This window comes from Pristis pectinata, chromosome 38 (genome assembly GCF_009764475.1).
Source record: "Pristis pectinata isolate sPriPec2 chromosome 38, sPriPec2.1.pri, whole genome shotgun sequence".
In the NCBI taxonomy this organism is placed as follows: domain Eukaryota; kingdom Metazoa; phylum Chordata; class Chondrichthyes; order Rhinopristiformes; family Pristidae; genus Pristis; species Pristis pectinata.
In genome coordinates, this window is record NC_067441.1 from 8,601,708 (window position 1) to 8,673,796 (window position 72,089).

General features: G+C 48.0%; 1 protein-coding gene across 2 annotated transcripts; it reads left to right on the plus strand.

Annotated features, from left to right (window-relative positions):
- Nucleotides 1–17,399: 17,399 nt before the first annotated feature.
- On the plus strand, nucleotides 17,400–48,537 carry LOC127587075 (protein YIF1A-like). Of its 2 annotated transcripts, none has more exons than XM_052045255.1 (8): nucleotides 17,400–17,528; nucleotides 24,382–24,605; nucleotides 28,692–28,796; nucleotides 30,616–30,700; nucleotides 36,068–36,125; nucleotides 37,120–37,275; nucleotides 42,646–42,739; nucleotides 46,585–48,537. In XM_052045255.1, exons 1-8 carry the CDS (start codon nucleotides 17,501–17,503, stop codon nucleotides 46,732–46,734), a joined length of 900 nt encoding a protein of 299 aa, XP_051901215.1. In that variant the 5' UTR covers nucleotides 17,400–17,500; the 3' UTR covers nucleotides 46,735–48,537. The 2 variants fall into 2 exon arrangements, with proteins under 2 accessions (XP_051901215.1, XP_051901214.1); XM_052045254.1 differs by lacking the exon at nucleotides 46,585–48,537 and adding an exon at nucleotides 44,877–45,410.
- Nucleotides 48,538–72,089: the final 23,552 nt, after the last annotated feature.

A 72,089-nucleotide genomic window follows, 5' to 3' on the forward strand; every position in this document is an offset into this window, starting at 1 on the left:
CCCAGAGGGTGGTCCGTATGTGGAACAAGCTGCCAGGGGAAGTGGTTGAGGCAGGTACAAGAACAACATTTAAAAAATACTCGGACAGGTACATGGATAGGAAAGGTTTCGAGGGATATGGGACAAACGTGGGCAGATGGGACTGGCTTAGATGGTCATCTTGGTTGACATGGAGCAGTTGGGCTGAAGGGCCTGTTTCCGTGCTGTGTGACTCTATGACCACAGAACACCAACAACACTGAACATGAGTGAGGCAGGCATGGTTAAGCCTCAGGCAGATTTAGGTACTATGCAGAGTAGAGCTATGCTGTGCTGACTGATCTGTTGTCAACAGTCAATGTCTGACAGTCCCAGTCAGGCCTTTCACACAGACCTTGAGAAGCTGAGTTCCTGTTAGGAATCCCTGCAGGGGAGAATTCAGTAAGGGATTGTGTCAGGAAGTGGTAACTGTAAATAAGTAGCTGCATTTCATCACAAATTAGGAAGTGTTTGGAGGCTGATACAAATTTCTCCTTTTGAACCATCCATTTACACAGGTTGTACAATACCAGAAGGGTGAATCACTCTCTCCCACCCACTGTGTGCTGAGACACACACAAAACAGGTACCAAACAGGAATGAACCACCCCTCTTGAGCTGTATGCATGCAGGAGCTGACACTGACACATACACAGCCTGTACAGTTCCAGACAGGAGCCAATTGCTTTATTTTACTTGCTGCGTGCTGCATGCATGCAGGAACCGACACTGTGACGCACACACTGCACAGTACCGGACACGAGTGAGTCGTTCCTTCACACCCGTTGTATTATTGCAACAGCACGCACCTGCTGTCTTCTTACTGTTAGCAGAGGGCTGCATCCCAGGCACCAAGTTGTCAGGGCTCTGCTGCCCTCTGTTGCTCCAACTCAGGAACAATTTTGGGGTTAGTTTTGCGGCCAGGAGGGAGTCTTTCTGCTTGCTCTCTGGTTTCACAGCCTGGGGCCACCAGGGCACACTACCATAGCCTCTCCAGCGCAGTGGCTATAAACACACCACCACTGGTGCTGCCTGTGATGTGCCCAGAGGGCAAATGCAAATGAAAACCTTCAAAGGATGCCTGCTGCTGGCATGTCTAAAACTGATCCATATCCTTAGAGGAGACTGTTGGAAGCAGTGATTCACAGGTTTTATGTGACAACATGCACAAACTAAATGTTCAAATCCAGCACATCATGTCCTGAAACATCTCATAGCCAATCATGTCCTTTACAAGAGTGCAAGGAGTCGCAGCGCCTCTGACCCTGCTCTGCCACTCAATATTATGACTGATTCTCGACCTGGTGCTAATTAAATGCAGCACACAATAAAACAAACCAGACAATTACTTTGCAATTATACGTCTTTATTAATCATGATTAGTTCAAAGAGTAGTTTCAAACAACTATTTAATGCGTTACTTTCACAACTTCCAAAACCCACTGATAGTACCCGCTTGAGATGAACCTGACTGGGGTTTGATCGTGACGAGTTCTTCTCTGTCCCTGAGGGTCCTCTTCCCCGGTGCTTGGTATCCAGAATCACTGCTGTCGATTATGTCAAAAGGCACCTCTTATACATTTCTTTATATACCTTACGGACATTGCTTAGCTCTTTATTTCCAATTCTGAGGCTATAATTCCAGTTGACGCCATTCCACAATTCCCTCAACCATCGGTTCCTTAATTATCAGATTGTCTGTTTGTGCTTTTGCACATTATCCGATCGTCCCTTTCACAAGATGTCGGTTCCCAAAGCATCCCCATTTTCTTGAACAACAAACAAGAAGCTGGAGGAACTCAGCGGGTCAGGCAGCATCTGCGGAGGGAAATGGACAGTTGACATTTCGGGTCGAGACCTTTCATCTGGACTGGCTGACCTACTGAGTTCCTCCAGCTTCTTGTTTGTTGATTCCAGCATCTGGAGTCTCTTGTGTCTCCATTCTCTTTCGCTTGTTCTGTTCTCCGGATGGTTCACAGTGGGATAGTCCTCTGTATAGCTGAGTCAGCCAGGTTCTCACGCTGGTACTGACCTGGTTTCAATTATGTGACCACCTTTCACACTGCTTCTTTGATCTTGGTTCCCAGCATCTCGTTCTAGTCAGCAGTGTCCACCCAGACCCTGATGGGAAACTGGGCATCTCTCTCTGGCTGCTACAACCTCAATTCACTTTCCTGCCCATCACTGTACATTCCAATTCCCCCCGTCTTCAAAGCTGTGTTGATCATCATATACTCAGTCTAAGCATCCACTGACCTTTGGAGCAGAATATTCCAAGAAAATCATGGAATTTCAAATGAAGTAATATAGAATCTTTGAAAATTTATCACACAGAAGGCCATTTGGCCCATCTTGTCTGTACCTATCAGAAAAGAGCTAACCAGCTGAATTTATCTTCCAGCATTGGGTCTATAGCCTGACCCTTCAAGAATGGGTCATGGCCCTTCAAGTACACATTCAGGCTATTTTTAAAAGCAAGTTCCATATCACCACCATGAATCTAGTCAGAAGGTGAAGTGTTTTTTGAACATTATTGATATAGTGTAGAGAGGTCAGGCTGGGGGGGGGGGGGGAGGGGGGGAGAATTGGGGGGAGGGGGGGAAGAGAGAGGGGGGGGAGAGAGAATTAAAGTGACCTTGCAGCTCTTGGGACTGGCCAGTTCTGGCGCTAGATCATCAAAGTCTAACACTGCTGGAGCTTTTTGCTCCAGACCCCAGCACCTGCAGTCTCTCGTCTCTCCAAATTCTAATATTTGCTCAGTTTCTCATTCCATGCAGCCTGATCTGCTGAGTAGTTCCAGCTTCTCTTTCATATTTCCAGCAACTGCTGTGTTCTGCATCTGGCACAGCATCGCTTGTCTGCCTTTCCTCTCTCCTCTACACCTCCTCCTGACAGATCAGCTGTGTGTTAGCTCTTAGATGGTGTCGACAGCACTTGTGTCACCTGCATTCTCTTGGACTCCATCCTATCACAAACATTCCTTTCGTTCTGTCCACCACTCTTCCGTTCTGCAACTCAAAACACTTTTGTTTTTTCACTTTTCCTGTTCTGATGAAAGATTATCAATCTGAAGAGTTAACTCAATTCTCCACCCGCAAGTCCTTTCTAGCCCGGTGAGCGTCTCCAGCGTTTATCTGATCAACTATGTATGCCTGGCACTCCAGGATGAAGTATAAATACACATTTTCCTTTCTTGTATCATCCTGTAAACATTGGACACACAGGAGGCTGGAATCTGTAGCAAAAATGGACTGGGGAGCATGCCTTATGAAAACAGGTTGAGGGAACTTGGACTTTTCTCCTTGGAGCAACGGAGGATGAGGGGTGACCTGATAGAGGTGTATAAGATGATGAGAGGCATTGATCGTGTGGATAGTCAGAGGCTTTTCCCCAGGGCTGAAATGGTTGCCACAAGAGGACACAGGTTTAAGGTGCTGGGGAGTAGGTACAGAAGAGGTGTCAGGGGTAAGTTTTTTACTCAGAGAGTGGTGAGTGTGTGGAATGGGCTGCCGGAGATGCTGGTGGAGGCGGATACGATAGGGTCTTTTAAGAGACTGTTGGATAGGTACATGGAGCTGAGAAAAATAGAGGGCTATGGGTAAGCCTAGTAATTTCTAAGGTAGGGACATGTTTGGCACAGCTTTGTGGGCTGAAGGGCCTGAATTCTGTAGGTTTTCTATGTTCTATGTTCTAAAAAACAAACTGCTGGAGGAACTCAGCAGGCCAGGCAGCACCGTGGAGGAAAATGGACTGTCGACTGTCCATTTGCCTCTATAGATGCTGCCTGACTTGCTGAGTTCATCCTGTAAAGTATGTTTAGGCCATAACACTATGTACAATTCTCGTCACCACACTATAAGCAGGATACGACTGCATTGGAGAGGATAGAGATTTACCAGATATCTACAGGTAGAGATCGACAGGATGCACTGCAGCAACCCACCAAGACCTCATAGATAGCATCTTCCAAACCTACAACTCCTACCGGCTAGAAGGACAAGGGCAGCAAAAGCATGGGGAACACCACCACCGAGAAGTTCCCTCCAAGCCACACACCACCCTGATCCTTCACTGTCACTGGGTCAGAATCCTGGAACTCTCTCTCAGAACAGCATTGAAGGTACATACACACACCTCAAGGACTGCAGCAGTTCAAGAAAGGCAGCTCATCTCCACCTTCTCACGGGCAACTAGGGATGGGCTCAGCCTACGTAGCCCACATCCCCTGAATGAATATATAAAAGAAAGTTAGCTGGGATGGAACTTTTCTATTATGTGGAGAAACTGGAAAGGCTGGGTTTGTTTTTCATGAAACAAGAGAAGGCTGGGGGGGGGGGGGGGGGGGGGATCCTGACAGGTACACAATATTATGAAGGGCATAAAGAAGGTCGTTACTGAGACATCTTTTCCCCACTATAGCAGAGGTGACTAAAATCAGAAGGCATTGGTTTAGGGTAAGGGGTAAAATGATTAGAGGGGAACGGAGGAAGAATTTTTTCCACCCAGAGGGTGATTGGATTCTGGAAGAGCTGTTGAATCGCCACAGTATTGTAGGCTAATGGACCAAGTGCTGGTAAATGGGATTAGTATAGATGGGTACTTGTCCATTGAACCTTGGCTGGACTAGCACGCTCCATGAAAGCAATGTGCTTCACCTACTTGGACTAACCTCAGCCGCCAACATTTAATTGGTACTCCACCCATTGCATCAGCAACCACTTTCTGTCTGGAACAAACGGAATAACTTCATCTCCCCGCCCTTTGATTTGTGCAGCTCTACATTTCTGCAAGAGACAATTTTTTTTTTAACTTTGTCTTAAGATATGGGTTTGTCATCAACACTAGCATTCTTTGTCCATCCCCAAATGCCCTGCAGAAGATGGCGATAGATCCGGCACATAGACGCAATCATAAGGAAAGCACCCCTGCGTCTTAACTTTCTTCGGAGGTTAAGGAGGTCCGGCTTGTCACCAAATACTATAACAAGCTTCTACAGATGTACCATTGAAAGTATCCTGACTGGTTGCATCACGGTCTGGTATGGCAATTCGAATGTGCAAGAATGTAAGGAGCCGCAGAGAGTAGTTGACTCTGCCCAATACATCACGGGCACATCCCTCCCCACCATTGGGAGCATCTACAGGAGGCGCTGCCTCAAGAAGGCAACATCCATCATCAAAGATCCCCACCATCCGGGCCGTGCCAGCTTCTCGCAGCTACCATCGGGCAGGAGGTACAGAAGCCTGAGGTCCCACACCACCAGGTTCAAGAAGAGCTACTTCCCTTCAACCATTCGGTTCTTGAACCAACCGGCACAACCCTAATCACTACAGTTTAGCAACACTGAGACCACTTTGATCACTTTGCACTCAAATGGACTTTGTACTTTTTTGTTCTAATTGTGTTCTTTCTTGTAAAAATTGTGTCTAATTCATGTTTTTCTTGTGAATTCTGCTTATCCGATGCTATATGCCTGTGATGCTGCCGCAAGTAAGTTTTTCATTGCACCAGTGCACACATGGACTTGTGCACATGGCAATAAACTCGACTTTGACTTTGAACCGCTGGAGTCACATTTGTGAAGGTGGTCCAACCATTCTGTTCAGTAAAGAGTTCCAGGACTGTGACCCAGTGATGGTAGTGAATCCTAGAACTCATGGATTTGGATTTGCTTCTGTGGAACGACAACACCCACAATCCGTCACTGATCCAGGTGAAATATAAAAGTAGAAAAGGGCCAGGAGCCTTGGTCTTAATTCGAAGAGAAGAGAGCTATTGCTTTTAAGCCTGACTTCTCTATGAAGAAGATGAAAGAAAGTTACTGCGACACTTACAGAGAAAAGTGGAAGGTCAAAGAAAGACTGGAAATGAAAAAATCTTGTTTCTTTCAACATTATGCAAGCTTTATGAAGTTAAAATTCTAAACTTAATGGCTTTGTTTTGGATGAAGTTTTCTGAATCATAGTTGGCCCAACGGCAAAGAGAAAAATCAAACAAATGCTTGAAACAATGTGATCAGTTAACATCTCTGGAGATCTGTTCATATTCCTGGCACTGAAAAATTTATGACTTAAGAGATTCAGAAGTGGATTGCATTTGCTTCAGATTGTATCAGTTTCCTGCAGCACAGATTCACAATTAAGCCCAACGTTGTCCTCAGAATCCTCACAATAGTTTTAACCCATCAATTCAAAAACTTAAAACAAAAACTATGGGCGATTTAAATTTGAAATGAGAGCTGTCGGTAGCTCAACTGGTATTGGTAGCAAGAAAAGAGATTATGGTCGAGGTTGATGACTTTGTGTCAGAATTGAATCATGGAATCAAAACCCTGGCTCAGTCTCACTCTCCCTCCACAGATGCTGTCCGACCAGCTGATCAATTTCAAGTGATTTTTGTTCTTATATCTTACACTCCTCCTCATGTTATCGCAGGCTAAAGGTTCAGCCATTTGGGACTGAGATGAGAAGAAGTTTCTTCACTCAAGATTGTGAACCTTTGGAATTCTCTGTTCCAGGATACTCAGTTGTAGAGTCACACAGAACAGACACAGGCCTTTCGGTCCAACTCATCCATGTCGACCAAGATGCCTATCTTTGCTAGTCCCAATTGCCTGCATTTGACCTATATCTCTCTAAACCTTTCCTATCCATGAGCTCGTTCCATATACGGACCACCCTCTGGGTTAAAAAGTTGCCCCTCAGTTTCCTATTAAATCTCTCCCCTTAAACCTATGCCCTCTAGTTCTTGATTCCCCAAGCCAGGGAAAAAGATTGTATGCATTCACCCTATCTATACCCTTCATGATTTTATACACCTCTATAAGATCACCCTTCAGTCTCCTACGCTTCGGTGAATAAAGTCCTAGCATCCCCAACCTCTCTCTATAACTCAGTCCCTCAAGTGCTGGCAACATCCTCGTAAATCTTTCCAGCTTAATGGCATCTTTCCTATAGCAGGGTGACCAAAACTAAACACAATATTCCAAATGCAGTCTCACTAACGTCTTGTACAACTGCAGCAGAACATCCCAACTTCTATACTCAATGCCCTGACTGATGAAGGCCAGCGTGCCAAACGCCTTCCTTCACCACCGTCTATCTGTGACGGCTCTTTCAGGGAACCATGCACTTGTACTCCTAGGTCCCTCTGTTCTACTTAATTAAAGTCAAGGCTAAGATCAATAGATTGTTGGACATTGAGCGAACTGGTGATAGGAGGATGGGGCAGGAATGTGGATGCAACACACAAGATCAGTTTTGAGGTTACTGAAATGGTAGAGCACTCCAGGGGCCAAATGGACTACTTTTGATCCTATATCTTACATTTCCAAGGTCTCTCTATTTTGAAGAGTTTATTTTTATTCCATTTTTGATTTTTCTATTTTGGGCACCCTCGAATACAAAAATCATTTGTAAATTTTGAGTTAGTTTTTAATGTGTCTTATTCGTTCCTCCCCTCATCACTTGAAATTTTGTTAATTTTTAAATAAATGCTCTCGCTAAGTTGGTCAGCCGTGACAATGGGTTGTCTGAATTTTAACCAGATTACATTTGTCCTTGAAGATTTTAGCGCAGGAGGGTGCCCTGATCTTTCATAATGGGAAGTGAAGGAGAAACATCTTTACCAAGAGGGTATTGTATTGTGGAGGTCGTGGCTGTCACGTGACAACACTGGTCGGATGACAGCTCTGCCCCCACCTGGTCGGGAAACACACCACTGTCAATCAAGGTTTGGCTCCACCCCACTTTTAAACACCTTTGCACTTGGCCTCGGGCCATTAGCCTGTTTGAATTACCTGGGCTGGACCCCCCAGCCCTCCAGCACTATAAAGAGTGCCACATGTGCATGGTTCTCTCTCTTTTGTCTCCGAGGGATGCTGAGGTAAGCTGTGCACTACGAGAAATTAGTTAGGGTTCCTGTAGCATGGAGCCATGCCTGCACTGAATCAAGGGGTGGCAGGTATCGTATTGACTGTTCCTTGATTGTACGTATCCAGTTAGTCGTGTGTATTTTACCCCTGTTGTGATTTTCCCACACTCGCTATAAACTGTGTGCGTGTTATCCCCATTACCTTTTCCCCACGTTTGTCTTTGTAAATAAAAGCCTTCCTTGCCAGACTGTGTTCAGAGTCCTCCACTTCCGAGACCCCGAACTTGTCTCACAACAGGTATGTGGAACCCATTCCCAAATGGAGTGGCTGAAGCAAATAACAGGGGTGTATTTAAGGGGAAGGTTGATAAGAATTTGGTGGAGAAAGAAATATGGGTTGAGATAAGGAAAGTTTGTATGCAGCAACACTGACTTCTTGGGCCAAATGTCCTGTTCCTCTGAATGAGCTACATAAGAACTCTATTAATCACCAGTCAAGGTCTTAATCCATTAGGTATTTCTAGCCAAAAAGTAACAGACACAATGTGAGCATAAATGATTGAGTGAATGGTGCAAATAGCTGTTATGACAGATTTCGGTCCTATGTGACTCATCCAAGTATTACCAGTTGTATCAAAAGATACTGTAGTATAGCTGTTAAATTTCTGAAACAGCATCCAGTGGTCTAGGCCATTCACCTGCAGATGTGAGACTGAATCCCACCACACCAGTGGGTAACTTAGATTCAATTAATTAAACTGGAACAAAATTGTCTTATCAGTAAAGACCAGATGCCATAAAAATCCATCTGGTTCACAGATGTCCTTCAGAAAAGGAAACCTACCATCTTCACCCAGCCTATATGCAACTCCAGACCCACCAACTCTGTTAACTCTTAACTACCTCCATATTTCAGGGACAATTAAGGATTCATAATCACTGCCAAACTGTCAGCAACCTAAACGTCCTAAGAATGAAGAAATAAGGACAAGACCATACGTATCCTACAGAGACACAGGAGACTGGAATCTGGAGCAACAAACAAGCTGCTGGAGGAACTCAGCGGGTCGGGCAGCACCTGTGGCGGGAAACGGACAGTCGACATTCCGGGTTGAGACCCTTCATCCACAGCCTGCAGTAAATGCTATACTTATCATTAGGATTTTTCGGAACTCCATGCAATCTCCCAATGAATGGCATGCACATATTTGCCCCTTACCCTTCATTTGTCTACTTACACCAGACTTTCTCTGTAACACTATATTCTGCATTCTGTTTTTCTTTTTACTACCTCAATGTAATTATATATGGCATGATCTGTCTGGATGGCATGCAGAACGAAAGCTTTTCACTATATCTCAGTACATGTGCCAATAATAAAACAATACCAATGCCAACTAGCCTTAATCTGCTCCAGGCCTAACCCAGACTGAGCCCAAAATGCCCCTGGATCTGGAGCTGGCAGGGAAGGGGGAGTCAGGAGGGAGAGTGGATCATCGAGGTAATAATAAACCAATCCAATGGAGATCTCACTTTATTTACTGGTCCCCATATTTAGAAAGGACCTGAAGGTCTTAGCTTTTAAATGGGAGATGCAAGTCAGTAGAAGGAGCAGGGGAATGGGAATGAATAGATGGGATCTGCAGAGAGTTGCATGGATTCTATGGGCTGAATGGCTTCTTTCTATGCCATAATACTTCAATGATTCAATAGATCCGTTGCAGACATGGGCAGAGAAGTTGCAGGTGGAGTTTATTCCGGGCAAGTGTGAGGTGCTACATTTTGGGAGATCCAACATAACGGGAGAGTACACAGTTAATGGCAAGATCCTTAACAGCGTTGATGAACAGAGGAATCTTGGGGTGCAGGTACATGGCTCCATAAAAGTGGCCACACAGGTTGATAGAGTGGTAAAGGCGGCCTACGGTATGCTTGCCTTCATTAATTGAGGCATTGAGTTCAAGAGCTGGGAAGTTATGTTACAGCTTAATAAAACTCTGGTTAGGCCACATTTAGAGTACTGTGTTCAGTTCTGGTCACCTCATTATAGGAAGGATGTGGAGGCTTTGGAGAGGGTGCAGAGGAGGTTTACCAGGATGCTGCTGATTTGGAGGACACGCGCTACGAAGAGAGGTTGGACAAGCAAGAGCTGTTTTCTCTAGAGTGGCAGAGGTTGAGGGGAGATTTGATAGAAGTTTATAAAATTATGCAAGGCATAGTTAGACAGCTGGTATCTTTACCCAGGATTGAAATATCTACTACCAGAGGGCATGTATTTAAGATGGGAGAGGGAAAGTAGAAAGGAGACATGCGTGGCAAGATTTTCTTTTACAGAGTGGTGGGGACCTGGAATGCACTGCCAGGGGTGGTGGTAAAGGCAGATAGCACAGGAGTGTTTAAGAGACTCTTAGATGGGTACATGAATATGCAGAGAAGGGAAGGATATTGTCAATGTGCAGGGAAGAGGGATTAGATTAATGAGGAGTCATTGGTTTAATTAGTTCAGCACAACATTGTGGGCCGAAGGGCCTGTCCTGTGCTATATTTTATGATTCCAAGCAAAAAGTGATGAGGAATGAAAATTACATCACTCCAAAGATAGTCAACACCACCCAGTACTTTTCAGTATTAGGCAGGGGTTTCTATCTGATAGTCCTGTGGAGCTGCCTACACAGGCCCTACATCAGCGCAAGGTTGAGTCAACCCCTGACATCTGCCAGAGGGTCCCCAATGGCGATAACATGCAATAGAGCTGGCATACCTGTCCTCTTCTGGTTCCTACCACTGCGCCAGGAAGAGTGAATCCTAGTGGAGAAACAAGGTTCTCCCTCCAACACAATCTGAGCTACCTCCTTCTCTCCAGCCATCTCTTGCTCCTCCAGGTGTTCCTGAGCACAAAACACACCCGTGGCAGCTTAGGGAGGGTAAAAAAATAAACCCTTGTTTACTGTTCAGTAATTTTTGTTAAGCTGTGTTCTCTGTTCGTTTCTGATCAGAAGAATCATAGCAATTTATGGCACAGGAGGCCATTCTGCCCCTCGTGTCCATACCTGCCAATAAAGGGACCTGCCATTTCCCCACTCTTTTGTCTTTTTTGCCCTGCAGGATTTTCCAAGAGCTTTACCCAGTTTTTTTTAAAATGTGCTACCTATCACTCTTTCAGGCAGTGAGCTCCAGACCCCCAATAAACTCTGAGCGAATTGTTTTTCTTAACCTTCCTCTAATTGTTCTAGGTATTGTATAGGACCCTGGTCAGACCCCACTTGGAGTACTGTGCTCAGTTCTAGTCACCTCACTACAGATAGGATGTGGAAGCCATAGAAAGGGTGCAGAGGAGATTTACAGGGATGCTGCCTGGAATGCGGAGCATGCCTTATGAAAGCAGGTTGAGGGAACTCGGCCTTTTCTCCTTGGAGCAACGGAGGATGAGGGGGGACCTGATAGAGGTGTATAAGATGATGAGAGGCATTGATCGTGTGGATAGTCAGAGGCTTTTTCCCAGGGCTGAAATGGTGGCCACAAGAGGACACAGGTTTAAGGTGCTGGGGAGTAGGTATAGAGGAGATGTCAGGGATAAGTTTTTTACTCAGAGAGTGGTGAGTGTGTGGAACGGGCTGCCGGCAACGGTGGTGGAAGCAGATACGATAGGGTCTTTTAAGAGACTTTTGGATAGGTACATGGAGCTGAGAAAAATAGAGGGCTATGGGTAAGCCTGGTAATTTCTAAGGCAGGGACATGTTCGGCACAGCTTTGTGGGCTGAAGGGCCTGAATTGTGCTGTAGGTTTTCTATGTTTCTAATAAACTTAAATCTATGCTCGCTAGCTACAAACTGAGGGAAATTGGATCTTTGTTTATCCTGTCCAGACTACTCATGATTTTATTCACCCAAATTAAATCCACAATTAGTCTCCCTTTTCTCGCTTCTCTCAAACTACCATGTCGAGGCCCTTGCACTTTACTTGTCTACCTGTGTTGCACTTTCCCTGTAACACTGTATTCTGCATTGTTTTGTGCATGCAAAAGTGCAAGCTTTTCACTGCATCTCAGTACATGTGACAATAATAAACCAATTACCAATCCCTCACCTGTATTTCTCCATGGGAGAAGGGTGCCTGCCAACCACAGCATACCCTACCACTTCACTGTGCCTCTGTCAATTTCCCCCAGGCACAAGAAGTGCAACTGCTGCTCAGATGAAGAACCAAGCCATAGAGAAGCAGGAAGAAGGGCTAGAGGCCAAACAGCAGCACCACTAAGTTTGGGAAGGCTTACAGACGGAATACCAGCAGAAGAGTCTGCAGTCCAAATGTTGACTTCAAACTCTTCTTCCAGAAATCCCAAAGCACTTTGTGAGAAACAAAGCATTTATGAAGTGACAATAGAGAAAGGCCCCGCAAGGGTAATGAGAAATTGCCAGATAGTCTACTTTTTATTGGTGTTGGCCATTGGGCCAAGACAACCGGGAGAATACACCCCTGATCTTCTTACAGTGGCAGTTGTGGCAATTTTTTACGTTTACCCGTGAGAACAGATAGTTCTGCCGATGCAGCCTTTCGTTGTACTGGGATGGTCAGCCTGGAATTCTGTACTCAAATCCCTGCAGACTCAAACCTATGACCTTCTCACTCAGAGGTTGGAGACAGCCTCACCAAACACCAAAACCCTATTTGGTAACAAAAACAATCAAACTGTTGAAAACTCACTGCAAATGCCCGGTTACCAAATCTTATCTCCAATACATCTACTGCAGGTTTCCAAACCACTATTTATTTAGATATTTACTTGGTCTATTGTCTCCATTATCAACTGCTTCTGAGTCATACAGAGATACACTACAGAATCTAGAGCAACAACTGTGGGGTGGGGGGGAGTGGGGAAGGAATCGTCGGTGTTTCAGGTCCTGATGCAGGATTTTGACCTGAAACATCGACAATTCCTTCCCTCCCACAGATGCTGCTCGACCCGATGAGTTCCTCCAGCAGATTGTTTGTTGCTCCAGATTCCGGCCTCTGCAGTCTCCCGTGTCTTCGGCACAAACAAGCCCCTTGTCCCATCGAGTCCACCCTGAATATCAATCACACATTCACACTAATCCTACACCAATCCCATTTTACTCTCCCCACATTCCCATCAACTTCCCCCAGTTTCTACCACATCAGGCCTTCCTACACATTGCAATTCATAATATTGTTACAGCATAAGAGGCCACGTGATCCATCGAGATTACGCCACCTCTTAGTAGAGCAATTCTCTCAGTCCCATTTCCCCGCAACCCTGCAAATTATTCTCTCTCTAGTGCACTTCTAATGATATTGGTTTATTATTGTCACACGTAGGCACGGTAGTGTAGCGGTTAGCGTAACGCTAGTACTACGCCAGTGACACGGGTTCAATTCCGGCCACTGTCTGTAAGGAGTTTGTACGTTCTCCCCATGACTGTGTGGGTTCCCTCCGGTTTCCTCCCACATTCCAAAGACGTACGGGTTAGGAAGTTGTGGACGTGCTATGTTGGCACTGGAAGCATAGCGACATTTGCAGGCTGCCCCCCCCAGAACACTCTATGCAAAAGATGTGTTTCACTATGTGTTTCAATGTACATGTGACTAATAAAGAAATCTATCTATCAATATAGTGAAAATCTTTGTTTACGTGCCATCCAGACAGATCATGCCATACATAAGTATATTGAGGTAGTAAAAAGGAAACAGAATGCAGAATATAGTGTTGCAGCTACAGAGAAAATGCAGTGCAGGTAGACAAATAAAGTGCAAGGGCCACGACAAGGCAGATTGAAAGATCAGGAGTTCACCTTTACTTTGTCAGAGGTCCGTTCAAGAGTCTGATAAAGCAGTCCTCGAGTCTGGTGGTACGTGCTTTCAAGCTTTTGCATCTTCTAACCGATGGGAGAGGGGAGAAGAGAGAATGACCAGGGTGGGAGGGGTCCTTGATTATGTTGTCTGCTTTCCCGAGGCAGTGGGAAGTGTAAGCAGAGTCAATGGTGGGGAGGCTGCGTTCAGAATTTCCGTCTGAGGGCGCTGACTGACTCTTCCATTAACCCTCATGGCAGCTAGTTCCAGATCATGAATACTAGTCATAGTCATATAGCACAGAAGCAGGCCCTTCAGCCCATCATGTCCACGCCTACTAACAAGCACCCATCTATACCAATTCCAAACTCTGTGTAAAAGGTTTTGTCTGCACATTCCCCTTGTATGTTACCAAGTGATTTTAAGTTTATTGTCATGTGATAGGTCCAGCAATCCTTTATATCAAGACTTTTGACAGGATTAGATGACAATCTAAATAGGTTGAGAATATTAAAAGTCATTCCATCCCTTGTGCCTGTTCAACCACCCACTCTGTATCTGTTCATCCCCCTAATGTCCAAAATCTATTGATTTGCCTCGAAAAAACTCAGCAACAGAGCCTTCACAGCTCTCTTGGTTAGAGAAGGCTTGCCTTTCTCCGGGTAGAAATAATTCTGCATCGAGTGCAGAACTCTGATAAACTGCTCAATGGTTTGGCACCTGGCCCACCCCGTTCTGCTCCCCGCACGCCCTTTAAACCCATTGGGGCCCCATTCCCATGTTCTCTCTAAATTTAGAGATTTAGACATTCAACAACTGGAATAGCAGTTCTGCACTAGACGCAGGGAAGATGTTCTCCCCAGTCAGGGTATCTAGAACGAGGAGTCAAATCACCAAGATGAGGAATAACTTTTTCAGTCAGAGGCAAACCTCCTCTTTCCCAGGTCCGCATTCCCGTGTTCCCTTTAAACACACCAGGGCCCCATACCTGTGCTCCCTTTAAACTCACTGTGGCCCTGTTTCCCCTGCTCCCTTTAACCACACTGGTAATCCCATTTTCTGATCCCTTTACACTCACTGGGGCCCCATTCCTGCACCCCCTTTAAACTCACTAGATTCACTAGAAGGTTTCTATATAGAACCATAGGACACTACAGCACAGAAAACAGGCCATTCGGCCCTTCTAGTCTGTGCCAAAACTTTATTCCTCTGGTCCTATTGACCTGCACCCAGTCCATAACCCTCCAGACCTCTCCCATCCATGTATCTATCCAATTTATTCTTAAAACTTGAGTGAGCCCACACTTACCACGTCAGATGGCAGCTCGTTCCACACTCCCACCACTCTCTGAATGAAGAAGTTCCCCCTAATGTTCCCCCTAAACCTTTCCCCTTTCACCCTAAAGCCATGTCCTCTCGTACTTATCTCTCCTAATCTAAGCCTACTTGCACTTACTCTGTCAATACCCCTCATAATTTTGTAAACCTCTATCAAATCTCCCCTCATTCTTCTACGCTCCAAGGAATAAAGTCCTAACCTGTTCAATCTTTCCCTGTAACTCAACTCCTGAAGACCAGGCAACATTCTAGTAAATCTCCTCTGCACTCTTTCAATCTTACTGATATCCTTCCTATAGTTAGGTGACCGGAACTGCACACAATACTCCAAATTTGGCCTCACCAATGTCTTATACAACCTCACCATAACATCCCAACTCCTATACTCAATACTTTGATTTATGAATGCCAGGATGCCCAAAGCCTTCTTTACAACCCTGTCTACCTGTGACACCACTTTCAGGGAATTATGTATCTGAACTCCCAGATCCCTTTGCTCCTCTGCACTCCTCAGTGCCCTACCATTTACTGTGTATGTCCTACCTTGATTTGTCCTTCCAAAATGCAACACCTCACACTTGTCTGCATTAAATTCCATCTGCCATTTTCTGGCCATTTTTCCAGTTGGTCCAGATCCCTCTGCAAGCTTTGAAAGCCCTCCTCGGTCCACAACGCCTCCAATCTTAGTGCCATCAGCGAACTTGCTGATCCAATTTACCACATTATTATCTAGATCATTGATATAGACAACAAACAACAATGGACCCAGCACAGATCCCTGAGGCACACCACCAGTCACAGGCCTCCAGTTTGAGAAACAATCATCCACTAGCACTCTCTGTCTTCTCCCACACTGCCAATTTCGAATCCAGTTTACAACCTCTCCACGGATACCTAAGTGTCTGAATCTTCTGAACTAACCTCCCATGTGGGACCTTATCAAAGGCCTTACTAAAGTCCATGTAGACAACATCCACAGCCTTTCCTTCATCTACTTCCTTGGTAACCTCCTCGGAAAAATTCTACAAGGTTCGTTAAACACGATCTACCATGCACAAAGCCAACATTTTCGTGCATAACATTTTTAAAAACAAATTAATAGTATGTTGGGGTACAAATAGAAGTAAAATCTGATAGTCTGGAAAATCTGACAGTCCAGCACCAGTAAAATTCCAGATTATCGGACTCCAGCCTCCCCTTCAGGGATTCTGTCTACACTTCCCGCTGCCTCTGGAAAGCAGCCAACATAATGAGTAGCTTACTCAGAGAGTGGTGAGTGCGCGGAATGGGCTGCCGGAAATTGTGGTGGAGGCTGATACAATAGGGTCTTTCAAGAGACTGTTAGATCGGTATATGGAGCTGAGTAAAATAGAGGGCTATGGGTAAGCCTAGTAATTTCTAGGGTAGGGACATGTTCGGCACAGCTTTGTGGGCCGAAGGGCCTGAATTGTGCTGTAATTGTTCTATGTTCTATAATCAATTACCCCTCCCACCCCCGTCATTCTCTCTTCTCCCCCTTTCCTCAGGCAGAAGATACAACAGCTTGAGAACACGTACCACCAGGACAGCATCTATCCCGCTGTTATCAGACCCTTCAACGGACCTCTCATACGCTCAACGATGAACTCCTGATTTCCCAATCTACCTTGTCATGGCCCGTGCACCTTATTTATCTGCCTGCACTGCACTTTCTCTGTAACTACAACACTATATATGCAATATGTTATTGCTTTTATCTTTGTACTACCTCAGTGTACTTATGTTTGGAATGATCTGTCTCAAGGGCATGCAAAACATAGCTTTTCCACTGTATCTCGGTATATGTGACAATAATAAATCAATTACCCAATTTTTACTGCCCCTTGTTAAGAACTCTGTTCACTTCACTGACAACCCCTCTGATCCTTTCAAACTCAAGAACAGGCTCGATCTGCTGAACGTGTGCCCAGCTGAGAAGCTGCCCACCCCAGGTCCTATTTTCCTGTACGGCCAAAAATAACATTGTGACATCCCCTTTAAGAACGGATCCCTTTATGCGCATCACAACGAACCCGCTCGCTTTCGCCAAGGCTCCGCGTTTGTTTCTGCCTGGCGGCCGTTCTGAGGACGAGGAGGATGTTCTGTGAGGGAAACCGCGGTTCGGAGTGCCGCCCCTCGCCCCCCGCCCCGGGCCGGCGCCATTCCCGCTCACCGGCCCCGTGGATCTGACTTCGTGGCAGCCCCGCCGCCGCAGCGCACTGCGCCTGCGCCGCCCGGATCACCCAAACCTGACGCCCGCAGAGCCGGTGCAGATGGACGTCACTCGCGGCCAATAGGAAGGCGGCGCCGGGCTGAGAGTGTGTGTGTTTAGTGGGCGGAGGGGGGCGGGACCTGGCGCTGGGTTAGGTTTGGTTGAGAGAGCGCAGGCGGCGCCAGGAGGGGGAGAGGTCGCGGCCGGTGGCGGTGGCGCAGGCGGGAGGTGGACATGGCTCAGCACGGCGGCTACCGGCAGCGTGAGTGTCCCGGCGATGGGCCCCTGTCCCACTGGGGGATGATGGAGGGGGTGCAGAGGAGGGGAGACAGGGAGGGAGGAGAGAGACAGGTTCAGGGGGATCTGGAGAGGGAGGGAGGGAGGGAGGGGAATGAGGGAGGGAGTGGGGAGGGGGATCTGGGAGGGAGGGAGGGGAATGAGGGAGGGAGTGGGGAGGGGGATCTGGGAGGGAGGGAGGGGAATGAGGGAGGGAGTGGGGAGGGGGATCTGGGAGGGAGGGAGGGGAATGAGGGAGGGAGTGGGGAGGGGGATCTGGGAGGGAGGGAGGGGAATGAGGGAGGGAGTGGGGAGGGGGATCTGGGAGGGAGGGAGGGGAATGAGGGAGGGAGTGGGGAGGGGGATCTGGGAGGGAGGGAGGGGAATGAGGGAGGGAGTGGGGAGGGGGATCTGGGAGGGAGGGAGGGGAATGAGGGAGGGAGTGGGGAGGGGGATCTGGGAGGGAGGGAGGGGAATGAGGGAGGGAGTGGGGAGGGGGATCTGGGAGGGAGGGAGGGGAATGAGGGAGGGAGTGGGGAGGGGGATCTGGGAGGGAGGGAGGGGAATGAGGGAGGGAGTGGGGAGGGGGATCTGGGAGGGAGGGAGGGGAATGAGGGAGGGAGTGGGGAGGGGGATCTGGGAGGGAGGGAGGGGAATGAGGGAGGGAGTGGGGAGGGGGATCTGGGAGGGAGGGAGGGGAATGAGGGAGGGAGTGGGGAGGGGGATCTGGGAGGGAGGGAGGGGAATGAGGGAGGGAGTGGGGAGGGGGATCTGGGAGGGAGGGAGGGGAATGAGGGAGGGAGTGGGGAGGGGGATCTGGGAGGGAGGGAGGGGAATGAGGGAGGGAGTGGGGAGGGGGATCTGGGAGGGAGGGAGGGGAATGAGGGAGGGAGTGGGGAGGGGGATCTGGGAGGGAGGGAGGGGAATGAGGGAGGGAGTGGGGAGGGGGATCTGGGAGGGAGGGAGGGGAATGAGGGAGGGAGTGGGGAGGGGGATCTGGGAGGGAGGGAGGGGAATGAGGGAGGGAGTGGGGAGGGGGATCTGGGAGGGAGGGAGGGGAATGAGGGAGGGAGTGGGGAGGGGGATCTGGGAGGGAGGGAGGGGAATGAGGGAGGGAGTGGGGAGGGGGATCTGGGAGGGAGGGAGGGGAATGAGGGAGGGAGTGGGGAGGGGGATCTGGGAGGGAGGGAGGGGAATGAGGGAGGGAGTGGGGAGGGGGATCTGGGAGGGAGGGAGGGGAATGAGGGAGGGAGTGGGGAGGGGGATCTGGGAGGGAGGGAGGGGAATGAGGGAGGGAGTGGGGAGGGGGATCTGGGAGGGAGGGAGGGGAATGAGGGAGTGGGGAGGGGGATCTGGGGAGGGCGGGAGGGGGATCTAGGAGGGAGGGAGGGAGTGGGGAGGGAGTAGGGAAGGGGATCTGGGGAGGGAGGGAGTAGGGAGGGGGATCTGGGGAGGGAGGGAGTGGGGAGGGGGATCTGGGGAGGGAGGGAGTGGGGAGGGGGATCTGGGGAGGGAGTGGGGAGGGGGATCTGGGGAGGGCGGGAGTGGGGAGGGGGATTTGGGGGGAGAGGGATCTGGGGAGGGAGGGAGGGGGGAGGGGGATCTGGGGAGGGTGGGAGTGGGGAGGGGGATTTGGGGGGAGAGGGATCTGGGGAGGGGGATCTGGGGAGGGAGGGAGTGGGGAGGGGGATCTGGGAGGGAGTTGGGGGCGATCTGGGTAGGGGGTGGGGAGGGGGATCTGGGATGGGGGTGATCTGGGAGTGGGAGTGAGGGGGTTTGGGGGGGAAAGTGGGGTGGGGAGAGGGAGGAGGAGAGGGGGATCTGAGGAGTGAGGTGGAGGGGAGGGATCTAAGAGGGGAGGGAGGGATCTCAGAGGGGGATTTGAGAGGGATGTTGGGGAGGGGGAGTGCATCTGTGGGGGGGATCTGGGAGGGGGACGGAATCAGAAGAGGTAGGGTGAGAGGGGGATCTGAGAGGGGGGAATGGGATCTGAGAAGGAGGGTGGATCTGGGAGGAGGAGAGGGGGATCTGAGAGGGGTACCTGAGAGAGGGGAGGAGGATCTGAGAGCGGTGAGGGGGATCTGAGAGGGGGGAAGGGGTGCATGGAGAGGGATGGGGTGCAGGGAGGGAGAGGGAGGGGCTGCTGTGAGAGGGGGTGGGGTGAAAAGAGAGGGAGCAGGGAGGGGTTTGGGATGTGGAGGCGGGGAGTTGTGTGGGGAAGGGGTGGGGTGGGGAGGGGTTGCAGGTAGGGGTACAGGGAGGGGGAGGCAGTGTGGGGACGGTGACGCGAGTGGGTGCGGGGGTATGGAGGTGGTGGGGGAGTGAGGAGTTAGGGATTGGGTGTGGGACAGTAGAGGGAAATGGTGCAGGGGAATGGGAAGGGCAGTATAGTGGAGAGATGGGATGAAAAGGAGAACAAGTTACAGCAGAGGAGGCTGGTGTGGAAGGGGGAGGGATGGGGAAGTGGGGGGAGATGGGGGAGAACATGGTGGCAGGTCTTTGTGGGGTTGGGCGGCAAGCCTTGAAGTTTATTGCGAAGTACCAGTGGGTGAGGCAGCTTTTGCCATCAAGGGAGAATAAGTTGGGGTATGGGTGGTAATACAGAGTGACACGCTGCACTGTGGTAAGGAAAGGGAGATCGGGATTTCTGTTGCACCTTTCATTAGCTCAGGACACTCCAAATCTCGTGAAGCCACTTGTGTGTTTGAAGTTTGGTCTTTGTTGCAGTGTGGGTAATGTGGCAGACGACTGGGGTGCATAATCTTCCACAAACACAAAAATATACCCAGATCAAATATGGTGTAAGTACTGGGTAGGGGAATCAGAGAGATCTCCCCTCTGTGACCATGGGATCTATTGCATCTGAGAAGACCTGGATGGAATCTGCAGTGCAGTAGCTGTCCTTCTGGGGTAACAGGGCTTGAACCCAGAACCTTCTAACTCTCAACTTGGAGGAAAATGTGGGGGATGATGTGAGGGAGGGGAATTGTAATAATATCTACAACTGAGGCTCCCACGGACAACTTGAATTGGGCGCAGTATTGCGTCCACATGTATTGCAGTTCCTATAATGGTAATATGTCCCAGGACACTTCACCAGTGAACTGAAGAAGGGTAAGGAGGTTCCTTTCTCTTTAAACTTTGTGAGAATTGTGTAGTTGTTGTTTAACCTTCACCACACTCCCTTCCAACTATAAAAGTACGGGGTAAGACCCTGGAAAAATTGGACCAGTTCTGTATTTCAGGAGATACCTCTCAGTGAAGGTACACGTCAATGGTGAAATTTGCCACTACCTTCAATGTGCCAGCAAAGCAGTTGAGGAAAAGGATGTTTGAAGATCAAACCTGGCACATGGTGAACAACATCCCCTGCAACCCCCCCCCCCCCCCAATACACTTCTGAGAACAAGACTATCAGTAGCAGACACCTCAAGGCACCAGAAAGATACCACCGATGCTGTCAGGGTGAATGAGCCAGAGGCCAAAATTAAAGCAATGCAGAGCTTTGACTCTGTTCCAAGAGTCAAAATTTCCCATGTTCTGGTCAACCCAGTGATGGTCTAAAGCTTGGAGGGTCTTGGTCCCAGACTTGGATCCTAGCCTTCAGTTCCTAGTTTGTGGGATCTTCATCTTTGGGACTGGTATCAGGATCAGAGAGAGGGAGTAATTGATGGCTTGGATTCTGTGGAGTTTGGTTCTGGCTGTTAGATCAGCTGAATTGGAGCCAACTAAGCAGCCAGGTACGGTATGAAGATCTCTTCCCATGATAGAGCTTTGAATAGAGTCCCGATACACAGTCTTGACCTGGAATGCCAACATGTAACTCTTGCCTCCACAGGTGCTGGTTGATCCGCTGAGTTCTGTTTTTTGTTCTTGGAATAATCTGTTTGGGAATCCGTTGGTAATTTGACTGATGTGGCTTGCCTAATGCAACCCGCTGAGTGTAGCTAAGGCCACAGAGCTGGGGACGTTGGCCTGGGAGAGGACGCTGTCGGGTCTGGTTATTTTTGAATCCACAGGTTCTTTCAGGAGTCCAAGAATGAGTTGAAAACCACTTGGTGCTTCATAAAGTTTTATTGGAAAAGTTTAAAACAAAGAAACAGTCACAGAGCTCATGGCACTAGCTTTACTACTGGGGGATGAGCTGAGACAAAGGAACTAAAATGAGCTAGGGGGAGGGGGAAGCGAGTGAGTCACAAAAAAAACGACACCTTTTATACCTGAGATAAGAGGTATTCCTTGTATAACAATAGTCCAATCAGAAAACCTATTAGATACCTGTGGCAAAATCAACCAATGAGAAAACACGTATTCACCTGATAAGCTAAGCGGTTATACCTTGTACAGCCAGTTGAGGTGTATTAAAGACCATACATGTCAGAAAAACAAGTCGAATCCAACGGCACTGACATATGATTGTTTATCCTTCCAGTGGAAGGCTTGGAGGATTCTGCAGGGACAGTATTGGTGGTGTCTTTCTGGTGCCTTGAGGTGTCTGCTATCGATAGTCTTGTTCTCAGAAGCGTATGGGGGGCAGGGGACGTTGTTGACCATGTGCCAAGTTTGATCTTCAAACATCCTTTTCCTCAATTGATCAAAGGCTTTGCTGGCGAATGGCAAATTTCACCATTGATGTTTACCTTCAGTGAGAGGTATCTCCTGAAATACAGAACTGGTCCAATTTTTCCAGGGTCTTACCCTGTACTTTTATTGGTATTGGTTTATTATTGTCACTTGTACCAAGGTACAGTGAAAAACTTGTCGTGCATACCATTCGTACAGGTCAATTCATTACACAGTGCAGTTACATTGAGTTAGTACAGAGTGCATTGATGTAGTACAGGTAAAAACAATAACGGTACAGAGTAAAGTGTCACAGCTACAGAGAAAGTGCAGTGCAATAAGGTGCAAGGTCAACAACAAGGTAGATCGTGAGGTCATAGTCCATCTCGTCATATAAGGGAACCGTTCAGTAGTCTTATCACAGTGGGGTAGAAGCTGTCCTTAAGTCTGGTGGTACGTGCCTTCAGGCTCTTGTATCTTCTACCTGACGGAAGAGGAGAGAATGACCCGGGTGGGTGGGGTCTTCGATTATGCTGGCTGCTTCGCCAAGGCAGCGAGAGGTAAAGACAGAGTGGAAGGCAGTGTGGTGAAGGTTATACAACAACTGCACGATTCTCACAAAATTTAAAGAGAAATGAACCTTCTTACCCTTCTTCAGTCTACCAATCACCAACTGGCCCCTGTCTCACAATTCCCCCTCTCCTCTTTATACTGGCGATCTTCCCTCTCCACTCGCAACCCTGATGCAGGGTTTCGACCTGAAATATCGACAGTTCCTTCCCCCCCCCCAACCCTGCCCCAGATGCTGCTCCACCTGTTGAGTTCCTCTAGCAGACTGTGTTCAAGGACCCTCTATGACACCTCCAGCACCGTGATTGAATCTTGCAGCCAAAAAGATGGTGCTCGTTGAATCAGCAGTGCCTGTGTCAGCTTTTCCAACGAGCCCAGTAATTAGTATCGCTGCCCCTGGAGCTCCCTCCATCTCTCTACAGCTTCATCCTTCCCTGCTTCCTTTCAAGATGAATTAACGTGTCTACTTCCAGCACCCTTCCAGGCAGTGCGTTGCAGATCACAGCATTGATGGTGTGTGTCTAGTGACCAGCTCTTGCTTGTACAGATTGCGCGTGCTTCTGATAACTTGAGTTAAGCTGGCCAGACAGCACCCTGGAGGGAAGGTTACAGAGAGCAAGAAAGGTTATTTTGGCTGTGAAATGTTTAGTGTAGTTTTTTTTCTCTGAGGGAGTAAAAGATATCTTGGCTTGTATTTGGACACTGCTTTACCTAAAGAGTATGCATTCTGTTGAATCTCCCTATGGAAGGTTATTCTGTGCTACATGGAAAGTTTTTATTTTACTCTATATCTTTTGGATATGTACCAGCTGGTTACCATGGTAGGTATTTGAACATTGCATTATTTAAAGAGTATTCATTCTGTTGAATCACCCTTCCCAAGGTTATTATATGGATTTTTAAAAACTATACCACCCAGTTACCGTGGCAATGTTCTACAACAACCTTAAGAACAGACAGCACTGTGACCCTGGTGATTATACCAGGGGAATATTTGCCTGGCTATTGCAGTAAAACATACAGCTGTGGTATGTAAACCAGCAGGAGGAGGGAAGGCTTCTAGCACTTGAATTAGTTCATGTACTTTTTTTCTTCTTCGTTAGCCAAGGTAGAGTAAACCTGAAATGAATCTCAGAAGAAAACTGAAATGAATTGAAGATTTGGAAATGTATTCAGCATACAGGCCATGAACAGTGTTGAGGGAAAGTAGATCCAGAGAACATGGATTGAGGCAGAGAATTTGTGGCTTTCAGTGTGGTGTTGGGGTTAGGTACTTCTCCCTCTGCATTAGCATGCCACTTTAGCATTTCTCTTTGCACTACCTCAATTTGCGTGACTGTACCGTTCTGTTGTCTTTGCGCTCGTTGTATTTACTATCGCCATGTACACTGTTTACTCTGTGAGCTTCACGCGAGCAAGAAATTTCATTGCACGCTGGTTTATCTGACAGTAAGCAATCCAAATCTCTCGGTGGAGAACCTGAGGGCAACCAGTTGTTGTCCCGTAACCTCTGCAAAGTCCAGAGCATCACCTACTGAGAGCAGGGATTAAAATCGCTGGTCTTCCCTCTTGACTGTACAGAGCATGTGGGCACCACCATTTTATGACCTCCACAGCGGTGGCTGATTTATGATCCTGCTGCGTCTTTGGTTCTTTAATAAAACCACCGACTTCTGATGAGGGGAACCTGTGCTTTTACTTCCTAGCTCCCAAGCAGAGGCTGCGAGGAATGAACACCAACATGATGGATCCCAACCAGCTCTTTGATGACACCAGCGCCTCCCAGAACCCGCAGCCCACTGGCTATGCCATCCAAGGGATCGACGTGGGGCTTCCAATCAATAACTTTCTCGGTGAGCCTGTGGCCAACGTCGCCATGGCCTATGGCACAACGATCGCTAGCCAAGGGAAAGACATGGTTCATAAAGAGGTAGGTGCCCCTGTATAAATGCCATGAAAATTAGTTTTTTTGCAACAGGAGCACAGTACATTATATTGGAGGAACAAACAATCTGCTGGAGGAACTCAGCGGGTCGAGCAGCATCTGTGTTGGTGGGGGGGGGGGGTGGGGGGGGAGGAATTGTCCACATTTCGGCTTGAAGCCCTGCATCAGGACTGAGAGCGGAGAGGCGAGATGGCCGGTGTAGAGAGGAGAAGGGGAGTGGCAAGAAAAGATTACAAGGTGATTGGTGGACTGAGGAGGGGTACAAGATGACCGGCAGGGAGGGGAGGTGAGCCGGGGTGGAGTTGGAACACAGTGGCAGGTAGAGGCAGAGGGAGAGAGGGAAAAGAAAAAAACAAGGTGGAGGTATTGGAGGATGTGGGATTTGCTCCGAGTTTTTTTCAGTTTGGTAATGGAGAATGTGATTTAAATGCCATTATTGAAATACTTCTCACAATATAAAATGGGTGCTTTCTTGTTTTTTTGGTGCGAGATCTCGCTCACATTGACAAATTCATCATTTAATGTCCATCCTTGAATGTCTGTAGTCCTTCTGGGGAAGGTGTTGGGTGGTGAGTTCCCGGATTTAGACCCAGTATTGATGACAGAGCAGTGACACGTTTCCAGATCGGGACGGTGTGTGACCTGGGGCGGGAACCTCTGGTCGTGATGCCCTGTGCCTGCAGCTCCTGTTCTTCATGGTAGATGTTATAGATTTGGATGATACTATTGGAGCAGACTGGGTGAGTGACTACAAATGGATGAAGTGACAGATACGGGCAGAGAAATGGCAAATAGAGTTTAATCCGAGCAAGTGTGAGGTGTTACACTTTGGGAAGCCTAATGTAAGGGAAAAGTATACCGTTAATTGCAGGACCCTGATCTTGGGGTCCAAGTCTGTAGCTCCCTGACAGTGGCCGCACAAGTAGATAGGGTGATAAAGAAGGCATATGGCATGCTTGCCTTGGTCGGAGCATTGAATAGCAGGAAGTCACATTGCAGCTGTATAAAACTTCGGTCAGGCCACACTTGGAGTATTGTGTGCAGTTCTGGTCGCCCCGTTACAGGAAGGGTGTGGAGGCTTTGGAGAGGGTGCAGACGTTCACCAGGATGCTGCCTGGATTAGAGAGTTTGAGCTATAAGGAGAGGTTGGACAAACTTGGGTTGTTTTCTCTCGAGCGGCGGAGGCAATAGTGGCATTTAAGAGGCTGTTAGATAGATACATGAATATGCAGTGAATGGAGGGATGTGGATCATGTGCAGGCAGAAGAGATTTAGTTTAATTCAGCATCGTGTTCAGCACAGATGTTGTGGGCTGAAGGGCCTGTTCCTGAGCTGCACTGTTCTATGAATGTTATTGTCACTGACTACTTTAAACAGAAGTAGGTGATTTAATCACTCGTTCACAGCTCTACAATAGCACTGAATGCCAGAACAAACACATCATCAGCACCTTGTCAAAATCTATGACGTAAAAATATTTCATTTTTCTCATTGTCTATTCTGGGTTTTATGCTCCAAAAGAGCTTCCTAGTATCCCTCTCCATCAGATAAGATTTCTTTATTAGTCACATGTACATCGAAACACACAGTGAAATGCATCTTTTTGCATAGTGTCCTGGGGACACCTGCAAGTGTTGCCATGCTTCCAGCATCAATGTAGCGCGCTCACAACTTCCTAACCTGTACGTCTTTGGAATGTGGGAGGAAACTGGAGCACCCGGAGGAAACCCACGCAGACACGGGGAGAATGTACAAGCTCCTTACAGACAGCTGCTGGAATTGAACCCGGGTCGCTGGCGCTGTAATAGCGTTACGCTAACCACCACACTACCGTGCCTGTCCATCTGTATATCCCTCTATCTTCTTCTCTGCTATTTGCAGCTGTAGCATTCCCTCATGTCGCAACAAACTATATGCTGGAGGAACTCAACGGGTCAAGCCAAGCAGCATCCGTGGGAGGAAAGGAATTGCCAACTTTTTGGGTCGAGACCCTGCATCAGGGCATTATGGGCTAAATGTGGTCCTGATGCAGGGTTTTGACCCGAAACACCGACAATTCCTTTCCTCCCACAGACGCTGTTTGACCCGCCGGGTTCCTCTGGCCGATTATGCGTTGCTCCAGATTCCAGCATCTTGTGTCCCCCTGGTGTAGCATTCCCTTGCATTTCTACAGCGTTCCTCAGTCTCTGCGTGGGGTAGAAAATCCCACATTCTCACTAATGGTGGAAAAGAAGCGGGAACACTTTCTCCATGAGTCCATCCTCTGCACAATTATGGCTTTTGTACTTAAGCCTCAGCTCCACTAAATGGTGTGTAGTTATGTGTTACTTCAGGCTGTGTTCTTGTGCCAGGTCAGGTCGACATTAAACCTTGGCTAAATAAACAGAAGCGTCGACTGCCACAGTAAAGAAACTGAATTGATAGTTTGGCCCCTCGCTACATTTTAGTGTTTAGAAGATTAAGAAGCAAAAAAAAAAGCAGAATTGGGAGGAGGAACAAAACAGGTTGGGGAAGATAGAAGCAACTCTGTACGTATGTAAGTGTATATTAGCAGTCCCCGGGTTACGCATGGGTTCCATTCCTGAGACTGTCCGTGAGCTGGTTTCTATGTTTTCTATAGCAAACCCATGTGGTATTTCTCAGTGTACATTTGCTATAGTTCTTTCATTTCGTTGAATATCACCTGATGCAGCTCTCCCTCTGAGTCCCTTTCCCCTCTCCTCCTGACCTCCCGAGCCCCTCCTATACCCATCCCAGCCCCCATCGCCCTGTTTACTTCCCCTCCTCCACCCACTCCATCTGCCCATTGCCCACACACTCCTTCCGCTGGGTGTCCCCCCCCCACACGAATCACTTCAGAGGGAACCATGTTGGTGGATCTGGAGTCACGTAGACCAGACCAGATAAGGATGAGAGTTCCTTAAGGGCATTAGTAAAGCAGATGTGGTTTTACAGCAGTAGTTTCGAGATCCCCATTGCTGGTGCTAGCCTTTTATTCCATTAATTGGATTTAATTTTGCCACTGGCATATTGGGATTCAGACCTACATCTCCAGATTATACTCAGTCAGTCTGGTAATTTAACCATCGTGCTACTGTAGCTTTGTATGCTTGTAGTCCTCCTGCCTTGTTAGTGTTTGAACATACATAGAACATAGAACACTACAGCACAGTACAGGCCCTTTGGCCCACGATGTTGTGCCGATATTTTATCCTGCTCTAAGATCTATCTAACCCTTCCCTCCCACATAGCCCGCCATCATTCATGTGCCTATCTAAGAGTCTCTTAAATGTCCCTAATGTATCTGCCCCCACAACCTCTGCCGGCAGTGCGTTCCACACACCCACCACTCTCTGTGTGAAAAACTTACCCCTGACATCCCCCTTATACCTTCCACCAATCACCTTAAAAATGATGTCCCCTCATGTTAGCCATTGTCGCCCTGGGAAAAAGTCTCTGACTGTCCACTCGATCTATGCCTCTTATCATCTTGTACACCTCTATCAAGTCACCTCTCATCCTCCTCCTCTGCAAAGAGAATAGCTCTAGCTCACTCAGCCTATCCTCATAAGACATGCTCTCCAATCCAGGCAGTATCCTGGTAAATCTCCTCTGCACCCTCTTCTAAAGCGTCCACATCCTTCCTATAATGAGGCGACCAGAACTGAACCAAGTGTGGTCTAACCAGACTTCTATAGGACTGCCACATTACCTCGCGACTCTTGAACTCAACACCCCGACTAATGAAGGCCAACACACCATGCACCTTCTTAACAACACTATCAACCTGCGCGGCAACCTTGAGGGATCTATAGACGTGGTTTAAACCAATGGTTTGTACAATGTAGTGGCTTCCTAACCCACTGCAGGAAGTATGAAATATTAACAAGAGGTGGGGCTGGAGTCACTGATCAGTGTCCCTGGTGACGTCACTTGGATAGCCATCACTTGGTCTGGTCTTGTACTGATGCTTCATGACCAGCACCATGGGGAGTTTTCTGGTATGTTGACTGGGAGACTCTTGTGGGCTCAGTGTAGATTAACACAGTGTTCTTTGCTTGCCTCCAACAGTTGAACAGGTTCATGTCCATCAACAAGCTGAAGTATTTCTTCACAGTCGACACCAGATACGTCACCAAGAAGCTGGCTCTGCTAATGTTCCCTTATACCCATCAGGTACTGAGGCTGGGGCTTTAGACAGGAAATGTTTGATGAAGATCAGAGTGAAAGTAACTTGTAGGACTACAGGCAGCCCCAAGGTTACAACACGGTTCTGCTCCTTGAGAACTGTTTGTAAGTCAGAAGTGAACGAAAAAAAGGGTGTGGGAGAGGATCCCAGAAACAGCTGTGACGGGAGAGCATCCAGTCCCTCTGACGCGACTCGGTGAGCGCGTGAGTCTGCTCAGCTCCGCCCAGTCCCTGACTGTTGCAGCTCGGGGACGAGAAGGCACGGGGAAATTCCCCGTTCCCACCCGGCAGAAGATGCCCGCAGCAGCCGGCAAATCCGTCCCCATCCATCCCGCCGGCCGTTCATGTGTGCAGAGTCTCCATAAGTCAGGCACTCGTGACCCGAGGAGGACCTGTATGGAGAATGAGCAGGGGATGGTGCTGAGGGAATTGTTGTACGCAGACCCAGCACAGAAACCAGACCAAGTGACTGCCTCCTCTACTTGCGTAGATGCTATGAGTCTAAGCACCACCTTTTTGGTGGCTCATCTAAGCTTAAATACAACCCAGGTGAAACAGAGTCCCTCACTGGCTAGGATACCAAAGCAAAATCCAACTGGGTGTCTTAATGCCACTCTTGAGTGTGTGTGGGCATTAAATTATCTCTCCCCAACCTGTGGTTGTCCCGGGACAAGCTATTGGTGGTATTTACACCTAGGAACTTGAAGCCCTCAACCCTATCCAGCTCAGACGGGTTTGTGCTCTCCACTGCTTCCCGAAGTCAGTGCCCAGAGCTTTTATCGTGCTGTATCTCTCTACGGTTACGTACAAAATGTGCACTTAATTTTTTGTTTAGTTACACTTTCTCTGACTTTGAGTCGTCCCAAAAACGCTTCACCAAGGAGTGATATGGGTCCTCTGCGTGAGTGCAAATTGCCGTTTTGCAGGCAAATGCAGCACCCACTGCCAGGAGCCAACAAAGACCAGTGGATCAAATGACCAAGGTCACGATCGTTTGTCCCCCTGAGAGGGTGGAGCAACCTCACCTGAATAACAGTACTGCTGACAGCATATCACTCCCTCAGTACTGCCCTTTGGGGTCAGGTGAGATTACAGAGTGGAAGTCCAATCCTACCTTGGGGTGAAGGGTGTGGTACAGACAGCAGAGGGAGCTGAACCAACTGCACTATCAAATCCCCTTGTGGGAATGTCATAAAGAATACAGCATTAATATTTTAAGTTATTTTAACATGTACTTAAAATAGAAATAAAATTTAGAGGCATAGATATGGTAAATGGTCAATCTTTTTCCCAGGGTGGAAATGTGAAATACTGGTGGGCTTAGCTTTAAGGTGAGTGGGGGAAAGTTTAAAGGAGATTTATGAGGCAAGATCTTTTTTTTTTACACAGACTGGTAGGTGCTTGGGACGTGCTGTACAGACATGGTGGGCTGAAGGGCCTGTTCCTGTGCTATACTGTTCCATGTGCTGGCATTACTCAGTGCTAAGTTGTAGTATTTAGTTAGAGGCCTGGGAAGACTTGTTTGGGTTAATAGATTGTGCTTGTATATTTAATGCAGTAACTAAAGAGAGACCACGTATACCATGGTTGGACAGCTTGTAAATACGCTGCAGGCAGCCTCCAGTCGGCGGAAATGTTGTCTCTCCAACGGTGGGAGCGCTCCTTCTGTTCTGCATCTGAGCTGGAGGTGGGAGTGGGGCCCCGTCCCTAGCAAAGCAGCAACTTACAATTGGACTACAACGTGCCTATGAAACTTGAATCAAAGCCGCTGTCTCGGGTTTTCACACGCGTTCTGTCTTGCCTTTAGAACTGGGAGCTTGGGTATCACGCAGACTCGCGCTTGACCCCACGAGAGGACTATCACGCCAATGCTCCAGACCTCTACATTCCAAGTGAGTGAGTGGTGTGTTACTCAGTGTTTGAAGGAGTAATGCCAGTAATTGTTTTACACTGCACCTTTCATTATGATGTACCACAGGAAATGTGGCACTCTGTTTACACACACCTCTTCCCCACAGCTGAGGAAATATCGCTATGTTTTTGGTCATGGTTGAGTAATGAATACTGGCCCGTCAAAGTGGGAGAAGCTTGCCTGCTCCTCCATGGGATCTTTTACATCCAGCTGAGAGGACAGAGAGAGTCCTCTGCTAGCATAGGCTCGATGGGCCAAATGGCACTCTCGGTACTGCAAGCTCTGATGCAAGTGTGCCACAGCTGAACCATGAGTGTTGAGGTTCAAGCAGCCACTTGCCACATTCAACAGATCTAGGGCTCGGAATGGCGGAAGGTGTTTTACCATCATCTGTCCACTTTGTTGTCAGGAAGTGCATGCGAAATTTATTTCGTGCATTGTGAACATCATTGGCTGGACTGGCAACTAATTTCCCATCCTCATTGTGCCTGTGCTGGGTACTTTGCAGGGCCATTTCTGCAGGTACCTAACCATATTGTTATCAGTCTGAAGTCAGAGGCTAGACTGGGAAAGATGGTTGATTTCTCTCCTAAAGAAATTAGTGAACAGAGTGAGCTTTTACCACAGTTCCATGTTTCAAAGTCACCATTCTGAGGGCTAAGATTTAAAATTTCATCTCTGTGGTGGGATTTGAACCTTGATGTCAGTCCAAGCCTCTGGATTATCAGTTCAGTATCATCACAGCGTGAACCCAAGTTATCAGTTTCCTGTCACCTTTGGTTGAGTCGCTCCATTTACAACACAGACCAATAGACAAGAACGTATCAGACACCGTCCGCGATCTGTTCTGAGCTTAGCACTGGGCCGATCAATATTGCTGGGAAGAGAAGAGTCTGCCAGCGTTCTCGCTCCCAACCCCCTTCTCCCAACTCCAAGCAGAAACAAAACAAATTGGTAGAAGACGGGACTGGGTTCCAGATTAACCGCTGTGCCTTTAACCTGTTGATGCTGTGTCTGGGTTTGCCTGTAAGATGGCAGTAAGAGCTGAAGCCCAGTGCTGCAGGTCAGATGAACCATTACTTTTTAAATCTTGTTTGGAGTATGTTATTGCTGTCATAGAGCCATACAGCAAGGAAACAGACCCTTCAGCCCAACGCGCCCATGCTGATCAAGATGCACATCTAAGCTAGTCCCATTTGCCCCGTGTTTGGCCCATATCCCTCTAAACCCTTCCGATCCATGTACCTGTCCAACTATCTGTTAAATGTTGTTAACATACCTGTCTCAACCACTTCCTCTGGCAGCTCATTCCATATACCCAACACTCTGCGTGAAGAAGCCCCTCGGGTCCCTTTTAAATCTTTCCCCTCTCACTTTAAACCTATTCCCTCTAGTTTTTGATTCCCTTTTCCTGGGGAGAAAGACTGTGAGCATTCACCTTATCTATGCCCCTCATGATCTTCTGCACCTCTTGGGCAGGTTATGAATAAAGTCCTAACCTGCCCAACCTCTCCCTGTAACTCAGGCCCTTGAGTCCTGGCAACATACTCGTAAATCTCCTTTCCACTCTTTCCAGTGCAATGATATCTTTCCTTTATGCTGTTGTAGTGAAGTGGTTCACAGTGGCACAAAGCATGTATTTGTATCCAAAAATCTACAAGTTGTTGAATTTCAGAGTCTGTATTTGTAGGGAGATCTAATGGAAGCTTGGTGCTTTGGGGGTGATGTGTCCATTTTGCCACCTCTGGTTTCAGAGACCCTTTGACCATATCCGGGGCACTAGTAGCTGTTCTCCTTCACAACATGTGACAACTGGACAGGGGAACATTTAGAGTTTTAAATCATTGGAAGGTTGAAAGGGCTGGAACCTGTGTTTTGTTGGCCCACTAAATTATTCCCAGTCTTTCGATTTCTGTAACCTTTTGAGCTCATTACTCAGACTGTTATTTGGACCACAGAGCTGTAGAGCCCAGTTAGTTACTACTTGTGATTTTTATTCATTCAATTCCACTTCATCTTATCCTTCCAGCATTTTGTTTAAACCTCTTATATTGACTTCTCTAAGTTCTTCTTAAAAGCATCTCTTCTATCTGCCTGCACTGTTCCTTACGGTGCTGAGTCAGATTTATTACAAAAAGATGAAGCAGTACTAAATAGAACAGGTTTCATACCCACCAACTTGTATACAAAATGAACAAAGTCCTAATGGTGATAGACATGGCCTTGGGTCCACTATGTATTTTGTATTTGAGGGCTTGCCTATACACCAGTAGGAAGTCTTAAGGAACTGTAGATCACAATGGGCACAGCTGCCAGTCATCCCTTTATCCCAAGGGCAATCTGCAGGCTGAGTTACGCAAATGTTCAACTGCGCTGTTCAAAACAGGGTTATAACAATCCCAGGTTTTAGTCAGATTGCACTATGTTTGCAGTGGTTATAGATTCATGCAGCACAGAAACCAGGCTCTTCAGCCCAACTCCCAAGCTAACCAAGATGTCTATCCCAGCTAGTTCCTTTTGCCTGCGTTTGGCATGTATTTCTCTAGGCCTCTCCTATCCATAAGCCTGTCCAAGCATCTTGTGAATATTGTAATTGTTATCGTTCTCCACAGCTTCCTCTGGCAGCTTGTTCCATATACCCACCAGCCTCTTATGTGCCCTTCTGGTCCCTTTTGAACTTTTCCCCTCTCACCTTAAACCTAATTTTAGACTCCCCTACCCTGGGAAAAAGACTGACCATCCACCTTATCTACCAACCTCATGACTTTGTAAACTTCTATAAGGTCACCCCTCAGCCTCCTTTGCTCCAGGAGGAAAAAAGCCCCAGTCTATCCAGTCTCTCCTTGTAACTCCAGCCCTCCAGTCCCAGTAATATCCTTGTGAGTCTTTTCTGCGCCCTTTCCAGCTTAATGACATCCTTCCTGTAGCTGGGTGACCAGAACTGAGCATAATACTCCCAGGTGTGGTCTCATCAACGACTTGTACAGCTGTAACATGATGGCCCAACTGTTATACTCAATGCCCCGTCCGAAGAAGACAAGAATACCAAGCCCCTTCATCACCACCCTGTCTACCTGTGTCGCCACTTTCAGGGAACAATGTACCTATATCCCTAGGTCTCTCTGTTCTATCACGCTCTCCAGGGCCCTGTCATTTACTGTGCAAGTCCTGCCCTGGATTAACTGTCCAAAGTGCAACACCTCGCACTTGTCTGAGTTAAATTCCATCTGCCATTCCTTGGCCCATTTCCCCAGTTCATCTAGATCCTGTTGTAATGTTTGCTGACCTTAGTTCCTCATACCTTTATTTTGGTTGATTACATTTGTAATAAAGCAAGATTCCTAGCTTTACAAAATCTGCAGGAGGTTTTAGATAATAAACAAGTTTCTGCATGTGTATACGAATCATCTCTGCGAGTTTGATCTTGATACAAAGTTTTTGCCCTCTTTATTTCTTCCACATCTACATCTAGAAATACAGACTGGAGCCTTGTCCATTCAGATGACTGCTGCTTTTTATATATAGTTGGCTCTAATTTTCATTCATAGTACACAGTAGTGCAGCGGTTAGCGTAACGCTATTGCAGTGCCAGCGAACCGGGTTCAATTCCGGCCGCTGTCTATAAGGAGTTTGTACGTTCGCCCCGTGTCTGCGTGGGTTTCCTCTGGGTGCCCCGGTTCCCCCTCTCATTCCAAAAAAGGATGTACGGGTTAGGAAGTTGTGGACATGCTATGTTGGCACCGGAAGCGTGGCGACACTTGCGGGTTGCCTCCAGAGCATCCTATGCAAAGATGCATTTCACTGTGTGTTTCGATGTACGTGTGACTAATAAATAAATCTTATCTTGTCTTACAAGGCAGAATAGTTGTACAACACCGAAACAGTCCACACCAACCACCAAATGCCACCCATTTACCCCGATCCCATTTCATTCTCCCCCCATTCCCATCAACTCCCCTCAGATTCTTCCCCTCATCTACACACGAGGGGCAATTTATAGTGGTCGATTAACCCACTGACCCGCACATCTTTGGGATGTGGGAGGAAGCCGGAACGCCCAGGGGGAAACCCACGCAGTCCCAGGGAGAACGTGCAAACTCCACACAAGTAGCAGCAAAGGTCGGGATCGAACTCTGGTCTCCGCGAGGCAGTAGCTCTACTTGCTGCACCAGAATGGTGATGTGCAGTGTACATCTCAAATCTCTCTCAAATGGAAGAAAAATCTATTTAAAAACTAATGTCAGTTTCAGAACACACTGATGAGAAAACTCGCTTCCTTTTGTCACAGATTTTGACACTTTTTTTAATCAACATTTCTTGTTCAATCTTCCTGTGTCACTTCACAAGATGTAATTACAAGTGCTAGGCACTGAAATGTCACCCAAGTGCAGCTTTATAATGTTTTATGAAGGTTAATGATATTCATTAACTGATGGGGCTTTGGCACCTTTTCTACAAGCCTTGCAGTTTTAAAGCTATCTGTTCACACTCCGTATCAGCAAGCTCAGCACCACTTAGATTGTCAGGACATGGTCACAGGGCTGAAAAGGACGGCAGCGTGTTGTAGCCTTGAGTCAGTGACCTCCGCGTGATCTCGGAGTGCAGTCAGAAGGCATCCTATATTGTTACTTTTAGATTCAGACCAGAGGAGTGACACTTGCACATTTTCATAAATTGTATCTCTACCAACCCACAGTATAGAGGCCAATGTCACCCTGTAACCAGCTGCCACAATTTAAGAGAAGTCATTTCCTCTATACCTTCCTTCATCTCACCTTTTCTCAAACCTGCAGTTCGGTGTCCACAAGGGAACATGGCTGCATCTAACGTAGTCTAATTTTTAAAAAAATTTACTTACATTCATCAGAATATTTACACAATTCTCAGATTAAAACATTGTCATCCTTGCCCAAGGTGCACTCCACTCTCTGCCACGCCCACAGTCCCAGAAGGCCTCTAGCCAGTGACCACCACGCCCCCTCGGAAGAGGGGCAAGCAGTCGCCTCGGGCAGAACCCTCAAAGGCCCACTGCAGAGAACCTGATGTAGGGGAAGGACCGAGGTCATTGGAAACACTCAGCAGGTCAGACAGCGTCTGTGGAGTGAGCGAGTGCAAAACCCGTTCCGATCCTGACATCTGAACTGAAAGAGTCTTGGACCTGAAACGTTCTCTCTCCACGGATGCTGCCCGACCTGCTGAGTGTTTCCAGCATTTTATTTCGGATTTCCGGCATCTGTGTTCCCTTTTGGTGTTCAGTCCGCTGTACGTCCCGGGGTGACTGAGCAGATGGAAGTGCACGTGCGGTTGTACAGCAGCAGCTGATTCTGTCCTTGGTTTTCTGTTTCAGCCATGGCATTCATTACCTACATTCTGCTGGCAGGGGTGGCCCTGGGCATCCAAAAGAGGTTAGTATTACCACGGAGGGTAGTGAACAGCGGCTGCAACAGTTGGTGGCTGTAATTGGTTTATTATTGTCACGAGTACCGAGATACGGTGAAAACCTTTGTTTTGCATGCTATCCATACAAATCATTCCAAACACAAGTACACTCGGGTAGTATAAAGTGAAAAGCAGTAACAGGACGCAGGATAATGTTACATTTACAGAGAAAGTGCAGTGCAGGCAGACAAATAGAGGGCAAGGGCTGCGATGACGTAGATTGTGAGCTCAAGAGTTCATCTTTTATAATGCAGGAGGTCCATTCAAGAGCGGGATAGAAGCTGTCCTTGAGCTTGGTGGGACATGTTCTCAAGTTTTTGTATCTTCTGCCTGATTTGGTGGTGGGGCGGGTGGGGGGAAGGTGGGAGAAGAGAGAATGACCGGGGTGGGGAGGGGTCCTTGATTATGTCGGCTGCTTTCCCGAGGCAGCGGGAAGTGTAGACGGAGTCAGCGGAGGGGAGGCTTGTTTCCGTGATGCTCTGAGCTGTGTGTAACGAGTACCAGATAGCTGGTGTTCTCTAATGTGGCATTGGCAAACGTCATTCTATTCAATAAGGCAGTCCGTTTGCGCAGATACGGCCAGTCAGTTCTTCTGTGCCCTGCTGCTCGGAAAGACTTAATTATCTGTTGATCCCTTTCTTTTCCTTTAATGTCCATCGAACCATAGAACCATAGAATAGGAGTGAATGGGGAGGGTTTGGTCTATTGGGATTCTGTCCAATAGGAGTGAACGGGGAGGGTTTGTTCTATTGGGATTCTGTCCAATAGGAGTGAATGGGGAGGGTTTGGTCCATTGGGAGTGAATGGGAAGGGCTTTGGTCCATTGAGATTCTATCCTCCAGGAGGTAATGGGGAGAATTCAGTTTACTGAGATTCTGCTTATTGGAAGTGAACACTAAATATCCTGTTTATCTCTCTCGAGGTGCCTCCATTAATAGGGTCGGCCTATTTGTGTTTCAGGTTCTCTCCCGAGGTGTTGGGTATGTGTGCCAGCACTGCTCTTGTGTGGATCATTATTGAGGTTCTGGCCCTTGTCCTGGCACTCTACCTAATATCAGTGCACACAGATCTCACTACATTTGACCTTATTGCATACAGCGGATACAAGTATGTAGGGTAAGTACCAGAGACAAACATGAAACTCCTGGACGTGGGAAAAGTTTCTGTGCTGGATTGGTGTAATGGTGCAGTGTAAAGGCAGTGGCGTAGGGTGAGGTACAACAAACAGAGGCTTCCAATAACAATGTACGGAATGAGAGGAGTAGCTACAATGGCACTGTGCTGGATCCTGTTACAGGATGGTCACAGTATGGTGTCCCGCACGGGAATACAGAAATGTGGGATGTAAGAGGGTTCTCTGTTTATAATGTATAGCGTATTGCACATCATTGTGTGGATTATAGAAAAGTACAGCATAGAACAGGCCCTTCGACCCACAATGTTGTGCCAACATGGATAATCCCTCCTACCTACAGAGTGCACATATCCTTCCATTTTTTCTCATTCATGTACCCCTCTTAAAAGCCCCCAATGGATTTGCCTCCACCACCTTTTCAGGCAACACATTCCAGGCATCCGCCACTCTATGAGTAAAAAAGCCTACCCCTCACGTCTATTGTGAACCTACCCCCTCTCACCTTAAATGCATGCCCTCTGGTGTTGGATCGCTCAACAATGGGGAGAAATATATTGCTTGTCCACCCTATCTATGCCCCTCATAATTTTATACACTTCCAACAGATCACCCCTCAGCCTCTGCCGCTCCAGAGAAAAGAGCCCAAGTTTGTCCAAGCTCTCCTGATAGGACATGCCCTCTAATCCAGACAGCATCCTAGTAAACCACCTCTGCACCCTCTCTGAAGCCTCAACATCCTTTCTATAGTGAGGTGACCAGAATTGCACGCAATACTCTAAATGCAGCCTAACCAGAGTTACAGCAGGATACGGTATAAAGTTAAGGGAAATAATGTGCAGTGGCCTGGGATGTTGTTTGCAGATCTAAGCCCTTTGGAGTTTACACTTTCTCCCTGTGAGTTTCTTCCCATTTCCTAAAGATGTGCTGGCAGACTAATTGGCCGCTGTAAATTACCTTTAGTGGCAAAATGTGAAGTGCATGGCCATGAGGTTGAGTGGGTTACAGAAGAACAATAAGATAAGATATCTTTATTAGTCACGTGTACATCGAAACACACAGTGAAATGCATCTTCTGCGTAGAGTGTTCTAGGGACAGCCCACAAGTGTCGCCACGCTTTCGGCGCCAACATAGCATGCCCACAACTTCCTAACCTATACGCCTTTGGAATGTGGGAGGAAACCGGAGCACCCGGAGGAAGCCCACGCAGACACGGGGAGAACATACAAGCTCCTTACAGGCAGCAGCCAGAATTGAACCTGGGTCGCTGGCGCTGTAATAACGTCACACTAACCACTACACGACCGTGCCTGCCTGAGGGGATTGCCTTGCTGGAATCAGTATGGAGCCTGTGGCTTGAAACACTTATGGCGGTGTCTTCAGTGGGAAGGAAGCCTGAATGATCACAGTCACCCTGTCAATCTGCACCAGCCACTGACAGATGGCATTGACTGCATGCATTTTTAGGAGAGGCAGGTTGCATCTAATCAAGAGAGCAAAGCTCGAGTGGTTTATTGCCATCACTTGACGCTGCAGATTAGACTGTGTCCTTCAAACCTCTTTTCCCGCCGGCGTATGCAACGTGAGCTCCTCCCTTGGCTGTATGTCATTCGCTTGGCAAAGGCCAGGGCTGTTCCATGACGCACAGCGGGGTTATGGTGGCAGAGAGTAAAGGTGGCTGCTGTAACCCCGCAGGACAAGACGGTGGGGGTGGGTGAGCAATAGGAACGCAGACAGTGGAGACAACATCCTGTTCACAGGCCAATGTGAGCACTGCCCAGGATAGGTGTTGGCAGTTATTGGAAACATCTGGGGACTTGTTACTCTATGACACAGAAACAGGCCCTTCGGCCCAACTCTTCCATGCAGACCAAGATGCCCATCTAAGTTAGTACCATTTGGCCCATACCCCTCTAAACCTTTCCTTTCCATGTACAAGTGTCTTGTCAAGTTTATCAAGTTGAGTTTGTTGTCATGTGCACAAGTACAGTGAGGTACAGGTACAGTGAAAGACTTCCACCAGCATCACAGGCACGTAGGTATGGATGACGCACAGAATATACAGAAATTATACATAAACTTATATGATAAGGGGGGGGAACTGCAAAAACATTTTATGTTGTTACTGTACCTACCTCAACCACTTCCTCTGGCAGCTTGTTCCATATACCCACCACCCTCTGTGTGAAAAACTTGCCCCTCAGGTCCCCTTTAAATCTTTCCCCTCTCACCTTAAACCTATGCCCTCCAGTTTTTGATTGCCTTTCCCTGGGGCAAAAAGACAGTGCGCATTCACCCTATCTATGCCCCTCATAATTTTATACATCTCTATAAGGTCACCCCTCACTCCAAGGAATAAAGTCCTAGTCTGCTGAACTTTTCCATTTAACTCAGGCCTGCGAGTCCTGGCAACATTGACAAAGACGTACTTCAAAGACGTACGGGTAGGTTAATTTGGGTTTAAAATGGGCGGCGCGGACTCATTGGGCTGGAAGGGCCTGTTACCACGCTGTAAGTAAAATTAAAAAAAAACATTCTTGTAAATCTTTGCACTCTTTCCGGCTTAATGACATCTTTCCTATAACAGGGTGACCAAAACTGTACACGGTACTCCAGCTGCATCCTTGCCAATGTCTTATACAACTGTAACATAATGTCCCAACTCCTATACTCAATGCCCCGACTGATGAAGGCCAGACTGCCAAATGTCGCCTTCACCACCCTGTGACGTCACTTTCAGGGAACCACGTACTTGTACTCCTAGGCCCCTCTGTCCTACAACACTCCCCAGGGCCCCACCATTCGCTGTGAAAACCCTACCCTGATTTGACTTCCCAAAATGTAACATCTCGCACTGTCTTGAGCAGGGTAGGAGCAAACGGAAAGGCGTTGGTGTTTGAAATAACGGGCGATTTATTAAAACCGGTGCGCACCAGGAGACCAGTCAAAGTTGAGCGCGAATTTGGTATAGCTTTTACATTCTCAGCTCACGAGATTACACAGAAGCTTGATTAACAGTGAAACTAGGTTTGCATAACAGAATGGTGGTTACAGAAAGAGTAACAAACTAGGTCTTGATTGCAGAATAAGATGAATATCCACAAGTCTAACTTAATTAACAGTAAATCCAATTTTCTATTACAACAATAGGTGCACGCTATAACGTAATTAATGAAGCTCCTGAAAATTGGGTAGTGGGTATTGGTTTATTATTGTCACTTGTACCGAGGTACAGTGAAAAACTTGTCTTGCATACCAATCGTACAGGTCAATTCATTACACGGTGCAGTTACATTGAGTTAGTACAGAGTGCATTGATGTAGTACAGATAAAAACAATAACAGTACAGTGTAAAGTGTCACAGCTACAGAGGAAGTGCAGTGCAGGTAGACAATAAGGTGCAAGGTCACAAGGTATTGAGGTCAGAGTCCATCTCATCATATAAGGGAACTGCTCAATAGTCTTATCACAGTGAGATAGAAGCTGTCTGGTGGTACGTGCCCTCAGGCTCCTGTATCTTCTACCCGATGGAAGAGGGGAGAAGAGAGAGTGACTCGGGTGGGTGGGGTCTTTGATTATGCTGGCTGCTTCACCGAGAGGTAAAGCCAGAGTCCAAGGAGGGGAGGCTGGTGCCCGTGATGCCTCACTGCTGCAGTCCATGTCTCAATCCATATCCCTATTTACTAGTTATTAGCCCTTACTATTCCTTCCCGTACAACAAGCAGTTGAGGCTGATGCTCCTGATGCAGCAGAGTCTGTGTGCTGGAAATGTTGTAAAAGATTTCCGGTGCCTGCAAATGTTCGTTTGTTTTGTGGCGACTCACCGTCTAGTCGGGCGAACCGGCTCGGCAGTCGGGTCGCGCGGCGTCGGAGCGACGAGGCCCAAGATGGCGGCGGGCCTCGTCTTTCCGAGCGACGGGGAGAACCCGCGCGCGGGAAAGTCCTGATGACGTAGGACTTACGTCATTGCCGGTTTTTTGGGCGGGAGTTTTTCTCCCTTAAAGGGCCCGCACAAGGCGGGAAAATAAACGAGTTCTGTTTGGCGATCCTCCGAGTAGAGTCTTGTTTTATTCCGCGGTAGCAACCGCTACAGTTTGGAAGTGCTGCTCTGTGCTTCAGGTGAAGCCGAGATCCCCTCAGATAGGTGTGCAAGACATCGGAGCCGCTAGTGGAATGAAAGTGGCAGTAGTGATGTTTATTCCTCGATCAACATGGCCAAATACAAATAATGGGATTATTTGTTCGTGGGGACTTGCTGTGTTTCGTTTGGTGGAACCTAACTTCAGGAGGTTACATCAGTGGCTGTGAAGTGCTCAGGGAGTCATCCTGAGCTTGTGAGGGAACATGGTATAGGTGCAACAAGCAATCAGCTGGAGGAACTCAGTGGGTCAGGCAACATTAGTTTGTTGGGGGTGGGGTGGGGTTGGTGGTGTGGTAGAGGGGAGGAATTGTCAACGTTTTGCAAGTCCTGATGCGGGCTTTCGACCTGAAATATCGACAATTCCTCTCTCTCTCTCCCCCACAGACGCTGCTCGACCCAGGAAATTTGTTGTTTATTCCAGATTCTGCTGTCTCTTATCTCTCCTTGGTGTCAGGGCAGCACGGAAGTGTTGCGGTTTGCATGACGCTATTTCAGTGCCAGTGACCCGGGTTCAATTCCCGGGGCTGTCTGTAAGGAGTTTGTACATTCTCCCCGTGGCTGCATGGGTTTTCTCCGGGTGCTCCAGTTTCCTCCCAAAGACGTACGGGTTAGGAACTGTGGGCGTGCTATGTTGGCGCTGGAAGAGTGGCAACACTTGCGGGCTGTCCCCAGCGCATTCTCGGTAACGCAATAAGATGCATTTCACTGTGTGTTTTGATGTACATGTGACTGATAAATATTTTATCTTATTAGTTCAAGTTCTTTTTTTATTTTTAGCACTAATTCACACACTCAACATTTCCATAAGACATAGGAGCAGAATTAGGCCATTTGGCCCATCAAGTCTGCTCTGCCATTCGATCATGGCTGATTTATTTTTCCCTCTCAAACCCCATTCTCCTGCCTTCTCCCCGTAACCTTTGACGCCCTTACTAATCAAGAACCTATCAACCTCCGCTTTAAATACACCCAATGACTTGGCCTCCAGCCATCTGTGGCAATGAATTCCACAGATTCACCACCCTCTGGCTGAAGAAATTCCTCCTCATCTGTGTTCTAAAGGGACGTCCTTCTATTCTGAGGCTGTGCCCTCTCCTTCGTAGGCTCTGGTGTGCTGCTGTGGGAGTTCCTGGGATATCTATTCTCTGTAGACTTGGATTTCCACTGACTAGGGTCTGTGACAGAGGTATAACAGTCATCTCTTTCTTACAGGATCATAATCACCATTCTAAGTGGCTTGTTATTTGGGCGAGATGGTTACTATGTGGCATTAGCCTGGACATCCTGTGCAATCATGTTCTTCTTAGTAAGTAACCGCCTTGTACTTTCCTGCTTTCTCCAACTCACTGCAAGCACAATGCCTTGTAGCACAAGAAGTAGGGTTTGGAGGTGATGTAAGTTACCAAATTAGAATCAGAATCAGGTTTATTATCACTGACATATGTCATGAAATTTGTTGTTTCGGGGCAGCAGTACAGTGCAAGACGTAAAAATTACTGTAAGTTACAAAAATAAATAGTGCAAAAGAGGAATAACGAGGTAGTGTTCATGGGTTCATGGACTGTTCAGAAATCTGATGGCGGAGGGGAAGAAGCTGTTCCTGAATCGTTGAGTGTGGGTCTTAAGGCTCCTCTACCTCCTCCCTGATGGTAGTAACGAGAAGAGGGCATGTCCCGGGTGGTGAGAGTCCTTAGTGATGGATGCCGCCTTCTTGAGGCGCCACCTTCTTGAGGCACCGCCTCTTGAAGATGTTCTCGATGGTGGGGGGCGTTGTGCCCGTGATGGAGCTGGCTGAGTCTACAACCCTCTGCAGCCTCATTCGATCCTGTGCATTGGAGCCTCCATACCAGGTGGTGATGCAACCAGTCAGAATGCTCCCCACTGTACATCCGTAGAAATTTGTATGAGTCTTTGGTGACGTACCGAATCTCCTCAAACTGCTAATGAAGTAGAGCTGCTGGCGTGCCTTCTTCATGATTGCATCGATGTGTTGGGCCCAGGATAGATCCCCTGAGATGTTGACACCCAGGAACTTGAAGCTGCTCACCCTTTCCACCGCTGACCTCTCAATGAGGATGGTGTGCGTTTTCCCGACTTCGCCTTCCTGAAGTCCACAGTTCCTTGGTCTTGCTGATGTTGAGCGTGAGGTTGTTGTGACACCAGTCAACCAGCCGATCTATCTCATTCCTGTACACCTCCTCGTTGCCATCTGAGATTCTGCTAACAACAGTGGTGTCGTCGGCAAACTTATAGATGGCATTTGAGCTGTGCTTAGCCACACAGTCATGAGTGTAGAAAGAGTAGAGCAGTGGGTTAAGCACGCATCCTTGAGGTGCGCCTGTGTTGTTGGTGAGGAGGAGATGTTACTACCGATCCACACTGACTGTGGTCTCCCAATCAGGAAGTCGAGAATCCAGTTGCAGAGGGAGGTTCAGAGGCCCAGGTTTTGAAGCTTGTTGATTAGTACTGAGGGGATGATGGTGTTGAACGCCGAGTTGTAATCGATAAACAGCAGCCTGACGTATGTTTTGCTGTTGTCTAGGTGCTCCAAATCCGAGTGGAGAGCCAGTCAGATTGTGTCTGCTGTAGACCTGTTGTGACAGTAGGCAAATTGCAACAGGTCCAGGTCCTTGCTCAAGCAGGAGTTAATTCTAGCCATAACCTCTCAAAGGCACTTCATCAAGGTAGATGTGAGTGCGACCGGATGATAGTCATTGAGGCAGCTCACCCTGCTCTTCTTGGGCACCGGTATGATTGATGCCCTTTTGAAGCAGGTGGGAACCTCCGAGTGCAGCAGTGAGAGGTTGAAGGTGTCCTTGAACACTCCAGCCAGTTGGTCGGCACAGATTTTCAGTACCCTGCCAGGTGCACCGTTGGGGCCTGATGCCTTGCGAGGGTTCACCCTCTTGAAGGATGTTCCAAAGCCCGCCAACTCAGACTCCTGAGTTTGTATCACATAACTGCATCTTGTGGCATTTAAATCCGTTCCATAATCTGGAAATTTTTGGGGGAAGGGGAAAAAGTCATTGGTAATGATGACAGTGAGACTCTTGGATTGTTGTAAAAACCTGTCTGGTTCAGTAATGTCCTTTAGGGAAGGAAATCCTTACTCGGAGACACCAGATGAAGGGTCTCGACCCGAAACGTCGACTGTCTGTTTCCCTCCACGGATGCTGCCCGACCCGCTGAGTTCCTCCGGCATCTTGTTTGTTGCTCGAAATCCTTACCCAGCTCTGGCCTATCTGTGACCCCGGACCCTACCAATGTTGTTGACTCTTAAATACCCTCTGAAATACCACCCAGTGGGCAATTAGGGATGGGCAGATACCAGAAAATGAACCATGCTCCACCATTCATAATCTGTGATTTGTCATAGTGCAAAATTCTCTTGGTCTCAGCCCATATACCTCATCTCGTGTTTATCAGTCCCTCTACTTCCTCAGGAGGCTAAAGAAATACAGCGTGTCCCCGCCAACCCTCACCAATTTTTATCGATGCACCATAGATTGGTACGGCAACTGCTGTGCGAGTTGTGGACACATCTCAGCACATCACGGAAACCAGCTCCATGGACCCTGTCTATACATCTCACTGCCTCAGTAAAGCAGCCAGCATAATCAACGACCCCACCCACCCGGGACATTCTCTCTTCTCCCATTGAGCAGAAGATACAAAAGCCTGAAAGCACGTACCACCAGGCTCAAGGACAGCTTCTATCCTGCCGTTATAAGCTTCTTGAACGGTTCCCTAGTATGATAAGATGGATTCTTGACCTCACAATATGACCTTGCACCTTATTGTCTGCCTGCTCTGCACTTTCTCTGTAACTGTAACACTGTATTCTGTTATTGTTTTACCTTGTACTACCTCAGTGCACTGTGCAATGAATTGATCTGTGTGAATGGTATGTAAGACAAGTTTTTCACTGTACCTTGGTACATGGGACCAATAAACCAACTATAATTCCAATGGTGTTGAACCCCTTCTCCTGAGACTGTGCCCACCAGCTCTCACAGCGAGATATCCTCACAAGACCTTCCCTGTCAAGCCCCCTCAGAATATGGTTTCAACGAGCTCAGCTTATTCTTCAAAACTCCCAAAGCCTGGACTCATTCTGCTCAGTCTATGCATAATCTTTGGTAAAGCTATAAAAAGATACAGAAAAGATTCACGAGGATATTACCGGGGCTACAGGGCTGCATAGGCTGTGACTTTTTTTCCCTGGAGCGAAAGAGGCTGAGGGGTGACCTTCTTGAGGCTTATAAAATCATAAAAGGGACGTCGATAAGGTGGATGGTCTCATTCCCCCCGCAGGGTAAGGGAGTGTAAAACTAGAGGGCATAGGTTTAAGGTGGGGGGCAAGTTTTTCACACGGAGGGTGGTGGGTATGTGGAATGAGCTGCCAGAGGAAGTGGTAGATGTGGGTACAACTATACAACGTGTAAAAGACATTTGGGCAGGTACATGGATAGGAAGGGTTTAGAGTGATATGGGCCAAACGCAGGCAAATGGGTCTGGCTCAGGTAGGCAATTTGATCAATGTGGATGACTTGGGCTGAAGGGCCTATTTCTGTACTGTATAACTCTGTGACTCTTAAGTAGATTTTGTCCATATGTCAGAAAATATACATTATCCAGTATGGTAACCATACCTCCACAATGACTGAAGACCAACTAACATCAACATTTTATTGTCTTCCCCTGCCTCCTTACAATGGTACACATTCAATGGCTGGTTTTGATGGGCTTGAAGTATTAGTGGCCTTTACATTGTTTAACAGAGATATCAGTGCACAAGTATCAACAGAAGCGATCACTTGGCAATTTCCAAAGCAAATCTCTTAAGTGGCCTCCCGTGGTGAGACATGGGGTCTGATTACTGCAGGGAGGTTACATGGAAACAACTTTTTTTTCCCCAAGACTAGTTCTCATTTGAATTTAATAATATTTATTAGAGCTCATTCATATTTACGGGTGTTTGTAACCCAGGGAGGGCCTGTACCGTTTAACCTTGATGGAGGGGAACATTCTAGAGACGTTAATTGGGTCCGGAATGAGCGATCGTGTGGATTGATTAACACATCCGTGCCATGGTCGACGTCATCTCACTTGCTGTCTGGTTCTGCTTCAAATCCCCAACCCTGCCCACAGGTCCGCTCCTTGAGAATGAAGGTCCTCTCCTCATCGGGCGTAGCGACCAGCCACAGTTCCAAGAACCGGCTGAGGATGTACGTCACCCTGGCTCTCGCTGCCTTCCAGCCCCTCATTATCTACTGGCTGACTGTTCACCTGATTTGGTGAGGAGGTCCGGGGCGGGGTGGGGATGGGACATCTGCCTTTCCATTCCGCCGCGTGAGGTTGGTCTTTCCCCTCCGTGGAAGAACCAATGCCAGCTGTTTTTAATAAGATGCCGTAAAGATTGAACTGTTGTTGAGTTTTGACACTTAGACCAGCTGCCTTGGTCAAAGTCGGACATGGTACGTAATTCAGTGAAGCATCCTCATTGTGATCTGTGAGTGTGAGCTCACCATGGAGAGCCTTGTACAGGGAGTCTTGCCGGTGTATCTGCACACTGGAGAGCGGCAGTGACTGTGGACTGTGAGGTGGCGTGCTGGGGTTGCTGCATTGTTGCTGACTCTCATTGTGGGCCTTGTCCGTGAAGAACCAAGGACAGAGAGAGAGAGAGAAGGATCGCCGAACTCAGTTCACGTTGCTCCCGGGTCAACAGCTCAAGGCCATGGAAGTTCATCTTTCAGTTAAGGTGTTCTGCCCGCTCACCCTCCGCCATCGTATGAGACGCACAGGATCGCCTGATCTGCCTTGGATTCTTCTCCCACCTGCCCACTTTGTAATCTACCTGAATCCATCGCTTCCCGGCCAGAGGATTTACAGACACGGCACCTCTGCTTCGGCGCATTGTACCTGTGCTGTGTCACCGACAGTTTTTAAATCGTGAATTTTCAAAAGCATAACATGTCCAATTCGATTCCAAGTCATCTGCAACTCGATCCTTCCATCTACTGGTTCCTGTTCCAGTTCCCTTTTGTCTGCTGCCCTCCTCCCTCCCTGTCATCCAGGAGGAGGCAAATCACGAAGTGCCTTTAAGAAGGGTCCTCGTTTCAATCCTGCAATACCTCTATAACCAGCAAGGTCAGTTTATTAGCACAGTGCCAACTGTGGGTAGTATTCCCACTCCTAAATTCTGCTTCTAACTTCAAGCAATTTAACCATGGCTCACCAGCGCAGTAATGAGGGAGTGTTGCACTGTATGTCTCCTGCTGCAGGAGAGAACAGGGAATTTCTCCTTAGTTATTTACCCCTCATTCCACATAGTGAAGCAGATCGTCTGACCATTGTCACACTCATGTTAGAGCTCCCTGTGTACAAGTTGACCGTCCTTTTACTGACATTTTAAACAGTGTTATTTCGAAAGTAATTTGTTGGCTGAGAAGTGCTTTAAAATATCCTGCAAGGGATGTGAAAAGTGCTATGGAAATGCAAGCTCCTGGTAAGTAGAGGGATAAGTGGGTACAATTATCTCATCTTTACTTGTTGTCTAACCCCGGGTCGGTGCTCAGAGTGAACAGCTATGCCTCCTACGTTTGACATTTACAAGTGTCAACGTCAAGTGTCGATGTCGACTCAGCACAGCTAGTCCCTGTTTCTGAACAGTTAGGCATCATATTAAAAAAAAAATATTGGGAAAATTACCATCCCGCTCACAGGCTGAGTTGTAAGGCTAAATCAACCCTGGGCACACTCCAACGTGACCCAGATTTCCCTGCGGACATTATTGGAGCCCTTGGAGTAGTATGCCCATTAACGCACATCCACAGGGATTGACAAGAGTCCCGACAGGCAGTAACCCATCAGCACTCCTTCCAGGGACTGATCTGCTGATGAACATCACCGATCCCAGGACTGGTGCACAAAGTGTCAGGAGATGACTAACCTGTAGGCTTTGGCCTTCCTTCCCCAGTGTGAAGTCAACGGAGTGAAATCTCCCACAAAGTGTGGCTTGGATTTCTTGTGCTTCTCCCACAGGCTGTTTTCAATCCTCACCAGGCTCCTGACCTGTGTAAATAAATAAACCGCATAACATTTTCTGTGGCTGCTATTGGACTCTTCTTCGCCTCCCGACTCATTCTCAGTTGGGTTCCAAAACCCAATTCCAGTTGTGTTCACTTTAGATTTTTGCATGGTTTCCACACGTGTAGAATTTCGTGGGTGGCTCTGGCCCTTGCTTGACACTCCAGTGGCCATGAAATGTGGAAAGGGACAATCAATGCCATAACTTGAAGGCTAGCACTACAAAAAGTGACCATGTGATCCATTCGGTTGTCACAGGTCATAAGCCTCCCCTGGCGACCACTAACATTGCTGCCGGTCTGCTCTTAAGGTACTTGTGTTGTACGATGTTGTGTACCACCCCTCTCCCTCCACCCCTGGGTCAGAATCCTGGGACCACTCATCGCCATGATGGAAACAACTTCATATGGACTGCTGCCGTCGGGATGGACTATCCTTGCTGACCTGGCTGGTATTGCATTCTACTGTGTTTAGAAACAAATTATAATGCTCAGCACAGATTTTAAAAAGGGAAAGCACACTTGACCAACCTTACTGAGTTAGTAAAGGCTAGTGCAATGGATGTAACATTCAAAGACTATAAACTAAGTTGCATCAAGAGGAGGAGGAAGAGCCATAGCAGACTTGCTATGTCTAAAACAAGGTGTTAACACAATTGTGTACAGTTTTGGTTACTGTTATAGGAAAGGCATCATTAAGCTGGAAAGAGCGCAGAGGAGGTCCACGAGGATGTTACCAGGACTTGAGGGCCTGAGAGGTTGGGCAGGCTAGGACTTTATTCCTTGGAGCGGAGGGGTGATCTTATAGAGGTGTACAAAATCATGAGGGGCATCGATAGGGTGAATGCACACAGTCTTTTTCCCAGGGCTGGGGAATCGAGGACTAGAGAGCACGGGTTTAAAGTGAGAGGGGAGAGATTCAAAAGGGACTTGGGCAATTTCTTCACGCAGAGGGCGGTGGGTGTGTGGAACGAGCTGCCAGAGGAAGTGGTTGAGGCAGGTACAATAACGACATTTGAACGGCGCTTGGACAGGTACATGGATAGGAAAGGTTTAGAGGGATATGGGCCAAACATGGGCAAATGGGACTGGCTTAGATGGGAATCTCGGTCAGCATAGACCAGTTGGGCTGAAGGGCCTGTTTCTGTGCTGTATGATTCGAGAAAGCACACTAGCGGCTTGGACATTGTGCGGTGGGCCTGTCAGGGATGCCCACAGCCCCAGAATGAATAAAAGGCAGCTGGTGGCCAAACTAGGTATCAAAGTGGATGTGCCCTATGAAACCTCGGCAAAGAATTCCCAAGTCAAGGAGTCAGTGTTCACCATCACCCCAAGTCACGAGGTCATGAACTGCTTCCCGCTCCAGACCATGATCTGGACATCGTCAGCGGTGCCATCTCATGGATGAAGCTTTTACCTGAGGCCCCTGCTGTCTTCTCAAATATCCCACCACGGCCAGTGGAGAAAGAACACTGTGAGGTCTCCAAGGGGACCTAAACCAGCTTCCAGCCAATACCCAAAAACATCCTCTGGCCTCTTGTTACTATTGTTGATGTGGGATCTTGCTGTGCACTGGCTGGCTGTGACAGCTCCTGTCTCAGGATACTGAAAGAAATTAATTGGCTGCAGGGCAATTTGGGACCTTGTGAGGACGTGAGAGTTCAATAACTACAAACAACTTGTATTTTTCAGTGATTGATATTGTCCATTTATTAGCCGTTGGTCAGACTGCATTTGGAATATTGCAAGCAATTTTGGGCCCCGTATCTAAGGAAAGATCTGCTGGCCCTGGAGTCCAGAGGAGGTTCGCAAGAATGATCCCGGGGATGAAAGGGTTAACGTATGAGGAGTGTTTGATCTCTCTGGGCCTGTACTCAGTGGAGTTGATGAGGGGGGGACCTCATTAAAACCTGACAGATGCTGAAAGACCTGGATAGACTGGACGTGGAGAGGATGTTTTCATCAGTGGGAGAGTCCAGGATCCGAGAGCAGAGCCTCAGAATGAAGGGACGTCCCTTTAGAACGGAGATGAGGAGGAATTTCCTCAGCCAGAGGGTGGTGAATCTGTGGAATTCGTTGCCATGGAGGCCAAGTCATTGGGTGTATTTAAGGCAGAGATTGCTAGGTACTTGATGGGTAAGGGGGTTAAGGGTTACGGGGAGAAGGCAGGAGAATGGGGTTGAGAAAAAACTATCAGCCATGACTGAATGGTGGAGCAGGCTCGATGGGCCGAATGGCCTAATTCTGCTCCTATATCTTATGGTCTTATGATCAAAGCTGCAGTGTCCGAACATGGTGTTGACTCTGTGGATGTGATGACTCCTGTGTAAACAACTACCTTGGCAGAGACCTCGGCCACAGGAGTGTCTAAAGCAACTGGAAGGAATAAGTTTGTGCAGGATGTCCTGACCAGTTTACTGACTGACAAACTTGCACAAATAAAAAGTGACCGAGAATGGGTGATCTATGTTCTAATGTTCTAATGGGTGGTTAATGGTCGGTACGGACCTAGTGGGCTGAAGGGCCTGTTTCTATGCTGTATGACTCTTTGACTAATCAGGGAATTATTAACTCAGAAAGAGGCTCTTCAGCCCATCGAGTACATGTGGGCTCCAGTAGAGAAATCCATTCCTATCCCAGGCCCGTTCTTTCCCCGCAGCCCTGCTAATTATCCACAATCCAGTGCCCATCCAGTTCCCTTCTGAAAGCTCCATTTGACTGTTTCCACCCCTCTGCAATCTGAGTTCTAGGTCATCACTGTGTAAGATCTCCCTCACATCACCTTTTGAGTACAGGAGTTGGGGCATCATGTTGTAGCTGTATAGGACGTTAGTGAGACCGCACCTGGAATATTGTGTGCAGTTCTGGTCGCCCAGCTATAAGAAGGGTGCCACTATCTGGAAAGGGTACAGGAAAGATTCACGATGTTACCGGGACTGGAGGGACATTTCTTGCTGCCTCGGAAAAGCAGCCAGCATAATCAAAGACCCCTCTGTATTGTGGAGGGTCGTGGCTGTCACGTGACAACACTGCCCCTACTGTTGTGGCTACCCGCAATAGATGACCAGGAGAAGCAGAAGATTACTCAAGAAGTTAAACTTTTATTTGCAAAGAAAAGTTGTGACAGTCAGACAGTCAGTTACTAGTCACGCTCTGACTACTGCCCTCTCTGACTGCCCCCGAGCAAAGCTCAAGGGCCTTTTTTATACCTTTTTTCTTAGCTCAATTACATTGTTACAATCCATCATGTTCTCTCTTATCTTCCCGGTTTCATCCTTTACCATTTGCCTCCTTTCACAGTTGTCTCCTAGCTCACAACCATTTGCCTTTCGCCACAGTCATTTCCTGTCTCAATTGCAGGGCGCCCCAATTATTTATGGGCATTGGGAGTATTGGTACTAGGCTACAGATCTATGACTCAATCGCAGGGTGCCCCAATTATCTATGGGTATTGGGAGTACTGGTACTAGGCTACAGATCTATGACTCAATCGCAGGGTGCCCCAATTATTTATGGGCATTGGGAATCCTGGTACTAGGCTACAGAATTATCAGTTATAAAACAATACTAGACTTATTCGCTACAAGGCTAACGGTTATAAAACATTACGATGTGCCCCTATAACCTATGACTTCTGAGACTTGCTAGCATCTGGCTTATGTTAAAAAAACTATCAGCTTCAGAACTGCTGCAAAATCATTAGTCGCACTAACCCTAACGACCCTTAGCTACACAATAGATCAATGGTGTCTTCCTAGGAATGTGCTAACCATGGTTTAATGAACTACACTAAATCAAAAGTGTCTCCCTAGGAATGGGCTAACTATTTCTTTAATGAGCTATATGTTTCCCGCACTAAGAGTTTCCCGCGCTTGGGCTGAAGAAGGAGGAGGCCCAGCGGCCATCTTAAGGAGATCAGCAGCCATCTTAAGCACAGAGCAGATTATGAATAAAAAAGTATAGCCTCTACTTTCTATATATTCTATACTACCTGGTCGGATTACAGCACTGCCCCTACTTGGTCAGAAGACACACCGCTGCCAATCGAGGTTTGATCCCACCCACCCATCAGTGCACACCTGGCCACTGGCCTTTTTAAATTACCTGGGTTGGACCGCCCCCCACCCCAGCCCTCCAGCACTATAAAGAGAGCCACATGTGCTTGGCTCAGCCTCTTTAATTGCTCCGAAGAACTGTGGAACAGCGCTGGAGAGATCGTTGGTAAGGTGTGCATTTCAATTGCGTAGAGCCATGCCTGCACTGAGTCGAGGGGTGGCGGGTATCGTATTGCTTTTCCTTGATTGTCTGTACCCAATTCGTTGTGTGTGTGTGTGTGTGTGTGTGCGCGCGTGCGTGCATTTTACCCTTGTGATTTTCCCAAGCTTGCTATCACCGTGTGTTGCCCCCATTACATTTTCCCCACGTTTTGTCTTTGTAAATAAATCATATATCTCTTAAGTCTGTGTTCAGAGTCCTTGTCCTCTGAGACCTCGAACCTGTTTCACAACACCCTACTACCCTGGACATTCTCTCTTCTCCCTCCTTCCATTGGGCAGAAGATACAAAAGCTTGAAAAAACATACCACCAGGCTCAAGGACAGCTTCCATCCCAGTGTCATAAGACTCTTGAATGGATGGCTTGTACGTTGAAGATGAACTCTTGACCTCACAGTCTACCTCGTCGTGGCCCTTGCACCTTATTGTCTGCCTGCACTGCACTTTCTCTGTAACTGGAACACTATATTCTGCATTCTGTTCTTGCTTTCCCTTGTACTACCTCAATGTACTTATGTTTTGTATGGATGGCATGCAAAACTAAGTTTTTCACTGAACCTTGGTACATGTGACAATAATAAACCAATGCCAATTATGAGGAGAGACTGAACAGGCCAGGACTGTTTTCCCTGGAGCGAAGGAGGCTGAGGGGTGACCTTATAGAGGTTTATAAAATCGTGAGGGGAATAGGTAAGGTGAATGGCCACAGTCTTTTCCCCAGGGTAGGGGAGTCTAAAACCAGAGGGTACAGGTTTAAGGTGCTAGGGGAAAGGTTTAAAGGGGATCTGAGGGGCAACTTTTTCACACAGAGGGTGGTGGGTGTATGGAATGAGTGGCCAGGGAGAGTGGTTGAGACAGGTACAATAACTACATCCAAAAGAAACTTGGTGCTTGGATAGGGAAGGTTGAGAGGGATTATGGGCCAAATGTGGGCAAATGGGACAGGCTTAGATGGGAATCTTGGTCGAGGGGTGTGTTTCTGTGCCATGATGCTACCTCTTGCCCAAGAACTGGGGGGGGGGGTGGGTACATCTTCACCCCCAGTTCTTGAACCATCCGTCAATATGGACAGCAGGTGTTTAGGAATGGGAGAAGTCAAGTGCTGTGGGGAACCCGCAGGGAAGTGGGGCAGGGGCCAGAATCAGATCAGCCCTAATCCTATCGAATGGCAGCACAGGCTCGAGGGGCCGAGTGGCCTCTTACGTCCACTTCCATTGTTCTGTCGGGATCAGGAGGAGCCCCCATGTCCAATCCTGGCCGAACTCTAGCGTTTTGGATACTTGGCTGCATGGATTCGGAATTGGCTTACCCACAGAAGGCAGAGGGTGGTGGTAAATGGAGCGTATTCTGCTTGGAGGTCGGTGACCAGTGGTGTTCTGCAGGGATCTGTTCTGGGACCCTTACTGTTGGTGATTTTTATAAATGACTTGGATGAAGTAGAGGGATGAGTTAGTAAGTTTGCAGATGACACAAAGGTTGGTGCTGTGGACAGTGTAGGTTACGACGGGATATAGTCAGGATGCAGAGCTGGGCGGAGAAGTGGCAGATGGAGTTCAATCCGGAAAAGAGTAAAGTGAAACACTTTGGAAGATTGATTTTGAAGGCAGAGTACAAGGTTAATGGCAGGATTCTTAGCAGTGTGGAGGAACAGGGGGATCTTGGAGTCCATAGATCCCTCAAAGTTGCTGTGCAAGTTGATAGGGTTGTTAAGAAGGCGTATGGTGTGTTGGCCTTCATTAGTCGGGGGATTGAGTTCAAGAGCCATGAGGTAATGTTGCAGCTCTATAAAACTCAGGTTAGACCACACATAGAGTATTGTGTTCAGTTCTGGTCCCCTCATTATAGGAAGGATGTGGAAGCTTTAGAGGGGGTGCAGAGGAAATTTACCCAGGATGCTGCCTGGATTAGAGAGCATGTCTCATGAGGAAAGATTGAGCGAGCTAGGGCTTTTCTCTTTGGAGTGACAGAGAATAAGAGGCAACTTGATAGAGGTGTATAAGATTATGAGGGGCATAGATAGAGTGGACAGCCAGCACCTTTTCCCCAGGACGGCAATGGCCAATACCAGAGGACATCCACTTAAGGTGAGTGGAGGAAAGTTCAGGAGAGATATCAGAGATAGGCTTTTTTACACAGAGAGTGGTGGGTGCCTGGAACACACTGCTGGGGGTGGTGGTAGAGGCTGATACAATAGGGGTATTTAAGAGACTCTTAGATAGTGCTGTACTGTTCTATGTTCCATGTTACTTCTCAGCCCAGTCCCCATTCCCTTGGAAGGATGAATTGTGGAGTACCAGGTTGGAAGTGAAGCCATGAAGGATACCCACCGTTACTCCATGGAGAGGGGACCTGGTCTAACCACTGGCTTTACTTGTGGGAACAACAACAGAGCCTCCCATATCCCATAGTTCCTTACGATAGAGAAAGAGGCCATTCAGCCCATCAGGTCTATGCCAGCGCACAGGTTAATCCCACCCTCCCCACTAATATTCTTGTAACCTATGCTCCGTACATGGGACAAACTTGGGTTGTTTTCTCTGGAGCGGTGGAGGCTGAGGGGAGACCTGATAGAAGTTTATAAATTTATGAGAGGCACAGAGAGATGGCTGGTATCTTTTCCCCAGGGTTGAAATGTCGAATACTAGAGGGCATGCATTTAAGGTGAGAGGGGAGATGTGTGGGGCAAGTTCTTTACAGAGAATGGTGGTGAGGGGTGGCCTGGTAGTGTAGCAGTTAGCGTGACGCTATTACAGCGCCAGCGACCCGGGTTCAGTTCCTGCCGCTGTCTGTAAGGAGTCTGTACGTTCTCCTCGTGACTGCGTGGGTTTCCTCCAGGTGCTCCGGTTTCCTCCCACATTCCAAAGACGTACAGGTTGAGAGCTGTGGGCATGCTATATTGGCACTGGAAGCGTGGCGACACTTGCGGGCTGCCCCCCCAGCACATTTTCAGTAACGCAAAAAGATGCATTTCACCATGTGTTTCGATGTACATGTGACTAATAATCTGGGTAAATATCTGGGTGCCTGGAATGTGCTGCCGGGGTGGTGGTGAAGGCAGATACGATAGAGGCGTTTAAGAGACTCTTAGGCGTGTGAACGTGCAGAGAGTGGAGGGATATGAACACTGTGTAAGCAGAAGGGATTAGTTTGGTTGGGTATTTAATTACTAGTCTAATTAGTTTAACACAACATCGTGGGCCGAAGGGCCTGTTCCTGTGCTGTACTGTTCTATGTTCTATGTACATTCCCATCTACAGGATGCTCCTGAGTTATGAACACCTGATTTATGGACACCTCCTACATACCAACAAGCTCCCATAATATTAAATTCAAAAGTCCAATTGTTACGGACTCAGTGAAAGTCCCTTTAAGATAGAGAGTGTGTGTGTATGTGTGTGTGGGGCGTGCTTACGTCAATAGAAGATAAAGGACGTAACGACGTTGTTGAAGAAGTAAGAAGAAGAAAGGAGAGAGAGAGAGAAGGGAGAGAGACACCAGCCTGCTTGTTTTCTCTATCGATGGATGAGAAACAATAACTGTGTTTGCCATAGAAATCCATGTATGGAAGTTGGAAGTAATCCGGTGGAGTTCACTTTGTTGCTGACCTGTAGAAGGAAACAGGTATTTGTGTGTGGACGACCACGGTTCGGATGCTTTTCGGGGTGAGGAAGTCACTACCGAGTAAACACTGAAGTGTCGTTTGGGTTCCATCGTGGAACATTTGGATTTCGTATTTACTCTCTCTATATTTCTCTACATCTACGTCTTATCTTCAGACAACGGTGGTTGTTGAAGAAGCCCTTGCTCATGTTTCACCTTATGGCTTGTGGAACTGAACTTTAAGAACCATTCTGGAACTGGGAGTTTTGGACTTTGTCACACACACACACAAAGAGTTTAGTTTTGGGGTTAACGTTCAAGGTTTAACATTTTTTGAATTCTAACATACTAACATTTTTACTTTTATTTTACGTATTATCATAAGTAGTAATTAATAAAATAGTTTTTAACACTAAATCATGCTCAGTGTGTTTCTTTTGTTGCTGGTTCGTGACACAATGTACATATATATGTTCGTTCCTATGAACGGCAGCACTAGTTTCCTCTCTCCACTTTTAGTAATCGTTCTTTCTTATCAGTCTCACGTGCCTTTGATGCCATCCACTACAATACTGTGGAGGTGCAGTCACCATGTCCAGTGATCGTTGTGTATTTTCCGACCTACGGACGTCTGTAAAAACGGAACCTGTTCGTTATCAGGGCTTCCACCCCTCACCCACACACCAGGGACAACTTACAGTGGCCAAATAACTCACCGGCCCCCGCACGTCGTTGGGATGTGGGAGGAACTCCATGCAGTGACAGGGAGAACGTGCAAACTCCACGCAGACAGCGTCGGAGGCAGGAGCACTACCAGATTTGCCGCTGCGCAGCTGGATCAGAATCGGGAGGCTCTCAGGTTGCAGTAACATCTCCGATCTAGTCCCTCTGGGAAGCCTGGTATTAAAACTAAAGAAAGTGGGACAGTGTGGATACTTTGGCCGTGGATATGTTGTCTGACCGGACCAAGAGGTTTGCACTATTTATTTAGTTTTTTGTAATTTTATGTCTTTGCACTGTACTGCTGCTGCAAGACAACAAATTCCACGGCATATAAGTCAGCAATAATAAATCTGATTCTGATTCTGAAGAAGGTCATTCCAGGGTTGTCATCAGTCTGAGAGAAGGCGACAAGAGCAAATGTGGTGTGGTTTGCTGTGAGTCTCTCTTTTGCTTACTGTCTCCGTGAATACATTTACAGTAGGTACAAAACAAATTAGATAAGCAATGGGAGGAATAGAATACAGTCAGAGCATTGTTATGGTCTGTCAACTCCAATAGAAGGACTTAGAAACACTTGGGCAATTGGATAGACGGGTGAAATGCAATGCACAGTGCATCACATGGGAGTAGAGGTCCTGAGCATGGATATTAAACAAACTGGAGGCAAGTATGTACATGAAGGACCTGACATAGTACAGTGAGATTGTTAAAAGAAGATCAGATTGGGATATAAGTTGGTATTGGTTTATTATTGTCACATGTGCTGAGATACAGGGAAAAGCTTTTGTTGCGTGCCATCCAGACAGATCATTTCACACATAAGTACATCGAGATAGTACAAAAGGAAAACAGAGTGCAAAATATAGTGTTTCCGTTACAGAGAAAGTGCAGTGCAGGCAGACAAATAAGGTGCAAGGGCCGCGACAAGGTAGATTGGGAGATCAAGAGTTCAGCTTTTAGCGTGTGAGAGGTCTGTTCAAGAGTCTGATAACAGCGGGATAGAAGCTGTCCTTGAGGCTGGCGGTACGTGCTCTCAGGCTTTTGTACCTTCTGCCCGACAGGAGGGGGGAGAAGAGAGAGAATGTCCGGGGTGGGGAGGGGTGTTTGATTACATCGGCTACTTTCCCGAGGGCAGTGGGAAGTGTAGACAGAGTCAGTGGAGGGGAGGCTGGTTTGCGTGACAGACTGGGCTGTGTTCACAACTCTGCAATTCCTTGCAGTATTGGGCAGAACAATTGCCGTACCAAACCATGATGCATCCAGATAGGATGCTTTCTATAGTAAATGGATAATATAGAGGTAATACGGTGGAGTATTCCCATCACTCTGGTCTGAGCGGTCAAAATCTTATGCTCGGTTCTGTCACCAGAATTCACGAAGGATAGTACTGCTATTGATTTAGGAAAATATAATTATGGGGAACATTTTTTTTTACATAGGGAGTAGATATAACCCGGAACTCATGCCAGAAAGGTTGGTAGAAGCAGAGTAAATAATAATGAAAGTAAGGAGAGGCAATTATCAAGTACCCACACACTTCACCCACCAGATCTCCCCCTCCCCTGTCTGGTTCCACCTCTCCCCTAATCGTTCCCATTATCACCTCATCAAGAAATTCGGCATGTCCCCTTTGACATTCACCAACTTCTATCGATGCACCGTAGAAAGCATCCTATCTGGATGCATCACAGCTTGGTACGGTAACTACTCTGCCCGGGACTGCAAGAAACCGCAGAGAGTTGTGGACACAGCCCAGCACATCGTGGAAACCAGCCTCCCTTCCATGGACTCTGTCTACACTTCTCGCTAAGGCAGCCAACATAATCAAAGACCCCTCCCACCCCGGTCATTCTCTCTTCTCCCCCCTCCCATCCGGCAGAAGATACAAAAGCCTGAAAGCACGTACCACCAGGCTCAAGGACAGCTTCTATCCCGCTGTTATAAGACTATTGAATGGTTCCCTAGTATGATAAGATGGACTCTTGACCTCACAACCAATTCCAATTCCAGAGCTGGTAGCTTGTGTGTCCCTACTTATCACCCTCCAATCTCTCTCTCTCAGCTCCACCCCTCTCCATCCCTTACCTGGCTCCATCTGACCGTATTCCTTCACCCCTCCTCAGTCCATCAATCACCTCCTGCCCCCTGTCCCACCATTCCACCTCGCCTCTTTCTACCAGCCGTCTCCCCTTCCCACTCTCAGTCCCAATGAAGGGTCTCGACCTGAAACGTCGACAATTCCTCTCCCCCCCACAGATGCTGCCTAGCCCGCTGAGTTCCTCTGGCAGATTGATTGTTAACGTAAGATAAGATTGGTCACCTGTACATCGAAACACACAGTGAAATGCATCTTTTGTGTAGAGTGTTCTGGGGGCAGCCCGCAAGTGTCGCCACACTTCTGACATCAACATAGCACGCCCACAACTTCCTAACAAATTGGAATGTGGGAGGAAACTGGAGCACCCGGAGGAAACCCACGCAGACACGGGGAGAATGTACAAACTCCGTACAGACAGCGGCCGGAATTGAACCTGGCTCGCTGGCACTGTAATAGTGTTGCGCTAACCGCTACACTACCGTGCCTGCCCTATCCGGATGCATCACAGCTTGGTACGGCAACTGTTCTGCCCCAGACCGCAAGAAACTGCAGAGAGTTGTGGACGCAGCCCAGTCCATCATGCAAACCAGCCTCCCCTCCATTGACTCTGTCTACACCCCTCTGCCTTGGGAAAGCAGCCGACATAATCAAGGACCCCTCCCACCCCGGTCATTCTCCCTTCTCCCCCCTCCTACTGGGCAGAAGATACAAAAGCTTGAGAGCATGTACCACAAGGCTCAAGGACAGCTTCTATCTCACCCATGAACGGACCTCTCATATGCTAATAGATGAACTCTTGATCTCCCAGTCTACCTCATCGTGTCCCTTGCACTTTATTTGTCTGCCTGCACTGCACTTTCTCTGTACCTGTAACATTATACTCTGGAGCAACACACAAAATGCTGGAGGAACTCAGCAGGTCAGGCAGCATCTGTGGAGGGAAATGAACAGCAGACATTTCAGGTCGAGGACCTTCCTCTAGACTGGCAATCTGGGCCAGTCCTGATGAAGGGTTTCAACCCGAAACGCCGACTGTCCATTTGCCTCCACAGATGCTGCCTGACCTGCTGCTTCAGATTTCCAGCATCTACAGTCTATATTATATTCTGCATTCTGTTTTCCTTTCTACAACCTTGAGGTAATTATGTACAGAATGATCTGTCTGGATGGCACGTAAACCACTGTATCTCAGTACACGTGACAATAATAAACCAATGCCAATTCAGCTCCCCCCACAACAAACAGTAACATTCTCTTCACTTTCCTACTTACTTGTCATATTTATACACTGGCATTTTGTGAATCATGCACTCGAACAGTCAGATCAGTCTGCCGTCTCTCAACAGTTAGATAATATGCTTTTCTATTTTTCCTGTGAAATGGACAATTTTATCTTCCCACATTATACTCCACTTGCAAGCTCTCTGTCCACTCACAATCTACCCCACCCCTTGTAGCCCCCCTCACAACTTATTTTCACACCTCCCTCTGTGTCAGTTTAACAGCCAACCTTCAATGCCTTCATCCAGGGTATTTATTGTAAAACACTGAGGCCCCAGCACTGATCCCTGTGTCACACCACGCAGTCTGACTCACCAACTAGTAAAAGAGACATTTATGCCTGCTCTCTGTCAGACAGCCAGTCTTCCATCCACATCAATAGGTTACCCCCCCCCCCCACAGCCCCCATAACTACAATTTTTGATTTTTTGCCAAGACCTTTGACATGGAGACTGTGGATGCTGGAATCTGGAGCAACATACAAAACGCTGGAGGAACTCAGCGACGGGGAGCAGAAACGACCTGGATGTGGAGGCTAGAGGGATGAAAGGTGAGGACTAGGGGAATTCTATCTCTGGTCTAAAGCAACACACAATCTGCCGGAGGAACTCAGCGGGTTGAGCAGCATCTGTGGGAGGAAAGGAACTGTCGACATTTCGGATCCAAGCCCTGTATCAGGACGCTCTGTTCTGTTTGGAGGGAGGTCGGGTGAGAACAGAAGTCTGAGAAACAGAGGGCTCCATCGCCCACAGTAGAAGGGAAGTCGCACTTCCTGAGAAAGGAGGACATTTCAGATGTCCTGGATTGTAAAGCCTCATCCTGAGAGCAGGTGCGGCGGAGACGGAGAGATTGAGAGAAAGGGATGGTGTCCTTACAGAAGAGAGGGTGGGAAGAGCTGTAATCTACTTCAAATCAAGGCAAGTCAAGTTGAGATTATTGTCATGTGCACAGGTACAGTGAAGTACAAGTACAGTGAAAAGCTTGCTTGCAGCAGCGTCACAGCTACGTAGGTACAGATAACACACAGAACATAAATTAGACAAAAAACACTGTGCAAAAACAAGGCACAGTCATAGACAAGTGCAAGAGGTGGTCCGTAGTGTTCCATTGCTGAGGTGGGGTTAGTGTTGTGCAGGTCGGTTCAAGAACCTGATGGTTGTAGGAAAGTAGCTGTTCCTGAACCTGGTGGTGTGGGACTTCAGGCTTCTGTACCTCCTGCCCGATGGTAGCTGCGAGAAGAGGGCACGGCCCGGATGGTAGGAAAGGATAGGATAGGATATCTTTATTAGTCACATGTACATCGAAACACACAGTGAAATGCATCTTTTGCGTAGAGTGTTCTGGGGGCAGCCCGCAAGTGTCGCCATGCTTCTGGCACCAACACAGCATGCCCACAACTTCCTAACCCGTATGTCTTTGGAATGTGGGAGGAAACTGGAGCACCCGGAGGAAACCCACGCCGACACGGGGAGAACGTACAAACTCCTTACAGACAACGGCCGGATTTGAACCCGGGTCGCCGGCTCTGTAAAGCATTACGCTAACCGCTACACTATCCTTGATGACAGATGCCGCCTCCTTGAGGCAGCGCCTCCTGTAGATGCTGTCGGTGGGGAGGGCTGTGCCCATGACAGACCAGGGCTGCGTCCACTGCTCTCTGTGGCCTCTTGCGTTCCTGTGCGTTGGAATTGCCGTACCACGCCAATTCCCTCCACTGAGTTTCTCTGCTGAGTTCCTCCAGCAGATTGCTTGTTAATGTTGTAGCTGATCAAAAATTTGGAAATCTAAGCCCCTTTTATCCCCCTTTATCCCAGCCTGCTTCTTCAGCAAGTCCACTTTCTTCCCAATAACCTGAAATGTTCCACAAGATCACAAGACAAAGGAACAGAAGTAGGCCATTCAGCCCATCGAGCCTGCTCCATGAGCTAAACTAAAACTATTCCTATCTAGCCCCAATTTCCGGCCTTATCCCCATATCCCTTGATACCTTGACTAATTAGATACCTATCTATCTCCCCCTTAAACACCCCCAATGATTGGGCCTCCACAGCTGAATGTGGCAAAGAATTCCATAAATTCACTACCTTCTGGCTAAAGAAATTTCTCCTCATTTCTGTTTTAAACCGGTACCCTCTAATTCCAAGACTGTGCCCTCTAGTCCTGGACTCACCCACCAAGGGAAGCAGCTTAGCCACATCTACTCTGTCCAGTCCTTTCAACATTTTAAATGTCTCTATGAGGTCCCCTCTCATTCTTCTGTACTCCAGTGAGTACAGTCCAAGAGCCGACAAACGCTCACCGTTCCCGGGTGCCTCTTTCACAAACGCAGGGCACCTCTGCGGTTTGGTCCTCTGAACCCTCTCGCTCTCAGACCATCAGTAATTGTAGAGTCACTCCTCTAACTTTTCCCAGCTCTGCCCATCCTCACAGTGTGTACCCTTCAATATTCAGGTCTCAATCCAGCAGCCACATCTCTGTAATGGCCGCCTTATGATACCTATTTATATTTGTGCTCTTACTTCATCTATATTGTTTCAAACGATGCGTGCATCCAAATACTTCAGCAAAGTCCCCTTAATTTTGTAACTTCTAGCCTTATCATCTGATTTACTTTTAAAATTATGCCCTTAATCTCTTCCACAGTATGTTATCATTTCCTTTCTGCTTAACCTTGGCTCTGCTCTTTGATTTACCACATCTCCACAACTTCGGTCCTTTGCCCCTACTTAGAACCATTTCTACTTCCCTGGAAATGGAAGATGATATCTGAAGGAAGAGGGGAAACGTGATACAGGTTATCGGCATTGACTTTAAAAGGCTGAGTCACGGTTAACCACCCCGATAGAATTCTTTGAAGCGATAGAACGTACAGCACAGGAACAGGCCCTTCATCCCACAGTGGTGTGCCCAACTGATTAAGCTAATGGCGCCTAATTAAACTCATCCCTTCTGCCTGCACGTGGTCCATATCCCTCCATCCCCTGCACATCCATGTGCCTGTCCGAGAGCCTCTTAAGACGCCTCTATCGTATCTGCCTCCACCCCCACCCCTGGCAGCACATTCCAGGCTCCCACCGCTCTCCTCTGAGCTCTCCCCCTCTCTCCATGTTGGGGCAAGGTTAAGAATATTGCTAAGTAAGAAACTGAACTGGAGAGAGAGCGAATGGATCTCGGGATATGGGTTAACAAATCATTGCAAGAACATCGCGAATCGCTATTAAAGCACTGGGATTAATTTCTAAGGCTGTAGTAATGCTTATCTTGTATATTGTAACTCTAAGTCAACAGTTATCATCTTATACAGACATTAAATCCAGATGATTGCACCTCGAGAGAGTGTTTCACTGTGACGCCTTCTTCATGTCTTGGGATGGAAGTTGGGTTGTTGTCTGTTTTTGTTCACTACAGTTTAGGGACATTCTTAATTTTCCATTTAGAAACATAGAAAACATAGAAAACCTACAGCACAATTCAGGACCTTCAGCCCACAAAGTTGTGCCAAACATGTCCCTACCTTAGAAATTACTAGGCTTACCCACAGCCCTCTATTTTTCTCAGCTCCATGTACCTATCCAAAAGTCTCTTAAAAGACCCTATCGTATCTGCTTCCACCAGCGTTGCCGGCAGCCCGTTCCACGCACTCACCACTCTCTGAGTAAAAAACTGACCCCTGACATCTCCTCTGTACCTACTCCCCAGCACCTTAAACCTGTGTCTTCTTGTGGCCACCATTTCAGCCCTGGGGAAAAGCCTCTGACTATCCACCCGATCAATGCCTCTCATCATCTTATACACCTCTATCAGGTCCCCCCTCATCCTCCGTCTCTCCAAGGAGAAAAGGCCAAGTTCACTCAACCTGTTTTCATAAGGCATGCTCCGTATTCCAGGCAGCATCCTTGTAAATCTCCTCTGCACCCTCTCTATGGCTTCCACATCCTTCCTATAGTGAGACGACCAGAACTGAGCACAGTACTCCAAGTCTGACCAGAGTCCTATACAGCTGCAACATTACCTCTCGGCTCCTAAATTCAATTCCATGATTGATGAAGGACAATACACCATATGCCTTCTTAACCACTGAGTCAACCTGCGCAGCTGCTTTGAGCGTCCTATGGACTCGGACTCCAAGATCCCTCTGATCCTCCACACTGCCAAGAGCCTTACCATTAATACTATATTTGTCTATCAGTTGTCCAGAGAGGCAGGAAGGATGTGATTGCCCTAGAGAGAGTGGAGTGGAGATCCACCAGGATGTTAGCTGGGAAGGTGGACATTAGTTATGGGGATGGATTGGACAGCTTGGGCTTGTTTTCCCTGGAGTGTCAGAGGCTGAAAGGGTGGGCGGATAGAAGTATGTAAGGTTAGGGGAGGCATAGATAGGGTAGACCGTCAGAGTCTTTCTCCAGTGTTTAGGGTATCAAAACAAAAGGGCATAGGTTTAAGGTGAGAGGGAGGAGATTTAAAGGGGGCCCGAGGGATAGGTTTTTTACACAGAGGGTGGCTGGTATCTGGAACGCACTGCCCGAGGAGGTGGTGGAGTCAGATACATTTGCCACCTTTAAGAGGCATTTAGAAAGGCAGAGAAACAAAGGACCGCAGATGCTGGAATCCAGACGAAAAACACAACGATGCTGGAAGAACTCAGCGGGCCAGGCAGCATCCGTGGAGAAAAACAGGCGGTCAACGTTTCGGGGTCAGGACCCTTCTTCAGGACTGAAGATAGGAAAAGGGGAAGCCCGATAAATAGGAGGGAAAAGCAGAGCAGTGATCGGTGGACAAAAGAGGGGGGGTGAGATGGGGACAAGGTGGCGATAGGTAGATGCAGGTAAGAGACGGTGATAGGCGGGTGCGGGGGAGGAGGGGAGCGCAGATCCACCGGGGGAGGGGTCAGAGGTACAGAGAGAAAGGAAGAAAAATGGGGGAGAAAAGCAAGAGAGAGGCTAGGAAAGGGAAGGAGAGAAGAGGCATGGTGGGGGGGGGGTGGTTTTGGGGAAGGGGGAGTGGGAGAATTCAATGTTTGCGCAAACCGGAGGAACAGCACCTCATTTTCCGTCTTGGAACCTTGTAGCCTAACGGCATGAACATTGAAGTGCGGTGAGGTACAGGTACAATGAAAATCTTGCTTGCGGCAGCATCACAGGCACCTAGGTACAGACAACACACGGAACATAAATTATACATAAATTATACAAGACAGTAAAGAAGCAAAGACTGCTAGACATCACTGCAAAAACACAGTCAGAGACAAGTCCACGCAGTGCAAAGTGGTCCCAGTGTTGCTGTACTGAGGTAGTGATCAGTGTTGTGCAGGTTGGTTCAAGAACTTAATGGTTGAGGGGAAGTCGCTGTTCCTGAACCTGGTGGTGTGGGGACTTCAGGCTTCTGTACCTCCTGCCCGATGGGAGATACGAGAAGAGGGCATGGCCCGGATGGTGGGGGATCCTTAATGATCGATGCCACCTTCCTAAGGCAGTGCCTCCTGTCGATGGTGGGGAAGGGCTGTGGCTGCGACAGACCGGGCTGTGGCTTGCATTCGGTTTCCACCAGGGTTGAAGTCGCTGGAGGTTGGGTGTGTGGATCCCGAGGACCCTGCCTGACTTTCCCTGCTGTCGGGAGACATTACCAAGGTCCTGGTGAAAGGGAAAGTGATTTCCTCAAACTCCTGGATCTCTCATCCACTGAAGTTGTGTTAAACATTGAGAACACTGTTCCCCATGCTGGAACAAGGACTTAGAAAATCTGGCTGGGGTATCTCTGTATGGAATTAAGTTAGTATCTGTTGGAGAGGGGTGATCTTACAGATGTTTATAAAATCATGAGGGGCGTAGATGGCCACGTATTTTTCCCAGGGTAGGGGAGTATAAAACTAGAGGACAGAAATTTAAGGTGAGAGGGGAAAGATTTAAAGGGGACCTGAGGAGCAGCTTTTTCACCCAGAGGGTGGAACGAGCTGCCAGAGGAAGTAGTAGAGGCAGGTGCAATTCCAAGACACTTGGACAGGTACACGGAATCAGAATCCATGTAGCGGTTAGCGTAATGCTATTACAGCGCCAGAGACCCAGGTTCAATTCCGGCCGCTGTGTGTAAGGAGTTTGTACGTTCTCCCCGTGTCTGTGTGGGTTTCCTCTGGGTGCTCCGGTTTCCTCCCACATTCCAAAGACGCACGGGTTAGGAAGTTGTGGGCGTGCTATGTTGGTGCCAGAAGCGTGGCGACACTTGTGGGCTGCCCCCAGAACACTCTATGCAAAAGATGCATTTCACTGTGTGTTTCAATGTACATGTGACTAATAAAGAAATCTGATCTTATCACTGACACATGTTGTGAAATGTGTTGTTTTGTGGCAGCAGTACAGTGCAAGACATTAAAAAAAGCTATAAGTTACAAAAATAAATAAATAGTGCAAAAGAGGAATAACGAGGTAGTGTTCAAGGGTTCACGGACCGTTCAGAAATCCGACGGCGGAGGGGAAGAAGCTGTTCCTCCTTCTGATAGGAAAGGTTTAGAGGGATAGGGGCCAAATGGGACTAGCTCAGGTAGGCAACTTGGTCGGCAGGAACGAGTTGGGCCGAAGGGCCTGTTTCCCATGCTGCATAGCTCGACGACTCTGACTCTTGATTGAAATATTAGGTCCTGAGCGATCTGGACAAAGTGGATTTGGAGAAGATATTTCCTGACTTTCTTGTTCCGAGTTCCTGGATAACACAGATCTGGCAATTTTTTTTTCTCTTTCAGAGGGAAGAGAGTATTCGGAAACCTCTTCCTCAAAGGGTAGGTGGAAGAAGATGCTTCCAGTATTTTTAAACTGGAGGCAGAACCTTCATAAGCAAAGGCCCGAGAGGTAGACTGGAATGTGGAGCTGAGGTTACAATCAGACCAGCCGTGATCTGATTGACAGGTGAAACAGGATCGAGGGGCCGAGTGGTCTCCTTTTGCTCTTAACTCAAACGCTCATAATTAGTCATGGACTCATGCAGCAAAGAGACAGGCCCTCCGTGCCATGCCCAGCCTTTACATACCCATCGACACCAGTCCCGTTAACCAGCAGCTGGTCTGTAGCCTTCTCTGCCCCGGTGATAAGATGCTCGTCCAGATACTTTTTAAACGTTGCGACAGTCTCTGCCTCCACAACCCTTTTATCTTGCATAGTGCTTATCCAACAGTGACAAAAGGTACATCAGTTAGACTTTGCCTTCTGTTTCCCTGATATTGACCATTTTCCTCCTGTGATAGATGTGTTGATTATCTGGATTGCAGGTGCAATTGGGAGGATTATCTACACTTCTCATCTTCATATCAAAGTATAAAGATTCAGCAGTTATCTATATTTGCTCAGCACGCTGCCAGCTCTCAGCACAGGGTCATACAGCACGGAAACAGGCCCTTTGGGGCGTGACGCTGAGGAAGACAGAGAAGGGTGATGGCGCGGCCTCGCGTGACGTCCTTGGCGTCGGATCTGTGATGGTCTGTTGCTTCGGATGACGGCTTGCATAGGTGTAGGACGTTGAAGGCGGGAGCAAACCGGAGAAGAAATGTGCACACTCCCCGCCTCAGTTATAGAGTTATACAGCACGGAAACTGGCCCTTCGGCCCAACTCATCTGTGTTGACCAAGTTGCCTACCCGAGCTGGTCCCGTTTGCCCGTGTTTGGCCCATACCCCTCTAAACCTCTCCTATCCATGTACCTGTCCAAATGTTTTTAGATGTCATAATTCTACCCGCCTCTACCACTTCCTCTAGCAGCTCGTTCCACACACCCACCACCCTCTGTGTGGAAAAACTTGCCCCTCAGGTCCCCTTTGAAATCTTTCCCCATTCACTGTAAATCCACGCCCTCTAGTTTTGGACTCCCTGACCCTGGGGAAAGGACTGTGACCATCCACCTTAACTCTGCCCCTCATGATCTTATAAACCTCTATAAGCTCACCCCTCAGCCTCCGTCGCTCCAGGGAAAACAGTCCTGGCCTATCCAGTCTCTCATAACTCAAGCCCTCTGGTCCTGGTAATGTCCTGGTGAATCCTTCTGCACCCTCTCCAGCTTAATGACACCTTTCCTATAGCAGGGCGACCAAATATGTAGTACTCCAAATATAGCCTCATCAACACATTGTACAGTTGTAACATAACGTCCCAAGTCCTGCACTCAGTATTCTGACCAATGAAGACCAGCGTGCCAAACACCTTCTTCACTACCCTGTCTACTTGTGATGCCACTTTCAGGGAACTATGTACCTGTACCCCTAGGTCCCTCTGTCCCACAACAACCCCGGGGCCCTCCCGTTCACTGTGCAAGTCCTGCCCTGATTTGTATTTCCAAAATGCATCACTTCGCATTTATGTGAATTAAACTCCACCTGTCATTACTTTGCTCAGTTGATCAAGAGCTTGCTGTAATCTTAAGATACCTTCTTCACTGTGCACCATACCACCAATTTTGATGGATTTAAGGCTTCTGTGAGTTTGAAAATGCCGGCTTGGGGCTGCTCGCTGAAGTTTTGTTGGATCTGTCCCAGGGTGAAGTTCATCGTGCTCCTTGGTGAGCTTCACATTGTGCCTCTGAGAGCAGCTCTTTGGGTACTGGCCAGTGGCACTGGAGGATGGTCTTGGCAGCGACTGGCGATCACAGGGAGACCCCTGTGGAGCTACCACCATCCGAGTGGCCATGATTGTAGCGTCACTGAGATCTCCTTTCTCTTGTTTTCCCGATGCAGGGTCTCGACCCAAAACACCGACTATTCCTTTCCCCCAACAGCTGCTGCTCGACCCCCTGAGTTCCTCCAGTAGAATGTTTGTTGCCCTTGTCTCTCATGTTTTGTCAGTAGGAGACCATTCGGTCCATCAAGTCTATGCTGGCTTTCCCATCCGTCTAATTGCCCCACTCACATCCTGAGAATACGCTCTTTCTCACATTCCAATCAACACTCCCAATTCACTTGCCACCCACCTACAACACTAGGGGCAAGTTGCAGTGACCGATTAACCCATTGGGATGTGGGAGGGAACCGGAGCACGTGGGGGAAACCCACGCGGCCACAGGGAGAAGGTGCAAACTCCACACACACAGCCAGAGGTCGGGATCGAACCGGGGTCACTGGACTGAGTGACAACCTGCCTGTGGAGGGAGGAGATGTTGTGACGCCCACACCCACAGACTGTACACGCAGCGGCCACAACATGGGGCAAGTGAACGTTGGGTGCGGGGTCACGTCTGCAAGCAGAGTATTCTCGACGTTGTTGTCGAAGGTGACACACCCAGGGGTGGGGGAGTCAGAAACCAGAGGGCACAGGTGAGAGGGGAGAGATTGAAAGGAGACCTGAGGGGGCAAGCTTTTCACACACAGGGAGGTGAGGATATGGGACGAGTTGCCAGAGGATCGCAGGATCGAAAGGGGCTGCAGAGGGTTGTAGCCTCCGCCAGCTCCATCACGGGCACAACCCTCCCCACCATCGAGGACGTCTTCAAGAGACGGTGCCTCAAGAAGGCGGCATCCATCACTAAGGACCCTCACCCTCCGGGACATGCCCTGTTCTTACTACCGCGAGGGAGGAGGTACAGTAGCCTGAAGACCCACACTCAACGATTCAGGAACAGCTTCTTCCCCTCCGCCATCAGATTTCTGAACGGTCCACGAACCCATGAACACCCCCTCATTGTTCCTCTTTTGCACTATTTTGTAACTTACAGTAATCTTTATGTCCTGCACTGTACTGCTGCCGCAAAACAACTAAATTTCACATCATATGTCGGTGATAATAAACCTGATTCTGGTTCCGAGGAAGTGGTAGAGGCGGGTACAATTACAGTGTTTAACAAGACACATGGATAGGAAAGGTTTAGAGGGACGTGGGCCAAATGCAGGCAAATGGGACGAGCTCAGGAAGATACCATGGTCGGCATGGACGAGTTGGGCCGAAGGGCCTGTTTCCGTGCTGTATGACCGAATCTATGAAAGATGTGACGACGGGTGTGTGAGCCATCTGAATAATATTCACCGCAAGTGAATGACTTCTCATTACCCGGATGGCATCTTTTTTTTGCCGTCTTGTCCAACCATACTCCTTGCAGACTCCGTGTCTTCCGCGCAAATCGCCTTCCCGCCGGTCTTTGTATGGCTCCCTTGTCCAGCTTGTTATTGTAGATGGTCGACTGCTGTGGTCCTCACCATTCCAGCCTCAGATGTCTTACCTACCTACCTTGTCCCTCTCACCTGGACTCACCTATCACCTGCCAGCCTGTGCTCCTCCCTCTCCCCCGACCTTCTTAGTCTGGCTTCTGCCCTCTTCCAGTCCTTAAGGAGGGCTGAAACGTCGACTGCTCATCTCCCTCCACAGATGCTGCCCGACCCGCTGAGTCCCTCCAGCGTTTTGTGTCTTCGTTGCTACATGTTGCAGCTTGACAGCTTGGTGTGTTGCTGTCTATTCATGTAAATCCTGGTGGTGTTCCTTTGCTTGACAGTGGTGTACCCCCTAGTCTGTTTATAGGGAGGGGGTGTGGGTGATAGGTGCCAATGAAGAAACAAGATGCTGGAGGAGCTCAGCGGGTCGGGCAGCATCTGTGGAGGGAAATGGACAGTTGATGCTTCGGGTCAAGATAAGGGGTCTCGACCAGGCATCACCCATACTCCACAGTACTGAGGTAGATGCAACTGGTTTGACCAAAACCCAACACTTTGTCAACTTTCTATGGCGTTTCTCTCTTTTCAGATCACTTAACTATAAGATGGACTCTTGACCTCACAATCTACCTCATTGTGACCTTGCACCTTACTGTCTACCTTCACTGCACTTTCTCTGTAACTATAACACTTTATTCTGCACTCTATTATTGTTTTACCCTGTACTACCTCAATGCACTGCTGTAATGAATTGATCTGCATAATTGAGCGGTGTGCAAGACAGGCGTAGCGGTCGGCGTAAGGCTATTACAGCACCAGCGACCCAGGTTCAAACCCGGCCGCTGTCTGTGAGGAGCTTGCACATTCTCCCCGTGTCTGCGTGGGTTTCCTCCGGGTGCTCCGGTTTCCTCCCACATTCCAAAGGCGTACGGGTTAGGAAGTTGTGGGCAATGCTATGTTGGCGCCGGAAGCGCGGCGACACTTGCGGGCTGCCCCCCAGAACACTCTACGCAAAAGATGCGTTTCACTGTGTGTTTCGATGTGCGTGTGACTAATGAAGAAATCTTATCTTAATTTTGATGGTTTTCCTTTTCTTAGGTGCCTACCAGGGCACCTTCTGAGTTCCAGGTCGAATTTCTTGATGACTGGCTCTGTCCTATGTCACTTCAGTAGGTGTGGCGAACTGTACCTATACTGAGAGTGCTGGATGGCTGTACAGGGTGTGTGATAAAAGAGAGTTCCTGGTCCACAGTCCCAGACACAGGATCCCATCACATGTATCTTCTTTGCTTTGAGGAGGTCGAGGTAATGGCAAAATACTGTAAGAATTATCCAGCACCATACAGAGTTTGTAAAGAATCACAAACACTGCTATGCGACGTGGCGCTCTAAAGGTGACTGGTGCTTGTGCTGGAGGCTCAAGCTGTGTCTGTACCTCAGACTTTTGAATCAATGGGAGCTCGTTCATATAGAGGGGT

Excerpts from the sequence above, each read along its gene's own strand:
- LOC127587075 (XM_052045254.1), top strand. The coding sequence starts at position 17,501 with ATGGCTCAGCACGGCGGCTACCGGCAGC. Across the intron at positions 17,529-24,381 it reads GCACGGCGGCTACCGGCAGC|CTCCCAAGCAGAGGCTGCGA; the intron begins GTGAGTGTCCCG and ends TTTACTTCCTAG. Across the intron at positions 30,701-36,067 it reads TCCAGACCTCTACATTCCAA|CCATGGCATTCATTACCTAC; the intron begins GTGAGTGAGTGG and ends TTTCTGTTTCAG.